General features: G+C 51.0%; 5 long non-coding RNA genes across 6 annotated transcripts in view; 2 read left to right on the forward strand and 3 right to left on the reverse strand.

The window, feature by feature from the left end:
• LOC135424339 (uncharacterized) overlaps positions 1-958 on the forward strand; it is a 1093-nt gene extending 135 nt beyond the window's left edge. Inside the window, exons 1-2 of the long non-coding RNA XR_010435157.1 lie at positions 1-27; positions 749-958. The exon at positions 1-27 is cut by the window's left edge and continues 135 nt beyond it. This is a non-coding gene — a long non-coding RNA (uncharacterized LOC135424339). The remainder of the gene's footprint in view (positions 28-748) is intronic.
• Positions 959-11953: 10995 nt separating this feature from the next.
• On the reverse strand, positions 11954-13442 carry LOC135424341 (uncharacterized). Its single transcript, XR_010435159.1, has 2 exons — positions 13374-13442; positions 11954-12175 (listed from the first exon to the last, which is right to left on the reverse strand). It is a non-coding gene; the product is annotated as an uncharacterized LOC135424341 (long non-coding RNA).
• A 77-nt stretch (positions 13443-13519) lies between these two features.
• On the forward strand, positions 13520-22717 carry LOC135424342 (uncharacterized). 2 transcript variants are annotated; one of them, XR_010435161.1, is made up of 3 exons: positions 13520-13621; positions 21827-21959; positions 22230-22717. It is a non-coding gene; the product is annotated as an uncharacterized LOC135424342 (long non-coding RNA). The 2 variants fall into 2 exon arrangements; XR_010435160.1 differs by lacking the exon at positions 13520-13621 and adding an exon at positions 20465-20722.
• Positions 22718-25151: 2434 nt separating this feature from the next.
• Positions 25152-29185, reverse strand: LOC135423888 (uncharacterized). Its single transcript, XR_010435006.1, has 3 exons — positions 28787-29185; positions 27875-28034; positions 25152-25352 (listed from the first exon to the last, which is right to left on the reverse strand). It is a non-coding gene; the product is annotated as an uncharacterized LOC135423888 (long non-coding RNA).
• Positions 29186-30440: 1255 nt separating this feature from the next.
• On the reverse strand, positions 30441-39472 carry LOC135423889 (uncharacterized). Its single transcript, XR_010435007.1, has 3 exons — positions 39192-39472; positions 34711-38570; positions 30441-31457 (listed from the first exon to the last, which is right to left on the reverse strand). It is a non-coding gene; the product is annotated as an uncharacterized LOC135423889 (long non-coding RNA).
• Positions 39473-70210: the final 30738 nt, after the last annotated feature.

A 70210-nucleotide genomic window follows, 5' to 3' on the forward strand; every position in this document is an offset into this window, starting at 1 on the left:
AGTTAATGCCCAGGGAGCTCAAGGCAGGTGGGACTCACCCAGAGCAGGCTCTGCTCCCAGTCTGGGGATGCATCAGCCCAACCCACAGCCCAATTCCCAGTGCACCCCTAAGAGGAGCAGCCACCTGTGTTGCAGCCTCTGGTTAATGACAGCCTGGATTAATTAGGAATCATGAAAAGCTGATGGCTCTGCAAGGGCTCTGAACTTCTGCTTAATGTTTTGCTCCTATAATTTAAGCACAGGAGCCCTGAGCAAATCACCATCTTTAATGACCACATCATCATCATCATCATCATCATCGTCATCATGAATTCATTAGGAGGGGATGGGACCAGAGGGATCTCAGACATGAATAACAAAGGCATGAACAAGATGTGCTGGTGATTAGCCCAGGCTGGTGGTGCCCACCACCCCCTTGGCACCCCCAGGGTGTTCAGCACAGCACTGGAGGGTCCTTGTCTGCACATGGACATGTCCTATCCCAGCCTGTCCTTGGGGACGTTTGCCTTGCAGGGTGACAGGTGAGAAAGCAGAAATCCAGGCAGAAACACAGGCCAAGACACAGCCCTAAAACTGAATGGTGCCCTTGGAATTAATAGATGTAATGGTCCCATCAAAGTGCCATTATTTAATAGTCTGGGATTGATTGCTCCTGTTTCCTATTATCCATCCCCTACCCTGCCAGGAAAAGAAGCAGTCAATGACTTTTAAACCCACAGCAAATGCCACTTTTTGTCCTCTTTGCCAGGAGTGCTACAGGGACAGCAAGAGTGGCTCTGGACTGCAGTGGTGTGACAAGTGCCCTTAATCTCTCCCGTCAGAGTCTCGAAGGTGGGGATGAGCTCCAAAGATAACCACATACATGACAGCCTGTCTGGAAGCACAAGCTGCTCCAGTCCAGCCCATGACAGAGTACAAGTGAGAGGGCCAATAAATAATTGACCATGGTGGTGATTAACAGGAGTGTCACAGAGCCCAGAAACCTCGGGCAGGGCTGGTCTGAGGTCTCTGCAGGGATGAAAAAGCTCCACATCTCTGATAAGCTCAGAAACTCCTGAAGCCAGGGGAGAATCAGCAGGGCTGGGGAGTCCTCATATGCCCCACAGATCTCATACTTGCCCTGCCATCACCTGCAGGTGGAAGTGATGCCTTAGTTTAACTTTATTTTTAGGCTCAACTCAAGCCTGTGGAGAATCCTTTTGGTTTATTGTAAAATTAACTGCAGGCTGTGCCTGAAAATCATGGAATCACAGAATATCCTGAGCTGGAAGGGACCCACAAGGATCATCCAGTCCAACTCCTGGCCCTGCACAGACACCCCAACAATCTCATCCTATCCCTCAGAGCATTGTCCAAACCCTCCTGGAGCTCTGGCAGCCTTGGGGCTGTGCCCACTGCCCTGGGGAGCCTGGGCAGTGCCCAACCAGCCTCTGGGGCAAGAACCTTTGCCTGTGATCCAACCTGAGCCTGCCCTGACACAGCTCCAGCCATTCCCTGGCTGCTGACCCTGGTCCCCCAGAGCAGAGGTTGGAGCTGCCCCTCCAATCCCAATCCCTGGGAGGCATTCCCCCTGGGACTGGCATCACTCCAGCTGTGCTGTTAAACTCTGCTCACAGCAGCACATCCCTCACTGCAGGTCAGGCTTTATATGGACCAAGTGAAGGCCCCTGATCACGTTCATCCTCGGGGTGGGCACAAAACCAAGCCTAAATGGGCTGATCCTGCCCAAGGCAGTGCTGGAGGAATGTGCTGTGCCAGCAGCAGGGAGCTTGGGACCACGTGGAAAGGGGGGTTGATCTTTATATCCCGTGGGAGATGGGCACAGCCACATTCCCACTTTGGAGCTGAGAGATGGATAAAGCAGTGATGGAGATCTCCAGAAAGAAGTGAGCATGGATGAGGCCACAGCTTCCACCTGAACCATGTCTCCTTCTCCTCGGGTGCACCTGGGATTTTACAAGGCACAAGCAGTGAGGGAGACGAAGACTAACGAGGAAAATTTCTATAGTGAAATAAACCCTGAGAAAAAGACAAAAGATACTTTTTCCTGGCCCACTGCTGCTCCAAGGAAGTGAAGAAGTCTGGAGTGATGATGCCCCAGGCAAAGGAATTTCTCCTGTTGTTGTTTCAGCCTTCACTGGGAGCTGATGACAACATGACAACGACACAGTTAACAAACAGCTCCGGTGACAAAGGGGCCAGAATTTATTCTGCAACAGAGGGAGGATGGGGGGGAGAGCACTTAGGTCCATTAGAGGATCTCAAATTGCCTGGGCCTGCCAGCAGTCTCTGTGTGGTGCTTAGAGGAGCTCCATCAATCTCCGAGCAGTTGGCCTTTATCTTTGGATGTGTGTGGAGAATGGGTAAAATTTTGGAGGTCTGGAAAAAAGAAAGGCAAAGCCCATCTTTTAAAAAAAAAGAAGGATGAAATGGGGATCTATTGCCCAGCCAGCTGCCTGAAATACCTGGGAAAAGAATGGGGACATATTATCAGGCAAACTGCTCGTGAGCACCTGGGAGATAACGAGCTGGGGAATTACAGCCAGGTTTGATTTGTCAGGAACAAATCACATCAAATCAATTTAATATCCTTTTGTGGCAGCAAAACAGGCCTTATGCTCAGGTGAGCAGTGATGGATGTCATGTATCATGATTTCAGTAAGAGGAAAAATCAGCTGCCCCAGGGCCAGGGCAGGGAATGCCCAGCACTGCAGGAAGGCATCCCAGGGGCAGGGGGGTTGGGAGCACAGCAGAGGGGCCACAGTGGGCTGGGGAAGGACAGACACTGTTCTGGAGGTTGGACTGGTGCCTGCTCCACTCAACACATCCAAGATTTGCCTGGACACCTGAGTCTGGATTCGTCTGTCTCAGTGCAAGCAGGAGGTGGGGGAGTTTGGAGGTGCAGAGTGGGAGAGATCATCGGTCTAGAAAACATGATCTTTGAAGGAAATGAGAAGTGTCATCACTGAAAGCAGGGAGGTGATGAAGGGAGACGTGATGCCACTTGTAATGGGACTAAAGGCAGCTGCAGAGGGGGGAAAGTACCTTGTCATTTAAGTTCAGTAAAAGAGAGAAAGGGGTGGAATTGTGGCAATAGAGAATTATGAATAGATAATTAGGGAAAATTTCACTGATGAAAGAGAGGTGAGGTGTTTTTGAGATCCCCTGCACTGGATGTTTTGATGCAAAGGTCTGAGGTGACCACAATGGGATTGTCTTGGTTTGTGATAGGGGATGAGGGAAATACCATCAGGCAGTTTATTCCAGCCCTGTGTGCTGTGACTCTGTGACACTGTTGCAGAAGGATCTACCACAGATCCCAACTGAGCACAGGAAAACCTGATGGGCTCGTGTTTCTGACACACCACAGACTTGTCCCTGGGCTCTGGGAATCATTAGAAACCCGTGAATGCCCTTTTCTCCTGCGCCCCCCAACCCCTTCGAGGCTTTTTCCCTTTCCATCTCTTGCTCAGAAACATTCCTTTGGCACTTGGTGTGTTGGCAGGTGCAGGGGTCTGGTACCAGCTCTGTGACCTGCCCCAGGCCCGTGCCCAAGTACCAGGGTTTCAGTTGGCATAACCTTGGTTTTTATCAATTTGCTCAGAGAATGAGAGATCAAATCCCCTCTGTTTGAAAGCTCCAATACCTGCAAATTTGCATAAAGAACTAAATCATCTTTGTTTATTTGCTGGATTCAGTAGAACTTCACCAGAGGATGAAGGTGATCCCTTGGGCTGTACAAACAGGGAATTGTTCATGGGAATTGCAGTGCCAGGTACAGCCCCAGGTGTGTGAGTCCTGCAGGTGACACTGGGCTGGCTCTGCTCTGTCCAGGAACTCCTGGGCATCTTCTCTCTTCAGAGAATCCCACAATGGTTTGGGTTGGAAGGGACCTCAAAGCCCATCCAATCCCACCCCCTGCCATGGGCAGGGACACCTTCCACCAGCCCAGGTTGCTCCAAGCCCCGTCCAACCTGGCCTTGGACACTTCCAGGGATCCAGGGGCAGCCACAGCTTCTCTGGACATCCACAACTTCTTTCTTCTTGCTGTCCATCCTTGTTGACACTTTTCTCATGGCCCAGAGAAAAGTTGACACTTTTCTCATGGTCCAGAGTCCATGGGAGCAACCAAATGAAGTCAGTGGAGTTTTTTCTGCAGCACAGCCGTGAAAGAAGGACTTTTCTCTTGAAGCACCAACAGCAAACAAGATTAATAAGGACAAATGGTTCATTTGACAGGAGTGGGCTGTGAGAGCACGGAAATGGGTGAATCACCAGGCGTGACTTGCTGCCCTGTGACATCACTGTGATGCTGTTGGAGCTCTGAGGATGTCAGCAGAGTGATGTAGAATAATGCAGCACTGAACTCAGGTGTCCTTTGGAGGGGAAGGAAGGAGTGGGATGAATGTGCAATAAACAGCTCTTGGGCCAGTGCCACCCTGTGAAATTGTGAACAGCAAAGTGATCACTGGGGACACAAATCAAATCCTGCAGCTCAGGTATCACCACAGACACTTCCTGGGAATGAATTGGTGTGGAATTGGCTTTGGCTTTCCATGAGTCACAGAAGTGACTCGGGGGCATGTGAGGTCCCAGGGCTCCCACCAGAGCTGCCAGTGCTGGGTCTGAGGGCACTCCCTGCTCTGGGCCTTGGTGAGAGACAAGGGGGAGTGAGGGTGACATGAAATGGGGGTTTTGTTGTGCATGTTCATCAGGCTGTGGATACATTCCCTTAAAACACTGCATGTCTGGACTTGAAAAGATCTGGCACCCTGCAGGCTCAAACATGAGCCAGATCACTTCCTAAAAAGCTGCAGAAATGGAAGAGGAGATGATGTCTGTCCTACCCTGAGAGGGCAGGGCAGTGATGTGTCCAAGGCAGTCCCTCACCTCCCTCATTCCCTCATCTCCCTCATTCCCCCCCCAGTGCCCTGTGCACTGGGCTCTATGACTCTGCCTTCTCTCCCTGCTCTTCTTTTCTTTATTTTTTTCTTCTTTGCTCTTCTGTTTTCTTCTTCTTTCTTCTCTTATTCCCTGTTTCTACTCCAGTGAAATGATCCAGTGCAGTCAGGCTGAGCATCAGCAGGAGGGTAGAATCCAGAGCTCATTTTTTGAGGGAAGGTTCTGATTTGTTCTTTGCCCCTGTTGTAATTTACTCTGGTAGCTCAAAGGTTAATTGTGTACAACACAGAGCTTTGAGCTCCCTGATTGAAGGTGCTGTTGAAAGCTAAGTGTTGCTGTAGCCCTGATTTAGTCCTGCTTACCAGGGTGATAAATTATGGGGAGATATGAGACACGACTGTTGAAGTTTGCAGGCTGGTGAACTCGCTCTCCAGCAGAGCAAACGGGGTGTTCCCTGGTGCTGCACCTCCCACGCCGGGTCAGGGTCTCTCTGGGCTCTGCTCGTCAGCCTCTGAATTTGGGGCTGTGACTGAACATCTCATTTCTTTTGATTTGATCCCCAAATTTTAGTGGTGTCAGTGATAATAACTCTGTAATTCTTCAGAAATGAGGAGGTGATGAAATGCCTCCAGCATGGAGCTGTCTGCCTGGGTGGACACGGGCAGGGAATCATAGAAGGGGTTGGGTCGGAAGGGGAACTTGGAGACCATCTAGTTCCAACCTCCCTTCCATGAGCAGGGAATCTGCCAGCTTCCACCAGGACCACCTGGCTGAGGTTGGCAGATACCTCTGGAGGTCCCCTTGTCCTCAGGCAGGGCCACCTACACCAGTTGCCAAAGGTCACCACAGAGAGGAGAGAGATTCTTCACCGACACGGCCCCTCTGGGCTCAGGGACTCCCAAAGCAAGGCCCAGGACAGGACCAACAGAAGGGATTCAGCCAGGAAAGGTCCCTCTCCTGGTGGCACTTCATCCTGGGCAGGTGGTGACCAGGGACAGCCCCCAGGGAATGGCTGGAGCTGTGTCAGGGCAGGCTCAGGTTGGATCTCAGGCAAAGCTTCTTCCCCCAGAGGCTGTTTGGGCACTGCCCAGGCTCCCCAGGGCAGTGGGCACAGCCCCAAGGCTGCCAGAGCTCCAGGAGGGTTTGGCTGATCCTCTGGGGTACAGGGGGTGACTCTTGGGGATGGGCTTGTGCAGGGCTAGAGGTTCCTGATTCTTGTGGGTCCCTTCCAACTCAGCATATTCTGGGATTCTGTGACCACCTGAGTTGACAAAGTTGGGATCCTGCCCAAGGAAGCAGAGCAAAGAGCAACAGGCTCCTTGTATCCATTCTCCCTGACACTGGAGCACATCCAGAAGATGGACTTACTTCAACTTGATGGTTGCCTACAGATTCATTTCCCACCACGGAAGGAGAGCACTGCTCTCACTGCTGTCCAGGTGTTTTACTGACCACACAGCAAAGGTCAGACTGTGGCTGCTGCTGAGGAGCACAAACCACCCTGGGCACACTGTGGCAATGGGATCTGCTCCCAAACCAAGAACTCTCCTTTCCTGGAGCCTTCAGCCTCCTGTCCCCACCCTTCTCACTCCTCCCTTACACTTGTCATTGATATTCATGGCTGTTGGGCAGGGGGTGGTGCCGGGGGCTCACTGAGACTGTGAGACTCCCAGTCAAGTCTGTGGTGTGAGAGAGAGCTGCAAACACCTTCAGACCATCCCAGTGAGGGCTGAGCCAGCCCAACCACCTGGGGGACAGATCAGGGCATGGGAAGGACTCCAATGGGTAACCTGCCTGAGGAACACGGGATCGGGGGAAGGGGCAGCAGGACTGAGAGGGACTGACTCAGGCAGCAGTTGGTGTGAGGAGGTGTGGAAAGGCAGCAGAAGGTGGCACTTTCAAGGGTCTGCAGCACTGGACCTCCACTGCCTGTTTGCAGCCCTGGTGACCGTGGACAGGGGTGTCCCAGTGGGGCCAGGAAGGTGATGGGCTCCTGGGCATCCTGTGGGCTCCTGGGCATCCTGTGGGCTCCTGTGTGTGGCCTTAACTCCTGGGCATGGCTTTGGGCTCCTGGGCAATGGGGTGGCTTTGCTGGCACGTGGTTCCCTGCTCCAGGGGATGCCTGGCAGAAGGGAGCTGGGCAGGGCTGGGGCCCTGCCGTGGTCACAGCAGCTCCTCTGGTCCCTCTGCCGGCTCTGACAAATGTGCATTTCGAGGCAGCAGTTTGATCAAAAGGACAGTTTTGTGTTGTTGTGCTGTGGATGTTCCACATCACGTGTGCTGGAAACAAGGTTGTGGAGCTGTGATTGCAGCCAGAGCCTCTGGGTGCAGCCTGGACCAGCCAATATTGGTTTTCCATCTTCATTTAGTGCTGGTCCTCTCCAGCTCAGTGCTGTGGGGAGGACAACACCATCCTCTCCCAAATGTGATTATGGCCCTGCTGGGAGTGAGGGGTGATGTGGCTGCAGCAGTGGCTGGTGTGAACCCAGTGACCACGGGGCTGCTGACCAGCCCTGCACAATGTCCTGTCCCATGTCCCTCAGTGCCTGCCAGCAGCTGATGCTTCACTGGGCCCACTTTGCCCCCTCTCCTCACATGAGGCTGAAGGGGACCCTTGAAGTCCTCCCCTGTGCATGGAGCAGGGAGTGGAGGTGCAGAGCCAGGCCAGGAGCAGGAGACTCTCAGCAGATCTGCCTGGTGTGATTTTCAAACCCATCTGCTGTTCCAACAGTTCAGAGATGTTCCAGGAACTCAGGAGGGGTGAGGGATCCTGCTCTGCTTCAGACAGAGCCAAAATGATGTGGAAAAAGCAGAGGGCTGATTCCACTTCTGTGAGTCCTTTGATTTAAACGAAGAGGAGCAGAGATGAGGCTGATGGGAGAAAGGGAGCAGTGCCCTGAGGTGAGTGCAAACTCACATTTCGGGGCCAACCTTCAGCTCTGTGCCCTGGTGATGCTGAGAGCATCATGTCTGAGGGAGGCAGTGGGTGCTCAAAGCCCAGTGAGACTCCCCAGGAACACCAGGAGCCAGGGTCAGCAGCTCTGTGGGGAAGTGGGAGTTCCCAAGAGAGAGACAGGGGAGAGCTCAGTGCAGTTCCAACTGCCTGGGCAGGGGCAGAGGAGGGGCAGGGACTGAGCTCTGCTCTGGGGGGACCAGGGACAGCAGCCAGGGAATGGCTGGAGCTGTGTCAGGGCAGGGTCAGGTTGGATCTCAGGCAAAGCTTCTTCCCCCAGAGGCTGGTTGGGCACTGCCCAGGCTCCCCAGGGCAGTGGGCACAGCCCCAAGGCTGCCAGAGCTGCAGGAGGGTTGGGATGATGCTCTGGGGCACAGGGGGTGACTCTTGGGGCTGGGCCTGTGAAGAGCCAGGGTTGGATTGATGATCCTTGTGGGTCCCTTCCAACCCAGTATATTCTGGGATTCTTCCCTGCAAATGCAACTTCCTTCATAGCCACTGCCCCTTCTCTAAATCCACCACAGCCAAATCAGTCAAAGATTTGCTCCTCTTCCTGCACTTCACTTGCCAGTCCCCTCCCAGTTTTCCAGCCTGAGCTGTTCCCCACCCAGCAGAGCTGGCAGAGGAGGGGAGTCACAGGGGCTCCAAGCCCTGCTGCACCCTCTGCTCCTCAGGGCAGACTGTAAATCTGTCTCCCCTTGCTCTGCACACAATGGCAGCGATTTTATGATTTTAGACTCTGCAAAGCCACCTGCAGCCTCTTCCTTAGACAGGCATGATAAAGAGTAGCAACAGCAAAATTCCTGCAGTATTCCTGACAGGCTCCTGGCACCACTGGGAAAGGCTTGAAACTCTTTCTCGGGCTGAGTCTGGGGAGAAGGAGCAGGGCCAGGCAGCTGAGTGACCCAGGGGCAGCAAGATCCTTGCCAAGGGTAAGGTGGAGCTCATTTACTCTCTGATTTCCTCAGAACCCGTGTTTGGGAGCACCCACACTCCCCTCTTTGCATCTGAAAAGACTCTGGCATCTTCTTAAGCCCCGCTTAGCACCTCGAGGAACCACAGGGATACACAAAAGACACTTGATAAAAGCCTTCCTCTTTAGCACAGAGCAGAACTGTGTAGGAAAAATGTGCTCTGAATTGGTTAGAGACGCAGAGAGGAGTCCTTTAACAGCCAACACTTTCTGTGGAAAGCCCGGGAGAAAAATCCCCACTTCGTGCCTTCCCGAGAAAGGTATTTTTTATTTAAGATACAAAGCATGATTGTGTTTGTGTGCTGCCCTTCATCTGCATTACTCCACTTAAAATGCCATTTCAGAAATATGAAATAACTCTGTTTTCTTTAGAGATATATAAGCTCCATTCCCAGAGGGATAAAAGAGCACCATAAAAAAAGGGACAGTTTTAGTAAAACAGCACTGCCAGGGGACATAATAAATACATAAATTACTCACAACCAGCAAGGCATGCTCCCAAACTGCACAACAAGATCCTGGATTCCAGAGGAATACATTCCCATGCTAAAGGAACCCTGCAGAGCAGGGCAGTGCCTAGTGCCTGGAGCTGCAGCCCCTCTGCTGGTCCCTGGCAATGTTCTCCAGAAGGAGGAGTCCCAGCAGTGCCTGTGCTGCCAGGCTGGTGCTGATCTGGGGGTCTCTAATCCCAAACATTCAAACCTGCGGCCTGAAAGAAGCTGTTGCTGTTCTGGGACAACCTTTGGAGCCCAGCGAGCTCCCATCCCAACAGGATGGCTCCCAGTGCTCCCCACCCCTGGCATGTGAGCAGAGACAGTGAGACCTCAGCAGCCCAGGTCCATGCAGAGACTCCCTGAATTCCCAAGGGTCGTTATGGTCCATCATGGGTCGTTATCATCCAGAAAGGGTCCTCACGCCCTTTTTAGTTGGTTCACTTTCCCCACACCCCGAACACACCAACATTGCAGTTAATTTTACTAGATATATTTGGGTGTTTTCTGTCCTGCTTATCTCTCCCCAGGCAATACCTCAGGTGCCTTTTGTACCTCTTGGTTGCCCTTTGAGGGATTACCATCATCACTCCTGCTGATTGTTACCTGTGTGCTAATCACCTGAACTCCCGAGTTCCCCTTAATTCCACTGCAGTTAAAATCATCAGGATCTTTTTTTTCAGGCGTATACAACCCTTCCTCAGCCTGTTAGATTTGTGTATTTGCAAAAAAAAGACAGGAGATAGGCTCTACCTCTGTATTGCACAAATGATAAGAAATAAAACACAGACACAGGCAATCAGGAATCCTCTGGGTCAGCTGGGGCAGGGGGACAACGAGCTGTCCCTGACCAGCAGTGGGCCCTGGGGGCCAGGAGGGCAATGGGATCCAGGAAGAGCATTGGAGCAGGGCAGGGAGGGGATCCTGCCCCTCTGCCCAGCCCTGGGCAGGCACATCTGCAGGGCTGGCCCAGCTCGGGCTCCTCAGCACAGCAGGGCCAGGGAGCTCCTGCAGCGGGGCCAGCGCAGGCTGCGGAGATGCCCAAGGGCTGGAGCAGCTCTGGGAGCAGCAAAGGCTGAGGGAGCTGGGGCTGTTCAGCCTCCAGAGCAGAGCCTGGGAGGGGCCCTCCCCAGGCTGTGTCAGGGGCTGCAGGGAGGGGGCAGAGGATGGCCCAGGCTCTGCTGGGGGGGCCCAGCAATGGCACAGGAGGAACGGGCAGGAACTGATGCCCAGGAAATTCCCCCTGGACAGGAGGAAGAACTTCTTTGCTGAGCAGTGACCCAGTCCTGAACAGGCTGCCCAGGGAGGGGCTGGAGTCTCCTCCCTGGGGATAGTCCAGACCCCTCTGGACACAATCCTGTGCCATGTGCTCTGGGATGGCCCTGCTGGGCAGGGAGGTGGGACCAGATGAGCAACTGTGGGGCCTTCCAACCTGAGCCATCCTGGCATTCTGTGATATGGAGGTGACAGAGCAGCTGCAGGACACTGATGTCTCCCAAATGCCTGCTGAGAGTCAAGAGGAGGGGTAAAGATGCACTTGGGAAGAAGATCCCCCCTGTTTGCCTTGGCTCCAGCAGTCACCCAGTGCAGCCCTGCCCATGTCAGGCAGGTGTGTCTGTCTCAGGTAGAATCCCAGAACATGCTGAGTTGGAAGGGACCCACAAGGATCATCCAGTCCAACCCCTGGCCCTGCACAGGCCCAGCCCCAAGAGTCAACCCCTGTGCCCCAGAGCATCATCCCAACCCTCCTGGAGCTCTGGCAGCCTTGGGGCTGTGCCCACTGCCCTGGGGAGCCTGGGCAGTGCCCAACCAGCCTCTGGGGGAAGAACCTTTTTCTAAGCAGGTCCCACAGCTCACTCCATGCCTTGTCTGACAGGGAATGCTGTTCTGGCAATGGCAAAGCAGGTGGCCAAGCTGGAAAGCTGACTCCCCACCCTATGAGGCTTTGGGAGTCTCTCTCTCGTTGGTTCCTTGTCACCTTATACCTGTCCTTTCTCTTGTGTCCCTATTTAATGTTAAGCACCAGGTCTCCTCGTGTGTGGGGGTGGAACAGCCTTTGCACTGGGACCCCTGCAGCCCTTGCAGCACTTCCAGCATCACAGCACCCCTGGGGGGGGAGGGAGCTGGGCTTTCCCCTGCCTTTGTGAAACTCCACACCAGGACAAAGGGAACAGCAAGGAGAGACCTCCTGTCACCTTCAACAGCCATGACTTGGCAGGACAGCACGAGGCTGAGGGAGTCACAGGGATGGAAAAGTCTTTGGAAACAAGAGAGTTTGGGGGGTTTATCCCTTTTCTTCTTTCCTTTTCCTCTTCCTTTCTTCTTTCTTTCTTTCTCTTTCTTTCTTTCTTCCTTTCTTTCTTTCTTTTTCTTTCTTTTCTGTCTTCTCTTTCTCTCTTTCCTTCATTCTTTCCTTTCTTCCTTATTTTCTTCCTTCTTCTCTTCCTTTGTTCTTTTGTGCAAGAGCACAAACCTCCCACTGTTCCTCAGCTGCTTCTTGCTCTCCCTCTGCTCCCCTGAGCAATTCAGGATTCCTCTCATCATGTTTGTTGGTGCTTGTTCTGACATTTCCAAAGCAGCATTTTGGTTGGATGAGGATGTTATATCCTTGATGGCAAATTGCAGAGTCAGCAATTTCAAATGTTACCTTTCAGAGACTGCTCTTTATTGTTATAAATTCCTAATGGCCTCCATTTGTTTTTCTTTGCTGGCATCTCAGTTGTTCCCTTCTCTTTCCATACCTGTATTTAGTTGGGGTTTTTCTCAGCAGATCCACCTTTCAGGACTTTTGCACTGCAGGGCAGCTCTGGCTCTGCACCCACAACTGCTCTGTGGGTGCCCAGGACAGACAAGATCCTGCAGACAACAGCAGCAGAGAGAAAGTTCTTCATAAAAGCCCCACAAAAAGGAAACAATTGGAGATTCTGAGGCCTGATGGACCAGTCTCAGACTGTTTGTTGAACTTGGTCAACTCTCTCAGAACTCAGAAGCACAGAATCATTAAGGTTGGAAAAGACCTCAGAGATCATCAAGTCCAACTTGTCCTTGGTGATAGGCTCCAAGAACTGCTTTATACACTGTGCAAAGTCTTCCTTTGAAGGCATTTGGGGGTTATTTATTTAAGTGGAAGACTCCAGACAAAGTCTTTAAAACCTGGAGTGCAAGTGACTGTCAGATACCTGAGCTGAGTAAAATCCATGTTCATGTACAGTCCCTGCATGCCCCACTTTGATCATCCTCTGCAGGGTCATCTTGTCCAGAAAGCTCCAGGGTGTGTTTTATGACATGTCACACACATGAATGTCTTGGCTGTTGTCTGGGGGAGCAACTCTGACCTTGAGCCTCAGAGGGTAACCCCAAACCTGGCAGGACTGAAATCCAAAGGATCTGTCTACAGAAAGGGGCAAAATTCTCCTGGATTAATGGAATTATTCTGAGGTCTCCTCAGGTGTTTAGATCCAGAAGACAAAGTGAGAGATGTGGGAGCAAAACCAGTTTCTCAAGGGACCAGTTGTCACATGCACAAAGTCTTCTGGCTCAAACAGCACCTCAACCAAGCCACTCCAGAAACATCCCCAGGGAGGAGCCCCTTCAGCTCCCAGAGGCAAAGGCTGAGGAAATGTTTCCCTCTCAGCAGAAGGATCTCCATCTAGGAGGGAGATATTTGGAACATTTGGGCAGGCTGGGTCATATCTGCTGGCACAAGGTGTCTGTACTGACCCCAGGGGCTGCTGAGTGTGGGACAGGACACCAGGGCACCTTCCTGTGAGACCAGGGGGCAAGCGAATCCACACATGGAATGGGAACGAAAGGGACGAGACAAATGAGTCAGAGCTTTGTTTAGTGCTTCCAAGGGCAGTTCAATGTCTCCTTTAGCAAGGCACAGCTCTTCTTGGCCCCACCATGTCACCAAAAGGCTTCCACACTTGCTGTGGCTCCAGCCCACGGAGATCCAGGCCTGGGAACCGGCAGAGGGGCTGCTGGAACTCAGCTGTGTCTGCCAAGGAAACTTCTGTTCTGATCCAGAGGTTTAGAAGACTTGGGAGAGTTTTACCATTAATAAGCAGTTCCTGGAAAGCAAATGAAACAGTCCAATTACTCTTGGCTTCTCCCGGGATGTCTCTGAGTTGGCAAAGGTAATTAATAAAAGCAGGGAGCAAACTCCTAACGCAGGGGGAGTGTTACCCTCCTTAACTGTGACATCAGAGCTGGGTTTGCACCTCCTGACTCGCCTGACATTGAGCCTGAGCAGCACAGACTGAAACAGGGAAATGCAAGACACAGAGGATAAGGAAACCTGAGGTGAGGAGGGGGCTGGGAGTGAGACAAGAGGGGTTTAGTCATCCAAAATACTGCACTCTGCTGTCCTGGGCTGGCACGTGCAGCTCATGGCATGGTGCAGATGGTGCATGAGGAAGGCAGACATGGGAATGCTCTTCCCTGTTCTCAGCCCTTTTCCACAACTCCACAGGCTGAAACTCATCCTGCTGCCTTCTGGGGGCTGTACCTGGGGAGTTCACCTTGTCCTCACACCTCCCCCTCCCACTGCTGCTGCACTCCCTGTTTCCTCGGGTGGGTCCAGCCTTTCCTCTTGCTCAGTCTCTGCCCAGCAGACACCTCACCCATCATCTCATAACCCACTGAGGGACCTGCCCAGGGAATTCTGTCACCAGGTGGCCACTGGAAGTCCCCAGTTCCACAAGCTCAGCCCTACCAGCTCTGTGAGCTCCTTGTCTGTAGTCACAGCAGCACCAGGGCATCTTTGAACATCTCCATCACTCCTTTTCTCATCCCATTCTTTAATTCCCTGCAGCTTGGCCTGTTCAGAGCTCTTCTTTACAACCACAGAATCATTAAGGCTGGAAAAGCCCTCTGAGACCATCAAGTCCAACCCTTCCCCAGCACTGCCAAGGCCACCACTGACCATGTCCCCAAGTGCCACATCCACAGGGCTTTGAAATCCCTCTAGGATTTAACTACTCCATGAATTAACCCTTCTGTCACTGGATATTATTAAACCCCATCACACCCTCTCAGAAGATATTATGAACCCTCTTCCAAAGCCACCAGTGCTGTGACAGTCACAAACCCACTGATCATGGCCATCCTGCTGCATTAGTGCTCATTTACATTCTCAATGCATCTGATTTAACAGCAAGTTTTTTGGAGCAGAAACTCTCCATTCATCAGAGAGATACATGGACTCCATAGTGGGAGTCAGGTGTTTATGAATCTCCACATAATATTGAATTAATACAATGGTCATTTATCAGCCTGGCAACTTTTAATCTACCAGGACTTGGAGGCAAAGGGGAGAAAATGGAAGCTGAGCTTTTTCCCAGGTTCAGGTATTCGTGTCTAGTGCTGGTGAATTATGAGATAAAGCACCATCAAGGTTTCATGGGCTCTCTCAGAGCCTGGCTGTGCCATTCTGTCAGATCCCTTGTGCAGGGGCTTGTAAGCCCTGAACCCCAAGTCAGTGTAATTTTCAGGCCCTGAACCTCTGGTTTTACTGCATCAAAGTTTAGAGAACAGAGAGTGTTTGTGCTGGAGGTCTGGCCCTGCATTTTGATACCTGCAGGAGGATGTGCTCTGCTAATCAACTGCAAAGGGCAAGGAGGATTTGAAGAGACCCTGGTGTTGTCTTAGAATAAATCAGCCCCTCAGCTGGATCTATTTATCAGAGGATGTGGCTTAAACTGAAACTCCAGCAGGAAGGTTAGAGGACAAAATGATAAAATGGCAGGAACCCTCCCCAGAATGAGAGCATCCACACCCCAGCCCTGGGGGAACTCAAGGACAAAGCAGCTGCTACAGGAAACCCCTGGTTTAAAACCATCACAGGACCAGAGGGTGTTTTTCAGATTTCTGGTTTCCCCAACAACAAGTCTAAAATACTTCAGGCATTTGTGGGGAAGTGGCAAAAGGGAATGTACTGGGAAAGAGTCAGAGCAGCTTTCCCAGGGAAGCCAATCCTGCTGAGCAGCACCAAAGGAGCTACAGCCACATCCCAGAGGAGAACTGGGGGTTCCATCTGCTCCACACAGGAAGGTCCCTCACCAGGGGGTTTTAGAGAAATTGTGCTGCCTTAGGAAGAAAGGTGAAGGTTCTCACCTGGGTGAAAGGAAGGAAAGGGGTTAGGGGGGAACAGAGGGAGGGCCAGGGCTGTGCTGCTCAGCTCTCCCAAAAAAGCTCAGAGCAGCAGTGGCTGCCCCATCTCTGGAAGTGTCCAAGGCCAAGTTGGACCAGACTTGGAACAACCTGGGCTAGTGGAAGGTGTCCCTGCCCATGAGAGGGTGTGATACTGGATGGATTTGAAGGTCCCTTCCAACCCAAACCATCCTGTGATCCTGAACTGAACAGCCTGGAGAAGAGCACGAGGGCTCAGGGATCACTTTGCTGCTCGGGGGATCAAGCAGAAAGAATTATAGAAGCACAATGTGATGAAATGGAAGGTGAAGTTTAATGTAAATAAATGTAAAATCAAGTGCAAGGGGGAAAATACTAATTGGGCATCTCCAGCAAGGGATTCTGAGTTGATCACTGTCATTCAGGAGGGAGGGAGGGAGATTATAACAGTTCCATGAATACATCAGCTCAGCACACACACAAAAAAGCAAATCAAATTATAGAACATTTAGGACAAAAGAGGACAAACACATAAAAATATGTACGTGATAGGGGTAAATCCATGGTAAACCTCCACCTGGATAGTATGGGTGGTTCTGGTCCCTCCCTTCTGCAACAGAAATAAGGTGAGATGAGAAAGGTAGAGAGAAGCACAACAGGGTGAAGAAGGTCATGGAAGGATTCCTGTATAAGAAGCAATTCAGGAGATTTCAGAGAGTAGAGGTGACTTTAAGAAATAGGAAAACCAGAAGGGTGTGAAGGTGCCAGGCTCAGAGGCACAAAAGGGGAGCACCAGAGACAGACAGTAGGGTCAGGAATGTCTCTTGGAAAGCACCAAGACACAATAATAATTTGCTGGGGTTTTTTCCAACCAGCCCATGGGAGAGTGCAGAGGTCAGGGTAGGGATCTCCTCCCAGCCTTGGGTGGTTGCTGTTGGGAGGTGGAATGTCAGGGCAGATGGAGAGTGTCCAAAGAAGGGAATGAAGGTGGGGAAGGGCCTTGATTGGAAGGCGTGGGAGGACACTGAGGGCACTTGGTGTGTTCAGCTGGAGCAGAGGAGACTGAGGGGAGAGCTCAGTGCAGTTCCAACTGCCTGGGCAGGGGCAGAGGAGGGGCAGGGACTGAGCTCTGCTCTGGGGGGACCAGGGACAGCAGCCAGGGAATGGCTGGAGCTGTGTCAGGGCAGGCTCAGGTTGGATCTCAGGCAAAGCTTCTTCCCCCAGAGGCTGGTTGGGCACTGCCCAGGCTCCCCAGGGCAGTGGGCACAGCCCCAAGGCTGCCAGAGCTCCAGGAGGGTTGGGATGATGCTCTGGGGCACAGGGGGTGACTCTTGGGGCTGGGCCTGTGCAGGGCCAGGGGTTGGACTCAATGATCCTTGTGGGTCCCTTCCAGCTCAGCATGCTCTGGGATTCTGTGTGACTTCAGGAAGGCCTCCTCTCTCTTGCTCTTCTCCCTTTTCCTACTAATGCAGCAAAGAGGCTCTTGGTGATCCCTGGGGAAGTGAGAGAAGTGAGAGTGTGAGTGTCCAGCAAACACAGCTCTGCCAACACCCCCAGCACCTCATCAGAGAGCTCAATCAGCAATAAGTGTGTGCCCTCATTCAGCAGGGAAATGAAGCTTTTACCTGTGATAAACAGGGCTGGAGCTCTGCCCCCGGGCTCTCCTGGGCACAGCCTGGCAGTGAGGCCTCTCTCTGACAGCAGATGGTTGTGTGCTGAGGGGCAGCTGGACTCCACACACATGGAGGGGGTGGCATTCCTGGACAAACCACCTTTAGAGCAAAGAAATGCACTGAGCCCTGGGGTTGTTTTTTGGTGCTCTCTACACCTCCCTGACAGGGGAGCAGAGCCAGGTGGGAATTGGCCTCTTCTCCCAGGTAATAATGATGGGACAAGAGCAAACAGCCTCAAGTTGCACCAGGGGAGGCTTAGATTGGATATCAGGGAAGATTTCTTCACTGAAACACTGATTAAGCCCTGGCACAGGCTGCCCTGGGCAGTGGTGGAGTCACCATCCCTGGAGGGGTTCAAAAACGACCAGATGATATGATTTAGTGGGAATGGTGGGATTCAGTCAAAATTTGGCCTGGATGACCTTGGAGGTCTTTTCCAACCTTAATGATTCTGTGATTCCATGCAAAGTATTGTGGAACTGTGCAGGATGGTCTCTCAGCTGGAATTCAGTCCACTGAGCTGGGTCAGCTGGGCAATGGGACAGCAGAAAACTGGGTCTCCATGGAATCTTGGAGCCTGTGAGGCACAGGGTGACCCTGAGCTGGTGTTGGGCCGTTGGGAGTTCCTGCCACAACTGCAGTGTGGACTCAATCAAAACAAGATGTGTTCTCTCTTCTGACACTGATGGTTTTCAGCAATGACAGACATAATTCCCTGGATTCTGACTCTTGGCGAAAGAGGCCTGAGAGACATTAATAAAGATGGGCATTGTCTGTTATTTAGTCTTTAGTTCCAAGCCTGCTGGAAGATGACAGGCTCTAAACACGGGATCACAGGTTTAGACCACACACAGTCCAGGCAGGCTGGCAGCCTTCCAAGGACAAACAAGGATTAAATAGCAAACCAAGGGAGTTTTGCACATTTGTTTCCTCTTGCAGGGGTGGTCAGGAGGCAGTGCTGGCAGAGGGATCTCTCAGGAAAAGGGCAAAGAGCAGCTGAGCTGCCCAACCCAACAGAGAGTGAAATCATGATCTTTGAGCAGTCTGATATTCCTGGCTGCTCACAGCCAGTGACCTTTTCATCATGTTCCTCTCTGCCCTGCTGGTGATGGAGTGGGTGCCTGTCACCACACACTTGGCTCTCAGGGTTGACAACCTCTGCATCCCTGGGGGATGCATCCCCTGCCCTCGTGGCTGCAGGGTCCTCTTTGCCCCACTGCTCTGATCCTCCAGCTGGGGAGAGCTCACAGCCCTTCCCAGATCCCACCTCAGAGCAGGAGGCAGGGGCTGAGCTCAGGAGAGACTTCTGAGAGTCTCAAACTGAGTTGCTCAGGGCTTTGTGCTGTTGTTGTCTGGATCCCTCCAGGGATGGGTGAGCTGCTTCAGGGCTTACTGTGGGGGTGGCTGAATGGTTGGATGACCTTGAAAGTCTTTCCCAACCTTGATGATTCTATGGAGATCCACAGAGTCATTGAACCATTAAGGCTGGAAAAGCCCTTTAAGATCATTAAGTCCAACCATTAACCAGCTCTCCCAGGTCCACCACCACCCCATGTCCCCAGCACCACATCTACACATTTCTGAACACTTCCAGGGGCAGTGATTCCATCCTTCCCTGGGCAGCCTGTGCCAGTGCTTGACAACCCTTTCAGTGAGGACATTTCTTCTAAGGTGCAATCCTACAGGCTCTCTGGGTGCCTGTCCCACTGTCTGAGGACCCTCAGCACCATTTATATCCAGTATAGCCCTGCCCCAGCTGCTCCTGCTGTGCACCCTGGGGAGTCCCACAGCCCCTCCCTGGGCACCAGCCCATCCCTGAAGGCAAGAGGAGCTCTTGTTATCAAATCCCTGGAGGGGGATTGGAGTGAGGAGCACTGAATGACTGATGCTTGTAAATATATCTGTGTAGGGCTTGGTTTAGAACCATTTGGTTGCAATGGAAAGCAGGGATGGAGCCATTTTGGGTGTTATTATCTATAGATTTATGGCCATAGAAAAGTATAACAATATCACTGAAGAAAATGTGTAAGGGAAAAAGAAAGGAAGGAAAAGAAAGAAAGGCTAAGAGTAGGAAGATCCATGATCACCACCCAGGATCTACGACCAGACTTGATCGTTGCAGCTTTGGTCAGATCAAAGTTCTTGGTCCATCAGGGGTGGGGGAAAACCCCCCAAACACAAAGTCTGATGGGTTAATACCCAGCAGGAACACCCTGGTACCTCCCCTGTGTGTGGGGGGGGTGATTTTACACTGTCTCCTGCAAGAGACTCAGGATCTCATGCAACACTTTTGGATCACGGGCAGTCCTCTGGGGAGAGGCCTCAGGAATGGGGAGGGGGACACTTCAGGGGTCTTTGGTGGTTTATGACCCCTCCTAAGACATGACACTGCCTCTCATACCAGTAGGCCTGCGTGGGAATGTGACCTTCTCCAGGGGAGGGGGGATGTGTGTTTTTAAGGCAGGACAATTTGTCGGGATAAAAAGCACCCCCCCATCTCCACAGGTTCTGCCTCTTAGCTGGCTCAAAGCCCAGCTTTTAGGCTGCCCCTCTGTCTTATGCAGATCAGTCTCACTATTCCACACCCAAAACCTCACCCCTGCCCCCTGGGGGGATGCAAACTTGGCCCCAGCACAGCACCTTGTTGCTCCTCAATTATTATAAGTCATTAACCATTAACGTCCAGTCTCACCCAGTGCCTTGGGCTCTCAGCCCCCCAGATGTGATCTGAGCTGGGTATTTGTGTCCCCAGCTCTGCAGAGCTGCCCTCTTGGTGCTCATAGTCTGGACATTCTGGGAGCAAACCCTGCTCCTGTTTCTCCTGGCAGCAGCAGAGATGGGATCTCGGCTCTTTCATTTGGAATGAAACACAAACCTCGTGTCTTGCTTTCTGTACAAATGAGCTTTCCTGCCCTAAAAGAAAGGGCTGGTCAGATTCCACTGAAGGTAATTACACTGAGCTTACCTAAGAGCCTCCAGAGCCTCAACTGAAGACATTATTAAGCAATAATTGTTTCTTAATTTGCTTTCTACAACACAGCTTTGTACAGTGCAAACAGTCAGGCTCCAGGGGTGGCTGAATTTCAGCCGTGGCCACAATGCAGCTGATGGCTCTGTAATATTTCCTGGCTGCTGCCATGGTGTAGCTCTTACACAACAGATTTGGAGCTAAAATTTAATCCATTATGGCTGTAAACAAGCCACTCCAATGTGAAGCAGGTGTAACCTGCGCTGTCTGCTGAAAATATGAAGTAATAACTCTGAGAAAATGGGGGAAATCTAACGGGCTGCCCAGCTATTTGTCAGGGTGTAACGTCCCCTGTATCCCAGGATTACTGGGGTGGGATTCATCTGGCTCCATGTGTCCCTCTGCAGTCTCTGCAGCTCTCATCAGGATAAGCAACAGAGCCCAAGCCACCATTAATCTTGTCCTAAAGCCTAAAATAGGTCAGTGAACAGCACCTGAAAGTCCCACTTTCCCTCCAGATACCGGAAAGGGAGCCCACAGAGATGAGATCAGACACAGGCATTAAAAATTAGGAGGAATAAATCCCCCAGTGAATTCCTTACCATGTATCTGGGCATCAGCATTGATCCCTGGGTAAGTTCACTCCAAAAAAGTCATGGCAGAAGACACAGACACTGCCAAGTCTGTCCCTACAGGTGTTCATCCCTTGTCTGTCATGTTCTGGAGTGTTCATGCATGACTTGCATGTTCATCCAAGTGAACTGCGAACTGGCACCGTGACACCAGCACTGGCAGGGCCAGGGGAAGTTGCCCATCCACCTTTTTGCAGTGTGAACACTGGTCTGTGCCAGTCCTGTGCCCTGGGACACAGCTCAGTCTGTGTTTCTGTCTCAGGGCAACTGGGGACCCTCTTGGGGGTGGTATCACAAATCTGGCTAACAGCATGAGACCCAATTTTAGTGACAGTTTTTGGGGGGTTTCAGTCCATTTCTAAGGCATTATTGTATTCCTTGAGATGCATTCATTAATCTACTCATGAATGCATTAATTGAGATATGGGGAGTGCTGGTGGGTGGTAAAATGTGGGCCAGGGAACCCTGAGTGGGCAAAGTTTGCAGTGTCTGAATTCAGAGCACAGGAGCAAGTCCTTTTTACCTGAGGGAAACCTGGTGAGCAAAGAAGTGCCATCCCACAGATATTCCCAGGTCTGGAGCCCCCTGTTCCATAGGTAGTGGGGCAGCCATGTGCCACCCTGAGTGACTCCAGTGCCCGTTTGGGATCCATCTGGCACCACGTGGGATCAGAAAAGGCTTCAGAGCTCGTTTTTCTGCCTTTACCTCCTTCTGCAGGAACATGTGGAAGGAGTCACGCTCTGCAGGACCCTTTATGTCCTGGAACATATTGCATTCAGCTTCAAAGCAATTTTACACGGGGCAAAAATGGCAGGGCATATTTCTTCTCACAGCCTGCTCTCCATGAGAACAGAGCTGAGCAGCAGCTCAGGTGGCCAGAGAGGACAGGGAGGAGCTCAATTTATTGCCTGGAACATAACCCAGCACAGAGTGATGGAAATGTGGAATGTCTTTCCAGCAAGGCAGGAGAAAGGCTGTTAGGAAAATGAGTTAGATCTTTCTGAGAAGCTGCTCCAGTTATTTCATGTAGAGCATAATTCACTGCCCCTCTGTGAACCTGAACACATTTGCTTTCCCTTCCTTTCCTTCTTTCTGTGCTGCCCAGGGTTTCTGGGCCATCTGTGAACCATCATCACTGTCCCCAAACTGGCCAGCACAGGCATCCAGAGGCCACTTGATTCCAGACAAGACATCAGGAGGAAAGTCCAGAGACAGCAACCAAATTCGTCAGGAAGCTGGTGAGCAGGGCAGGAGTGGGGCTGCTCAGACATGGACCAGAGAGCAGAGCAACAAATGCTCTGGAGCTGAGATGGGAAATCAGAGTCATCCTCTCTCACAGCCCAGAGGGGTCAGAGCAAGGAGTGACTGAAACAACTGTTTGGTTCAGTCACAACACACCATGAGCAGGAGCTGGGGCAAAACAGCTCTTGGAATCTTATTTTTCAGTGGGAATCAGGCAAAAACCACCTGGAAACACCTCAAATGAGATCATTGTAATCATGTTTCAGCTTCTGTCCTGTCAGTAGAAAGGGGTCTCTCCTTGGCTGCTGTTCCCTCGCTGCGTGTGACAGAGGGGTCTCTCAGGTTGGAGTCCTGAGCTGGATGCTGGACTGGGGGGGAGATTCCCAATGGATCTTGGTGTTTAAGGATATGGCTTCAACATGGGTGAGCTCCCTGCACCAGCTTTGACTCAGGATCATCTTGCTGGGGCATCCATAGAATCACAGGATCATGAAGGTTGGAAAAAGCCTCCAAGATCATCGAGCCCCACCTTTGGCCAAACACCACCATGCCCAGCAAACCCAGACATTCATCATGACCAGGTGGCTGCCCAGACAAGGGCCCTCCATACCCAGAAACCCACCTGCAGGGTATTTATCTGTGTTCCTCCCACTCCAGTGAGGTGAGTGCCAGCTCTGACCAAGCTGAGCTGCTGCAGCATCTCTCTCACTGCTTTGCTTTGCTTGAACAAACCTGTCAAAGCTGCTGCTTTCAACTTTTCTGGGGCTGGAGGTGAGTCCAGGTGACACCAGATGTTTTGCTGCTCCTGAGGGCAGGAGCCAGAGGGATTTGGGGTGGCAGGAAGGCTGCAGAGATGTGGCTCTGCTGGCCTGTCCCCGGGGAAAGCCCTTTTGGCCCCACATTGCAGGTGGTCAGGTCACCAAGGACCACCCCAGCGATGCCCACGTGATGGCTGGGAAGAAGTGAGACCTGAAACTGTGTCTCTGCCAGACACTGCAGTGTGAGAAAGGGGAGCCAGGGGGGAGAGAAGGTAGCAGAAAACATGTCCACACAGGCCAGTCCTCCCAGGAAGCACCATGCCCTGCTCTAGTGACAGCCAGAGTTATGCTGGCTTCTTGTCCCTTATTTTAAAGGCAGATCCCTGATAGGTTTGATTTGTTCCTCGAGGTGATTTTTTATTGCTTCTTACAGGAGATGACCCTTATTTCATTTGCTACATGAGTTATAGGAAGGCCGTATCAATCAGTCAAAGCCTGGAGAGCAGGCAGTCCCACCACTGATTAAACCTGGCTCTTGGTGTGGAATTCAGCCTGGAGGAACCTTCTCTTTTAACAGAAACTAATCATAAAGTTAGGGGGGAAAGGAGTTTCTGCTTTTGTGTGGCCAAAGATGGTGTTCCTCATGCACTAATAAATTAAACAACTGCCTCATGCCTCACTTGTTCTGTGTATTCTAATTCTTCCATTATCAGTATCATTATGTTCTTCCTTTTCTGTCCCATTAAACTGTCTTAGTCTCAGCCCATGAGTTTTCTCACTGCCCCATCCCAGTGCAGGGCAGGGAGTGAGTAGGTTTGCTGTGCTCAGCTGCCAAGTGAGGTTAAACCACAACACCCACCTGCACACTGACGTTTTATTGCAAGGATTTAGCGAGTCTAAAGGTTAGGACAGGCCTTTGAGACATCACAGAAGGTAATCTCTCACTGGTAGGACCTGAATGTTAGAGCCTGGCACTCCAAATATCTCCATCTCTGTCTGGGAGGGTGTTGTGGTTTGACCCTGGGGCTGAAGGTGGCCCCAGGTTGGGCACCATTTTTAGAGGGCCGAGGGGTGGTAAAAGTGTGTTTATACTGTGTATTCTATTATTCTTTAGTTTCTATTCTGTTAGCAATAAATTTAATATTATTCCCCCACATCTAGTCTGTTTTGCCTGTGTAAAACCTCTCTCAACTTGTAGCAATTGTGTGGGGGGATTGAAAAAAATTGGACCCAAGTAAAACCACGACAGGGGGAGACTGTGGTTGTCTTCCTTGAAAGCAGTCTTGTTTCCCAAAACTTTGGGATCAAGCTTCATACAGCCATACAGAGATGGTGAAGGGTCTGCAAAGCCATATGAGGAGGGGCTGAGGGTATTTGGTCTGTTCAGCTGGAGGAGACTGAGGGCAGAGCTCAGCGGGGCTGCAGCTCCTCCTGAGGGGCAGCTCCATCTCTGCTCTGGGAGAGCAGGGACAGCAGCCAGGGAATGGCTGGAGCTGTGTCAGGGCAGGCTCAGGTTGGATCTCAGGCAAAGCTTCTTCCCCCAGAGGCTGGTTGGGCACTGCCCAGGCTCCCCAGGGCAGTGGGCACAGCCCCAAGGCTGCCAGAGCTGCAGGAGGGTTTGGACAACACTCTGAGGGACAGGGTGGGAATGCTGGGGTGTCTGTGCAGGGCCAGGGGTTGGATTGATGGTCCTTGTGGGTCCCTTTCCACTCAGGAGATTCCATGATTCTGTGATTCCATGACCTCAGATGCAGCATCTGGAGAGCCAAGGGGCTGCCACGTTACTCAGAGGGCAGTTTCCAGAAATAATTCCCATTTCCACTGACCTGCTGGCAATGTGTGTTTAGATATTCTACAGCTGAGATAACACTACGTGGTCAATTTTTTTTCTCATTAGAAGTGTTTTTTTAACTCCATAACTATCTGACTGTTGAGCACAGCCACCCAAGGCAGGTCTCTGAGCCCCCTGGCCCTGGGCTGGAAGGTGGGCAGGTGCCAAGAGCAATCTCTGTGTCCCTCGTGGATCGTGACCATGCCTGGGACTGCAGCAAAGCAAAATATGCCCCTAAAAAGCCAGAAACTTTCTGTTTTCCCAACTGAGAATCACTCCCATAGATCACTAAATATAACAGTAATTTCCATACATTTTGCTGGAGTTTATATGGAAGTAGGTCCTCAGTTGCTCGGGGTGGTTAATCAGATATAAGTCAGTATGCAAATGGGACAAGTGCAAATGCTAAAATTGTGGCATTAGAATTTTAGAGAATATAATTACAAAATATTTTGTATATCATTATTTTGATATAATTATTTTGATATAATTATTAGGCAACTTGTAAGAGAAGAACTCTTGAAAGGTTTGCGTGAGGGAAATGAAAATATAGAAAATGAGAAAGTATCTGCTGCAGAAAAATCAAGTGTGTCACAGCATATCAGTAATCATTAATATAGATTTTGGTGAGTGCAATAGCAAATGAAACACTTTTTCAGGCTTCACTCAGTGGTAAAATGGCAAATCTTTGTAGGACAAAAGCAGTGTGGATATTACCAACAGCATATTAGTTCTCCTTCATCTGAGGAAAATTATTAATAAAGGCTGGACATGGTTTTCTTTGCTGTCCATGCTTCGTGCTGTGAAAATAACAAAACCTGCTGATTTGAAATACAACATTGTTATCATCTGCTTGATTATTTCCAAGATAAGAAGGGTGACAGAGTGATTAGTTCAGAATAAAAAGAAATCAAACATTTTGAGCTTTTTGCCTGTTTATCATCATTTGGAGTTTCTATGCTCTTATTAATTTTGGCAGATACCATTCACTTCAAATGAACAGGAGAGAGGGAATCTGTGTCCCACATGAACCACCAGCTGATCCCCAGCACAAAGCAGGGCTGAGGGGAACTGTGCCTGTGGCACTCAGTGCTCTGGGCAGGGGGACGAGCTGGGGATGGGGCACAGGGGGATCCATGGGCTGGGAGGGCTTTTCCAACCTAATGATCCTGGGATTCTATAAATAAGCGATTTTAATCATTCTTCTTAACCAATGGAAGTTGTCCCAGCAGGACAGAGATGTTTATTTTGGCAGCCTTAACCACAGAGAGATCTTGAGGTGTATCCCCAGAAGCCTCTTCTTTCTCTGTACTGTGCAGTTAAAAGGATCATTAAATGATTTCCAGTTATTATAGGTCACTTCTGCACACTGAGAGAGGATTTTCCACGTGGAATTTTTTATGTTAATGACCAGAAATCAAGCTAGTGGTGCAGAGATCCTCTTTTTTTATATAGTAATGTGTACATATTTATTTCTTTATTTCCCAGGACATAAAAAATGAGGGAGTTTTATGCCACAGCTAATTAAAACAGACTCAGCTCATGTTCTGTTTATGAGGTATTGCAGACATTAAAGTGTGAGCTACAAAAAGAAAGAAACAGGTGACATTATTTGGCCACAAATACGGCTCCTATTTAAAAGACAGACATGAGCAAAGCAGGAAAGAAGCCAAGAAGTTTCATTCCATGGCATCTTGGGATCACAAAGAGGTGTTTGGGAGGTTTTAAGCTGATTTTGCTGCTTGTCTGAGGGCTGTTGGAGAAAGAGTCAGACCAGTTTGTGTGTCAATGGTCCAGGAGCCCTGAAACTCCACCTTCAAATATTTCCTTCCAATTCTTACACCAGGAATACGTGTTGTCCACATATCACTGAGAAAAAGAAGTTTCCTTGAATAACTAAATATGAATAAGCTGCAGAAATCTATGAAATATTGATTCTGTTCAGGCTGGAAAGTTAATCCTGTTCGTACATGTAAAGAGTGTTTTACAAATTCATTAAAAATAATGTGGGAGCTCTGGAATGCACTAAAGGTGATTAATTTGTACCATTTTAAATAATATACTCCAGTTCACAAAATGTGAATTACTTATGAGAGCGGCAGTAACATCAAGTGCAAAGAAAAATAAACCTATGACAAAGGTAAACAGTGGTTTTCCAAATGTCACAGCTTAGGACATAATTTCCCCATTTCCAGCTGGCTGTTCCTCATTTTCAGAGAACCACAGAACTGCTGAGGTTGGAGGCACCTCTGGAGATCATCGAGTCCAAGTCCTCTGCTCAGGGAGGGTCACCTGGGACAGGTTGTCCAGGACCATGTCCAGCAGAGTTTTGAATATCTCCAAGTATGGAGACTTCACAGAAATTCTGGAAAACCTCTTTCAGTGCTTGACCATCCTTAAAACAAAAATCTTTCTTCTTAGGTGTAAGTGGAATCTCCTGTTTTCAGTGTTTGGCCGTTGCTTCTCTTCCTGCCACCGGGCACCACCAAGAAGGGCCTGGATCCAACTTCTCCACATCATATCAGGTATTAATAGACATGGACAAGGCCCCCTCTGAGCCATCTCTTCTCCAGGCTCAAGAGTCCCAGCTCTCACACCTCTCTCTGTACAGAAGGTGCTGCCATCCCATACCCATCCTCCTGCCCCTCCTGCTCCCACGGCCGTGGGCTCATGGGCAGGAGGAGCTGCAGCCACAGCAGAGGAGGCAAAGACTGTGGCACTGAACACCTCCAGAGCCAGGGCAGATTTACTACCCCTGGTAAGTGTTTTTGATCTGTCTGGGGGCTTGAGACATCAACTAAAAGCTCCACAAGATGCAATAGGAAGGGAGAGCTCCCCTCTGGTGTCCCCAGCCTGTCCCCATCCCAGATAAAGTCATCCGACCACACTCAGCCCCCTGAGCCACAAGGGAATCCTTTGCCCTGCCAGTGCTGGATTTATCATTTGTGCAGCCCCCTTAGGCAGCTGTGAGGAGAAAATGGAAAAAGGAGCCCTCAGTCATTCCCTGGAGAACCAGGGAGACAGGAACTCCAGGCGTCCGTCGCGAAGATGGACAGGTTTAATACCACACGAGAGCCACAGACACTCGCCCTGCCCGTGGGGTGTTCCACAGCCCCTGCTTTGCTGGCACAGCCCTGCTCTCACCTCTTGATGTGTTTATTATTTTGCTGTCAGCTTTTTTTCCAGCTGCTTTATGAGCCAGACTTTTCATTTTGGTTAAAGCCCAGGAAGCGTCAAGCAGGGACAGGGTTAGAGGAGGTCAAAGGAGGAGGCAGGAATTGCAGGCTGCAGTTAGGATGCTTTATGTTCTCCTTAGACCTACCTGTCAGCTCCTGCTGCCACTGCCATGTGATGGATTGGCTCTCAGCTCCTCAGCAGACACCTCCCACAGCGGAAGCAGAGGGACAGAGATGACATCCCAACCTGGAGCAGCTGCAGCACAAACTGGCCCCTCTCACAGCTCAACAGCAGCGATGGAGCAGCTGGAGGCAGAGGAGGAGAGAAGGTGGGAGCACTCCTGAGGCTGTGCCACTGGCTGGGGTTGGGCAGCTCTGGCAGGTTCTTTGCTTTGGAGGGTGAAGGCGGTGAGACAGCAGAAGGAGAGAGCCCTCCAGCAGCCAGCCCAGCCTGGACTGACTCCCCTTCCTACTGGGAGAGGGACAGCAGGAGGGAAGTCATGCCCAGATCAGCAGGACCTGCTGGCCTGTGTTGGTGCAGGTTGGCCTCGTGGTCAGAGAGGAATGACACCAACCCTTCCCTCAGGTGCAGGGACTCTGCAGGATCCATCCCAGAGTCACAGAATCACAGAATTTGCTGAGCTGGAAGGGACCCACAAGGACCATCCAGTCCAACCCCTGGCCCTGCACAGGCCCAGCCCCAAGAGTCACCCCCTGTGCCCCAGAGCATCAGCCAAACCCTCCTGGAGCTCTGGCAGCCTTGGGGCTGTGCCCACTGCCCTGGGGAGCCTGGGCAGTGCCCAACCAGCCTCTGGGGGAAGAACCTTTGCCTGAGATCCAACCTGAGCCTGCCCTGACACAGCTCCAGCCATTCCCTGGCTGCTGTCCCTGGTCCCCCCAGAGCAGAGCTCAGTCCCTGCCCCTCCTCTGCCCCTGCCCAGGCAGTTGGAACTGCACTGAGGTCTCCCCTCAGTCTCCTCTGCTCCAAGCATTAAGCATCAGAGACAGATTTTAGCCAAGATTGAGAGATCTGGTCTGGCCTGGTCTTTGTCTCTCACCTCTTCCAGTTCTTCCCCCTCCAGATCAGCATGTGATGAGAAGGATGAGACAGAGTTTCTCTCTTTCACCTGCCATGCAACCAACAGGGAAGAATATTGTGTGGAGGAGGTTCCAGTCCTCTACCACAAGCACGGAAGGGGACCAGGAGCTCCCATGGAATTTGGTGCTCAGGGTCACCTGTTTGTCATAAAGACTCAGAGAATCATAGATTCTGTGTTTCAGCTGAGGTCACTTGGTTTCTTCAGCTGGAGAAAAGACTGAGGTCAGTCCCCATTGGGGTCCTCAACATCGTCATGAGCGGCAGCTCCGACCTCTGCTCGGTGTGAGCAGGGACAGGATCCAGGGAATGGCTGGAGCTGTGTCAGGGCAGGCTCAGGTTGGATCTCAGGCAAAGCTTCTTCCCCCAGAGGCTGGTTGGGCACTGACCAGGCTCCCCAGGGCAGTGGGCACAGCCCCAAGGCTGCCAGAGCTGCAGGAGGGTTTGGATGATGCTCTGGGGCACAGGGGGTGACTCTTGGGGCTGGGCCTGTGCAGGGCCAGGAGCTGGACTGGATGATCCTTGTGGGTCCCTTCTAGCTCAGGATATTCTCTGGTTGCTGTTCTCCAGCAATACTCCCAGTCACAGCACTGACATGATGTAGTCAGAGTTTTAAGAGCACATCTTCCCCTCCTGGGCAGCCAAACATTTAGCACCTTGACAGCTGTGAAACAAATGCCTCGATACTTCCACCACTGATGGTACATGAGAAAGAGCAGAATTTGGAATACCTGAAACAGGCAGAGAGGAGAGTTCTTTCCAGCAGAGCTGTTTATTAGGAAATGTGCCCTTGATGTTGTTTTTCTGTTTGGTTTCTTATTATGACACAGCATTGCAGTCATTAGAACTTCCCATTTAGTGACAATCTCCTTCCTTTGGAGACTGCTGTGATATGAGATGATGAGGCAGGAATGAGCTGAGTGCTTCTCATGGGGACCTCGTTATCTCACAGAATCCCAGAACATGCTGAGCTGGAAGGGACCCACAAGGATCATCCAGTCCAACCCCTGGTCCTGCACAGACACCCCAGCAATCCCACCCTGTTTCTCAGAGGATCATCCAAACCCTCCTGGAGCTCTGGCAGCCTTGGGGCTGTGCCCACTGCCCTGGGGAGCCTGGGCAGTGCCCAACCAGCCTCTGGGGGAAGAAGCTTTGCCTGAGATCCAACCTGAGCCTGCCCTGACACAGCTCCAGCCATTCCCTGGCTGCTGTCCCTGCTCCCCCCAGAGCAGAGCTCAGTCCCTGCCCCTCCTCTGCCCCTGCCCAGGCAGTTGGAACTGCACTGAGCTCTCCCCTCAGTCTCCTCTGCTCCAGCTGAACACACCAAGTGCCCTCAGCTGCTCCTCATCTTGTCCAAAGAAACTTCTGTTAATGTTAAAACAGGCTGGAAAATCAACAACTGCAGCCATTGGGATCAAACCAAGGCCCTGTGTTGTATTTCCAGCCAAACTGGCTCAGTTGGCACAGCCTTGATACGACATCAAGGAAATGAAACTCTTCTGGGTCTCTCCCTGAAACCCTGGATGGGTTTTGTAGGCGAGACAGAAGAGTCAGGGAAGGAAACAGGGCAGCCTGTTACCCCTGAATTCATTTGCTCAAATTGCTGAGCACCTGCTATTGAATAAAAACAAGAGTTTCTGCTCCTAGACATGTGCTGGGAGTAAGGCTGGGTGAATAATTGATTTTTCAGTTCAACCACCAAGTTAAAAAGTGAAAAAAAAATCCATTTGATCCAAACTAAAGCAGATGTTTTCAAGTTTCCTTGCCAAAAAGAAAAATGAAACAATTCCACTTCAGTGATTAAAAACAAAGAAGTTTTATTCTGGCTTGGGCCTTTCTGAGGTAAACGCACCTGCAGCTTGGAAACCAAAGTTACAGTATCTTTTTCCACTCAACATTCAGCACTAGCATAGCCTGGAGCTGTGTCTCCACCTCCACACAGGGGACGATGTCCCCACATTTTGTGGAGAATCTGTTCCACCTGTGCTTTTCTCACTGCAACAAAAAAGGAAAGCAGGTGTGTCCTCCACTCCCACACCTCTCTGAGATGCAGGATCATCTTAGTCCCCAAATCAAGTATTTTATCTTAGGTGGAATAATGAGGATATCAAACCAAAATCCAGCTGCAGGTAGAGGAATTCAGTAGAGAGTTGGATCACGCAGCAACTCAGAGGTTCACTTTGAATTAAGCAAGAAATGGATTTCAATTGGAGTGAACAATTTAAGCTGCTAATTGAAGGAAATAAAGTGGTTTATCTTCTTGAAACTATTTGTTCAGTCTTAACAGGCTGGACATTTTACAGAATAGTTACTTTGAAATGCAGATCAGAGCAAAATGTTTTAAATCAGTTCATTCCAATGCTGAAGTTCCCTTACCTGAGTTGCCAGTGAACCTCAAGAAGACAGTCTGTCAGGTCTCTTTGCCTTTTCCACTTGGAAACTGGCCCAGAGCCCAGAATTGTTATTGTTAAGTTTTAATTCACCTCCAGCAGTAGCAGATGCCACTAATGGTGCTGTCAAGAAAGGCAGAGCAGCTTCACTGATCCACCTTGTTCCAGAAGACAGGACTCAAGTATCTCCCTCGTTTCAGGCAGGGGAATTGCATTATCCAAAAGAAAGTCCTTCTTGACCACCTTTGAAAGAAAGGGACATGGGGAAAAAGCAGGGAGAGTGTAAACAGAAACATTACACCACCCAACCTTTTATCTTAAACCAAAACCACTCACCCAGGCTGCAAGAACTGAAGTATTTATTTCCTCTTCTGTCCCAAGGCACATCTCCTCCTTCCCAGAGAAGGCTCTCTCTGCTTCTCAAGCAGATGCTTGGAACAATATAGCTGGAAGGGAAGGAATAGGGACTTCCCTCCTATTTTGTGGCAGCTGGCCCCCTAAAATAGCTCAGAATTTAGGCTGTGGGATGAGACTGAGTTTGCCTCAGTAGAGGTGAATGTTTGGGGAGGCACTTTTGCACTAGCAATGGGCACTTCATATCACAGGACATGGGGCCAGGACACTCCCATCCCACTGGAACTGACCTAACCTGAGTTATATTCCAGCTCTGGAGTCACCAAATCTTGATAGTTCTACAAAAGAACCAGTCTGACAATTGGGAAGATGCCCCACACTGAGGAACTGCCCCCAGTTAGTGGTTGGGTCACCCTTCAAGGGAAGTGAAAGAAAACAGTGTTCAAGGAGAACCTCAGGGTAGAAAACCAAGAGGTTGGATGGGATTTGGAGCAACCTGGGCTAGTGGAAGGTGTCCCTGCCCACAGCAGGGGGTGGAAGGAGATGAGATTTAATGTCCCTTCCAAACCAAAGCATTCAGTGATTCTCTGATTTCAAGGCAGCTGAAAAGGATCAGAACATTGTGAAGAGTTTTGCCACAAGTAGGGTGGCAGATCTGGGGTTTGCACCTGTGCTTCATGTCTCTACTAAAGTCTTCAGGCAAAAGATTCCCAAAATGTCAGAGGCAGCAAATACAGAAGTTTCAAAGTGGGTCCTCTGGAGCGCTTTTCTATCATGGAGGAGAAATCAAGCCCCATGGTAGAGGGAAAAAACATTTGGTTGGATAAAACATCAGGACCATGTTCCTGATGTTGAGGTTTCCCCCAGCCCAGCCTGGGGAAGGGCAGGATAAGGCAGAAGAATCAGGGAGAGCTGATCCTTGGAGGAACAGCTGAGGTGCAGCACTGAGGCCACCTCTCAGCAGCCTGATGTTCCCTGTCCCTGGATGCTGGGGAACAACACGGAGCTGCAGCTCCTGCTCCCTCCCTCCGCAGCTGCTGCTCGGGGAGAAGATGCTGCTCTCTGTGGCTGCCAGTCTGTCACCTTCCATCAGCACAGGGAATGTCTCGATAAAGAGATGAAATAGGCAGGCTGGGGATAATTGCAGGTTGTAGATGTGGATAATAGCTGTAATTTGGGTTGTGGAAGCAATAAACCCAGGCTCAATCACTGCCTGCTTTGTTTGGGAACGAGCCGAAGCTGCAAACAGAGAAAATGAAATTTATGAAAAATATATATCTCAAGAAAAGTAATTAGCATGTGTCTGTTGTGGTGATTGCAGGGGGCTGAGTGCTCCCAGCTTGCTGCAGGCTGAGCCAAGATGTTTGATTTGAGATAGACAGGATGGGTGGGACACCCTGCACAGAGTGGGACACCCTGCACACCCTCAGCACAGGGAGCCAGTGCAGGGGAAGCTGTCAGGGCAGGCTCAGGTTGGATCTCAGGCAAAGGTTCTTCCCCCAGAGGCTGGTTGGGCACTGCCCAGGCTCCCCAGGGCAGTGGGCACAGCCCCAAGGCTGCCAGAGCTCCAGGAGGGTTGGGATGATGCTCTGGGGCACAGGGGGTGACTCTTGGGGCTGGGCCTGTGCAGGGCCAGGGTTGGACTGGATGATCCTTGTGGGTCCCTTCCAACTCAGCATGTTCTGTGTGACCTGTCAGAGGTGTGGATCTTTCATTATCAATGACTGGTTGTATAGATTGGACATGGAATTTTTAGGCAGCTAAAAGAAGGTGGGATAAGTTTTGCTGTCATTTGATTGACATTCGGTCATCAAAGAGGCTCCTCATTCCCAGCAATGTCACCATGGCTGGGACAGTGGCCTGGAAAACATTCCTTGTTCCTGCTGCTGGCACCTGACTCGTCTCATGCTGCTCCAGGTTACAGCCTGTGCTCAGAGGTGAGAGGAAGAAAACCCCATCTCAGTTTTTTGATTCTGTTTTCCTTTTTCTCTTTTTTTTTTTGGCAGTCTGGAGCTTTCTCTTTGCTTCATAGAATCATGGAATGGTTTGGGTGCGAAGGGACCTTAAAGCTCAACTTGTTCCACCTCCTGCCATGGGCAGGGACACCTTCCACCAGCCCAGGTTGCTCCAAGCCCCGTCCAACCTGGCCTTGGACACTTCCAGGGATCCAGGGGCAGCCACAGCTTCTCTGGGCAACCTGGGCCAGGGTCTCCCCACCCTCATAGGGAAGAATTCCTTCCCAATCTCCCATCTATCCCTGCCCTCTGGCAGTGGGAAGCCATTCCCCCTTGTCCCAAATCCCTCTCCACTCTCCTGGAGCCCCTTTAGGCTCTAAGGTCACCATTGTCCCACTCTGCTGCACCTCAGCTTGATTTAAGCACCTCAAGTAGAACAAGACTTGAAAAAAGGGATGCAATTAATAAGCAAACTATTCCAAAACTTAGATTTAGAAGGAATGGGACTACATTTTCTGTTGACTAAATTCAGTGTGGTGGGCATAAAGAAATGGAGAAACTTGAGAATGTACAATTGTCCCATTTAGACACTTTCAGAACAAAAGTTCTGTGCTATGGAAATGCAAGAAGAGGTTTCTTGTTTGGGGTTTTTCTAACTAAATTGCATCTTTTCAGTGTCAAAGTAACAGCATCGAAAGAGCAAGACTTACATAAATCAGGCAAGAAGCCCCAAAATAAAGCCCAGTGTTTATCTGCCTCTCAATGGAAAAATCCCAGACAGACCCAAAATGAATTGAGGGTGTTTCTTTTTTCTTCAAATTCTGTGCTTTCAACAAAAATGCTGAAAATTCCTTCCAAAACAAACTTCACTGGATCTTTAGGCTTGGACACCGACATGAGAACTCTATTATTCTCCCAGATCATATCTGAACAACTGAAGTTTCAATCATCTCTCTCCCAGGACTTCTTCCCCTGTAAAATTGATCTCCAGGGAGAGTTTTCCTGACAGTCAAGTTAACCATCTTCCCTCTCATTTTCATCCCATTACTCCTGGCAAATTATTTTGTTAGGGTTATTGTGATGAGTGATGGGTATTCATGAGACCCTTCTCGCTCTGATCTGTGTATTATGGGATGGGAATGTGCTTGGGAAACTTCTTGCTGCTGCTGGAGCAGTAATTGTCTTACCTTTAAATGTCTCTTCAGCAAAATATCTCAGATCTGGCTGTTTTTGTGGATATGGGACTTCACCCTCCTGAAATGGGAACTGCACAATTAATGGCTCATATAACTCACTGTGGAGGTGAAAGGCTGTCATGGAACAAAAAAAAGCCTGTGGAGGAGTTGTAACTGCCACGAGTTCCTCCAGAATCCCAGCAAAACACCCCCAAAAGAATTGGGTTTCATCTTATTTGCTGATTGCAGCAGGGGATTTTTTCATGGGTATTAAGCAGAACCTTCCAGCACCAAGGCTGCCAGAGCTCCAGGAGTGTTTGGATGGTCCTCTGTGACTCTGATTTCCTGTGGCTTCCAGTCCAGACACGGTTTACTTGAACATAAACTTGTTCTGATCTGAATATGTCCTTTCCTGAAGGAAGAGCTCACACACACAGTCATCTTCAGACTCACCTTAAACATGTCAGAGCAGATCCTGCTGCAGTTCCACCCTCTGGACACAAACAAACCACGTTGGAAAACTCGCTGCCAGCACCCAACACGATGTGCTGTGAGCACACAGGTCACAGAACCAGGGAATCCCCTGAGCTGGAAGGGACCCACAAGGATCATCAAGTCCAACTGCTGGCCCTGCACAGACACCCCAGGAATCACAACCCCAAACTGATGAGCCCTTGCAGGCACCTTCTGCTCTCCCAGGGGATGGCTGGTCCTGTGTGCAGAGCAGCAGGCGAGTGCTGAGAGGAGATGTGCAGATCGTGGGCTGGCAGGGAACCTCCTGAGACCTGACACAGGTTTTCTCCCTGCTGTGGCATTTGGGGAGCTCCTCCCTCACGAGTGCTCTGGGCAGGGTCACCAGATGAGGTTTCTGCTTTCAGGTATTTGTCCACTTGTTCGTGGCAGCAGGGAATGGTCCATTCCTGTCCCTTCCTGACACGGCCACACAGAGGGGGCCAACCCTGTCCTGGGGCACCAGGGAGGGGACTGTCCTGCTCTGCTCTGCTCTGGAGTGGCCTCACCTCAACATTGGGGCAGTTTGGGGGGACACAATGGAAGGAAGGGATTGAGCCATTGGAGAGTGTCCAAAGGAGGGACACAAGGATGGGGAAGGGCCTTGATTTGAAGGCGTGTGAGGACACTGAGGGCACTTGGTGTGTTCAGCTGGAGCAGAGGAGACTGAGGGGAGACCTCAGTGCAGTTCCAACTGCCTGGGCAGGGGCAGAGGAGGGGCAGGGACTGAGCTCTGCTCTGGGGGGAGCAGGGACAGCAGCCAGGGAATGGCTGGAGCTGTGTCAGGGCAGGCTCAGGTTGGATCTCAGGCAAAGCTTCTTCCCCCAGAGGCTGGTTGGGCACTGCCCAGGCTCCCCAGGGCAGTGGGCACAGCCCCAAGGCTGCCAGAGCTCCAGGAGGGTTTGGCTGATGCTCTGGGGCACAGGGGGTGACTCTTGGGGCTGGGCCTGTGCAGGGCCAGGGGTTGGACTGGATGATCCTTGTGGGTCCCTCCCAACTCAGCACATCCTGGGATTCTGGGATCCTCTCCACCACACTTGCCCATTTGCTTGGCTGTCTGATCTCAAGCACAGGCACCAACACGACTTCATTATCTTTTTCTAAATTACCTTTTCTCATTTCTTAGCTAAACAAATCAGTGCTCCCTTTTCACAGCTGTTTAAGTGTTCCCATCACCAGCCTCTCTCTTCTGTCTCGACCAGCACTGGAATTATATCATTCTGGGCTGATCCCCCAGTGTGGGCAGCAGGGCAGGGGGATTCTGCCCCTCTGCTCCCTCAGCTGAGACCCCCCTGCAGAGCTGCCTCCAACCCTGGGGAACAGCACAGGGAGGACGTGGAGCTGCTGGAGAGAGTCCAGAGGAGGCACCAGGATGATCAGAGGGATGGAGCAGCTCTGCTGGGAGAAAAGGCTGGGAGAATTGGGATTGTTCAGCCTGGAGAAGAGAAGGCTTTGAGGTGACCTCATTGCACCTGAAGGGATCCTGCAACATGGAGAGAGACTTTTTACAAGGGCCTGGAGTGACAGGACAAGGGGGAATGGCTTTAAACTGACGAAGGGCAAGATTAGGTTGGATACTGGATGGATTTCTCCATCCCTGTGAGGGTGGGGAGGCCCTGGCCCAGGTTGCCCAGAGAAGCTGTGGCTGCCCCTGGATCCCTGGAAGTGTCCAAGGCCAGGCTGGACAGGGCTTGGAGCAACCTGGGCTGGTGGGAGGTGTCCCTGCCCATGGCAGGGGGTGGCACTGGATGGGCTTTACGGTTCCTTCCAACACAAACTATTCTGTGCTTCTCTAATTTTTCCATGTTCCCTGGAAGACAGGGAATGGGAAGAGCCTCAAGGAGCCTGGCTGAGGGTCTGGCCCTGGCCCTGCAGGAATGCTGGGCACGGGGTGATATAATGATGCCAAAGCCTGCCAGGTGAAGACACTCAGCACCAGGAGACAATTGATCCAAGGAGGGTAACCAGGTGACATCCTGAGCAGGAAATCCCAGGGATCAGCAAGAAAGGAGTAAAGAGAAGGCTGAGGGCTCTGAGACAGTTGTGATGCACCTGATAAATACCAGCATGGTTTGTAATCCTTGATTTTTCCATAAAGTCTGCTCAAAGTCACACCTGCCTGCAAATCTTTATCACTTGGAAGTGATATACTGAGCCAATAAATCCTTGTCTTTGCATGTCCCTTGGACACGATGTCCTTGGCTGCCGTGGCCTCTGGGCACTGCAGTTCCCAGGCTGGAAGTGCTGGGACATGTTGCTCTCCTCTGAAACACTTGGACCATTTCTCAGCATTTTGGTCAAGAGGCTTCTGACAGCCCCTGGCAGCAGGTCCCATGTGCTCCTGCCTGGGGTGGGACAGGGACATGGATGACCTGGTGTGGCCCCCTGATGTTTGCCACTGCTCCTTCCTCGGGCCTCAGAGCAGGTTTAGTCAGAGGGCCCTGCAGGGAGCAGCACAAACACAATTTGGGGCTGACTCAACACCAGCCATGAGTGGTTTGGCCGCTCTCATGAAGTTGCCGCTGTCAAAATATCACAGGCTATTTTTGTCCCTTTCACCTTCAAAATTCCACAAAACTATCCATGCCTGGAGCTCCTCATTTGACCCTGAGCCACCCCGTTCTCAGGACAGGCTGAGCACCCTTCACACAGAGCACAGAATCACACACAGCCAGGAGTGCTTGGGGTTGGAAGGCACCTCTGAAGGTCATTTAGTCCAACGTCCCTGATCAAGATGGGTCCCAAGCCCAGATGACTTTGAAATATCTCCAAGGAACGAGGATGTGCTCTGTGATCCAACAGGATGTGTGACCTGTGACTCTGTGAAAACCAAACCCCAACTTTTGTGAGAAAATGAGGGAGGAGAGTTTGCATCTGAAATGTTTTTCAATTTTCCATAGTTTTTTTTACAAAATAGACAACATTTCCCACCAGAAAAACATAATAAAGGAATTTATGGGTTATCAGCCTTATTTTTGACAAGTGTCAGCATCCACATTGGGAAGGTCTTCTGTTACTATACACAGTTTAAGAGCAGATCCATCACTGGCAGGGGACAGAGGAAGCTTTGCTGGTAACTCTGGAGGAAAAGCTGAGCTGAGTTCACCTACAGCCTGGAATTTAAAATCCTGCAGCCACAAGAACCACCTCAGCCCCTCCCAGCAGCAAAGCCAGGCTTTTCCTGCCCACTCTCAGGGTTGAGCTCTCAGGCAAAGGATTCTTCTCACAGTTGTTGACAAAGCAATTCTCCCCTGCAGAGGGACCTGGGTGGGATCTGCTGTGTCAGCAGATCATCCCCTTCAGCTCCATCTGAGCTCCCAGGAGGTGACAGGGAGCCACTGCTCCCTCCATCCTGCAAAGCCCTGCAAGGAATAAATATCCTGTGGCCAACAGGTCGAGGGAGGTGATTCTGCCCCTCTGCCCCCTCAGGTGAGACCCCCCTGCAGAGCTGCCTCCAGCCCTGGGAACAGCACAGGGAGGACATGGAGCTGCTGGAGAGAGTCCAGAGGAGGCCCCGGAGATGCTGCCAGGGCTGGAGCCCCTCTGCTCTGGAGCCAGGCTGGGAGAGCTGGGGGGGTTCACCTGGAGAAGAGAAGGCTCCAGGGAGAGCTGAGAGCCCCTTGCAGGGCCTAAAGGGGCTCCAGGAGAGCTGGAGAGGGACTGGGGACAAGGCATGGAGGGACAGGACACAGGGAATGGCTTCCCACTGCCAGAGGGCAGGGAGAGATGGGAGATTGGGAAGGAATTGCTGGCTGTGAGTGTGGGGAGGCCCTGGCCCAGGTTGCCCAGAGAAGCTGTGGCTGCCCCTGGATCCCTGGAAGTGTCCAAGGCCAGGTTGTACGGGGCTTGGAGCAACCTGGGCTAGTGGAAGGTGTCCCTGCCCATGGCAGGGGGGTTGGAGTAGATGTCCCTAAAGACCCCTCCCATCCCAAACCACCCTGTGGTTCTATGATCTTCCCTCTCAAGACTGGGCTTTATCTCACCTGATGTATTTCCAAGGTCCACAGTCCCAGTCCCACAGCAGAGCAGGAGGGAGCACGTGGGGCACAAATCCCAGGGAGGTTCCATCCCATGTTTTAACAGCCGGACCCGGTGCTGGTGCAGGGGGTTGTTGTCACTCCTGCCCTGGGCTGGCTGTGCCCAGGCACACCCAGAACATCACACAAACACAAAGCAAGCATGAGGAATAGCACAGAAAGCAGCAAAATAAGTATCTGCCTTCCTTAAAAACTCCATTTATCCTTTGCCTTGCCCTGGAAGAATCGAAGCCGATGATGAAAGAAAGAGAGCAGGAGTTAATGAACAAAGAGGGTCTGGCAAGAAACCAAGTCACCTTTGGAGCTTCTTGTGTTGAACGAGAAACCATCAATGACAAGGGAGAGCAGTAAATGATTTTCACAATGGACTGGCCCAAACCCTGAAATTATTCTGCAGGGAACAGCTCTTCACAGGCTAATTGGGCTTGTTCAGTCTCAAACACCGAGGATACACCAGGGGCTACTTTAATTTATGGGGTTTAGAAGACGTATTTACAAATCTAAAACCGTAAAGCTGAGGCTTTGTAGCCTTAGCTAAAGAGCACAAATGGAGCTAAGACTGATGTCAGCCAGGACTTTGCCTTCATCCTTGAGCTTAACTGCTTGATTGAGTTACATGGAGATCATTAAAAAACATATATTAAAAGAAACCACCCCCGACCTTCGAGGAGACCAGCTCTGAATGTATTAATGCTCCAAAACCAACCAGGATTCAGCAATAAAATCAAAAAGACACCTGCAGCACCAAGCAGGAGAAAATAGTTCCAGCTAGAAGCCAAAAATCCCAGTTGTCTCTCTTGTTTCCATGCTGGGCCCTTTTTCAGGTGCCCTTTGCTTGTGTGACCTCAGTGTCACCACACCTGGAGGACCAAGGTGGTGACAGGTTCAACCATGAGCGAGGTGGGCATTGAAGAAGGTTGCTGTCCAGCTCAGCAGGTGTTATAGGTCACAGCCAAGCCCCTGTTTGCAGGGCTGCCCCCAGAGCAGGGACCAGCTAGACCAGGGCAAAGACACATTAATTACCAAACTCTCTGGGATGTGTGACCTCAGAGGGAGAGAGGGACGTCACCAAAGTCACTGGGATTTGGCACATGGTTTCACCTGAAAAACAAATTAGGAAACTTTCTGGAATATTAAAAAAAATCATCAAATAATTCAGCTTGGAAGGAGCCTCAGGAGGTTTAGAGTCCAACCTCTTCCTCACAGTACGGTCAACTGAGATGAGATGAGATGAGATGAGATGAGATGAGATGAGATATGAGAGATTACCTAGAGCTTTCTCAAGGTCTATCTTAAGAACCTGCAGGTGTGGAGACCCCACATCCTCCATGGGTAACCTTTTCCCGTCCTCGACTGCCTAATGGTGGAAAAAAAAGTGGATTTGGGCTTTTCATTTTACACTGGTCATGTTCAAAAGAGCAGGAGAAAGGGAAAAGAAATATCACGTGGATGGGCAAAGAAAATTGACCCTTATGCTGAGTAGGGGGTCAAGCAGAAGGAGCAGAGCTCATTTCACCTGTTATTTTACACCTCCATTCTGAGCTGGCCTGTCCAAGTTCCTCATTGACACCTGAGAACTGGCACACTTGGGATATCATTCAGTCCCTCCTAAAGGAAATGTCTGATCTGGCTCAGACCAAGGTCTCTTGGGACTCTTCTCTCTCTGGTGACTGTGAGGAGACAGTCCCCACTCCTGCCACAAAAACACATCCACTGGGATATAAAGCTGGGGCTGGTGGTTCTGCCCTGGCTGCCTCCTCCACACCATCTCCCAGACACACAATTCTCTTCTTTCCACTCCCCCATCACCAAAAGCTGCAAACTTGCTGTCTGAGAGAGGGGGGACCTTCAGTGCCAGCTCAGCCTCCAACCAAAACATCTTCCTTACGGATGCCAAAGCCAAGGCACTAAAGTGAGGAAGATGTGCTTGTGGAACATCTTGTAGGAATGGATTTTCCCTCCATTAAGGAGCAAATAAGGGACTCTGTCCCCTCAGAAAGGGACTAATCCATGCTCTGTGTTCTTGTTTTCCTCACCCTCCAGTTTCCCCCTCCACAGAGAGACCCCAGCCCAGCCAGTTGTCTCCTGGGGGTCCCTGGGGGTCCCTGAGAGCCCCAAGTGAGCTTGGAAAGCCACACATTTGCTTGCACACACAGGATACCCTTGGAATCCAAACCACAGCTGCTGAATGGGGTCTGGCTTGCTCAGGGTGTCACATGCAGTGTCCTTGTCCATCAGCCCAAGCATGCACATGGAGCTGATCCAGGCTATGGACGATAAACTACGATTTGTCATCTAATTACAGGGGGCTGTAATGGCTTGTATTCTTTAAAGGGCTCATTAATTTAAACCAGGCTCTTATTTAGCTGTTACTTTTGTGCAGCCTCACTCATCACTCAGTCAGGCCTCAGCCCCCCCAGCAGCTCTGTGCTGTCAGCTGGAGCTGCACACCCAGGTGCCAAGCAGGGCCCTTTTCCAGCTCCCACAGCCAAGGCACCAACTGGAGATTAGGACTGAACATTAGGAACGAGCCAGTTGCAAATGTCACTCTGCTGTTCTGGCTCCTGCAAGGAGGGATCAATCCACAGGATCACAGGATAGCCCAAGTTGGGAGGGACCCACAAGGACCATCCAGTCCAACCCCTGGCCCTGCACAGGCCCAGCCCCAAGAGTCACCCCCTGTGCCCCAGAGGATCATCCAAACCCTCCTGGAGCTCTGGTAGCCTTGGGGCTGTGCCCACTGCCCTGGGGAGCCTGGGCAGTGCCCAACCAGCCTCTGGGGGAAGAAGCTTTGCCTGAGATCCAACCTGAGCCTGCCCTGACACAGCTCCAGCCATTCCCTGGCTGCTGTCCCTGCTCCTGAGGAGAAGAGATCCATGTGCCAGGGAGAGATCAGTGTCCAAGCAGCTGTGGGAGTGGCAAACCTGGTTTGCAAATGCAGCTCCTGTGATGAGACCCTTCCTGCACCGTGCACGGAAATGATGAAAATGGGGAGAAACCTGAAACACAGGGATGGTTTGAAATAATGCTCTTTATTTTCCAACTCATCTGTAGGAGGGATTGTTTGGGCACCAAGCAGTGGAGAAATTAGCATTGTTAATTTGCTGCAAGCCAGGGCACCTATATGAGCTCAAGAAATGCAACACAATTAATTAGCCTCTAAAAAAAGCATTTGAAGTGTTTATTGCAGGATCAAGCTCCTGGTTTTATAAGCAGATGGGGAAATGAAGTGCTAGGAATGACATGGAGAAAACAGCTGCACTGGGACCAGAAGCCTAATTCATAATTCAACAGACTAATCAGGGAACATCTTCTGCAGTTCCTCAGCTGTAATGGAGGAACGTGAGGAGGCAAACGATTAGGCTGCTTTAGTTCTTAAAGAGGCTGCTACCAATTAGCTCCCTTGCTTTGTTGCCCATGTACTCATCTAATGAGGTAGCCCATGTTATTAAAGAGACAGACAAAAGTAGGTCACCCTAAAATAATTGTCTTAATGATAAACACTCTGAGGCACAATTTCAATACGGTTGGTGAGAATTAATTAAAAGAGTGAAGACCTGTTCACACTCACTTTTCTGATCCTTCCCATTCTCCTGCACGAAGAGAGAGGGTGGGGGTTCTGCTGCTGCTGTTTGCTCTGGAGCTGCCTGGCAGTGGTGGATGCAGGTGGGGGGGTCCATCCCCATGCAGATCCCACCGGCACAGCACAGGTTCTGCCCAGGGTGCAGCTTTCTCCAGCCCCAGCTTGGCAGTCTGGATACCCAGGGCTCATGGTGGGCACCAGGAAAATTCACCTCTTTGCTGAAGGGGACATCTCTGAGTCTCCCACCTCTGCAGGGACAGGGGGGGACCCAGCTGTGGCTGGTCCAGGCTGTGACAGCAGTTGGCAAGATGAAGAGAGGCTTTCAAGAAAAAGTGAGTCCTGGCAATCCCAGAATCCCAGGATATGCTGAGCTGGAAGGGACCCACAAGGATCATCCAGTCCAACCCCTGGCCCTGCACAGGTCCAGCCCCAAGAGTCACCCCCTGTGCCCCAGAGCATCATCCAAACCCTCCTGCAGCTCTGGCAGCCTTGGGGCTGTGCCCACTGCCCTGGGGAGCCTGGGCAGTGCCCAACCAGCCTCTGGGGGAAGAACCTTTCCCTGAGATCCAACCTGAGCCTGCCCTGACACAGCTCCAGCCATTCCCTGGCTGCTGTCCCTGCTCCCCCCAGAGCAGAGCTCAGCCCCTGCCCCTCCTCTGCCCCTGCCCAGGCAGTTGAACTGCACTGAGCTCTCCCCTCAGTCTCCTCTGCTCCAGCTGAACACACCAAGTGCCCTCAGTGTCCTCACACACCTTCAAATCAAGGCCCTTCCCCATCCTTGTGTCCCTCCTTTGGACACTCTCCAATGGCTTCAGATCTTTCTTATGTTGTGGTGCCCAGAACTGCCACAATATTTAAGGTGGTCCAGCTTGGATGTGCCCCAGAATCCAACAGGAAGACTCGTTCTGGGGAAGGCCCTGCAAGGGGATCACTGTTCTCCACTATTTGACCGCCTGGGAACAAGAACTTTGCCTTGGCATTGTCTTCACTCTCCATCAAGCACTTGGCTTGGAGGACACCTGCCATGGTCAGAAACATTATGCTTTTTATGTCAATGAAAACCCATTTGTCTGAGCTAGAATCCAGTGGGATGATCCTGACATCTGCATTTCCACTTCTTTCCTGGAATCTTTCTGGTCTAACCTGGAGATCATTTCACTGGAAGCCTCATCACCTGCTGGCTCAGTTTGCCTGCATTGGCATGAGGGCCCTGAGTAGTGACCAGTGTTGTGTGTCACAGACAGTGGTGGCCTGGCCCTGGTTCCCTGCAAGCATCCCTGTCAGGTCTGTGCAGCTGGGAGGGTCCAAGGTCCAACATAAATTTCACTGGATTGGGGCCCCTGTGTTGGCAGGAAACTCAGGTTTTTTCATTTTCATGGATTCTCCATCTGAACTCCTCAAGTGCCATTGGTAGAGTCAACACCCTGCACAGCTCTGCTGCTCTTCCCGAGGCTGGGAGAGTCCAGGCCCATTAAAATACAGTCAGGGGGCATCAGCCCAGCACTCCTGGGAGAAATGTGCTTTCCTTGGGGCAGCATCAAACCCTCTGAGCAGAGAGGAACCCGCATTTCTCTGTTTGTTGAAACCTTTTGCAGAACCAGACCCAAGTGAATGATTTCCTTAGCTGAGGCTCTAATCCACTCTGAAAAGTGGAACATTTCCCCATGATATGTTTTACTTATTCCTTTCAAAACAATGCCTTGTCAGCCTCTGCATTTCCAAGTACCAAATGCACAAAATGCACAAAATTCAGGCATCACGTCAGTTCTTCCTTTTCACACCAAACCTCAAAGCATTTTCAAGTTCTTTTAGACTGATTTTTTAAAATTTAATTGATGTAAAAGTCCAGCTATTTTTCCCAAATCTGGCTATGACAAAAATTGATTTCAGAGCCCACTGATGTTACCAGGCTGCACCTGGCTGTGCTGACATTTGTCTAAAGACGAGCCAAAGCCAGAGCCACAGATCAGAGTCTCTGCCTGAAGAACAAATGGATGAGTCCTCCCTGATGGGCACTTTGAAAGCACCAACCCTCCTGCTCAGATCTCTCTGCTCTGCTTCTGCCTCAGAGCATCCCCTGCCAGCCTGTCCCTCAAGTCCTGCTCCTGTGCCCCATCTGAGCTCCCCTGTCTCTCATCTCCTGCACCTCCAGAGCAGTTTGGGGCTCCAAATGTGCTGCCTAAATGGGGCTGCTGAGCTGCCTCAGTCCAGACTTGCACACAAAACAAGCCCATCTCAAGGCATCGCTCTCTAAAAAGCCCTCACAAGGCTCTGATTAAAAGGAAGAAAAGCAATTTTCCATGTTTCATTCAAGAAGTGTATGACTGAGCCTTCCATAATTACTGAGCTTATCTGACATTCATGATCCTTGATTTCAGTCGTTCATTCAGTGCCATAGAGAAGCTGATTAATAAGATGTTAGTGGAACACAGTTTCTCTTCTTCCCCCAGGACATTATAATTTTAGAAAAAAAAATTAAATATTACAAAAGAGAACAGGTAATTGGCAGGAAAACTCCTCATCCTGCTCTGTAATACACGGGCTTCCTGAGCACCAGGAGAGGTCTTTCCCAGAAGATCACTTGATGGGGTAGTTGGGAGGGAACAGCTGGGAAGGAGGTGGAATTCCTCCCTGGATTTCCAGATGCAATCAGCCTGTGGAGGGTCCTACTTTTATCCACCTGTTCCTCCTGGAGTGTGCTGAGCCCATGGATGCTGCAGTGGGATGGGGCATCTCCCCTCCCTTCTGCCCATGCCAGTCCAAACCTCTTCCCTTTGCAAGATGGTCTGGACAACCTGAAATACTGAACAAACCACAGAATCATGGAATGGGTTGGGTTGGGAGAGACTTTAGAGGTCCCTTAAAGGTTCCACCACCCTGCCATGGGCAGGGACACCTCCCACCAGCCCAGGTTGCTCCAAGCCCCGTCCAACCCGGCCTTGGACACTTCCAGGGATCCAGGGGCAGCCACAGCTTCTCTGGGCAACCTGGGCCAGGGCCTCCCCACCCTCCCAGGGAAGATTGTCTTCCTAATATCCAATCTAAACCTGCTCTCTGTCACTTTGAAGCCATCCTCTCTTGTCCTGGCATTCCAAGCCCCCATAAACAGTCTCTCTCCATCTTTCCTGTCCCTTCTGTCAAATAAAACAACAGCAACATTAATTACTTTTTTTTTTTTAATTGCACCCAGCACTAGTGAAGAGCAAATGAATCAAGATGGGTGAAAACACAAGGCTTACAAACTTCCCTGCTTGCTGTGACTGTGCTGGGGGCTCCTGTCCCTGGGAGGTCCAGCCCCATGTCCCAGCACTGACAGCCTGGCAGTGCCTTCCTCCAAAGCCTCCTCCAGCCCCTGCTGCCTTTTACAAAGTGAATATTAATGTTCCTCCTGCCCTGGCAGATCCAGGGCATGCAGTTCATTATGATTCTCCCAACAGATCCAAAATTAATTTGATACCTGCATATCTCTGCTTCTGCTCATGGATGTTACTGGGTTAATTAATGTCTGGTTGCCTTTCCCACAGCCCAAACAATATGTTTGAATATGAACATTACAGGGAAAGAGCCACCATATAAAAAATGCATGTTAAGTGTACCAGGTATTACTCTACTTCTAAAAGCAGTGTAGGTGACTTGTGTGGAGCTCTTTGCCCTGTCTGACTTCTGTCTCCACACACAGCCCTAATTTTGCACCTCATTTCTAAAGTGAGTCTGTCAGAAATGGGCTGTTCCCTCACTGTTCCTGTGCACAGATAGTCTGGACTGGGTTGGCTGATGCTCTTTGGGACTCCAGTTTGAATGTTTTGGCCAGAGGGAAAGGTTGGAGCTGTGTCAGGGAGGTTTAGGTGGGATATTAGGAAAAGGTCCTTCCCCCAGAGGCTGGTTGGGCACTGCCCAGGCTCCCCAGGGCAGTGGGCACAGCCCCAAGGCTGCCAGAGCTCCAGGAGGGTTTGGATGATGCTCTCAGGGACAGGGTGGGATTGTTGGGGTGTCTGTGCAGGGCCAGGGGTTGGACTGGATGATCCTCTTGGGTCTCTTCCAGCTCAGGATATTCTGTGGTTCTGTGACACCTGCAAAGCAAGGGGGGTTGTTTAGGTTGGGGTAGAGAGAATTTTCTCCCTGGGGGCTGGTGTGGGGCTGGGTTTGGGTTGGTGCTGAACTCAGGGATGAGAACACAGAGCTGGTTTTGGTAGTGCTGAGCTCAGCAGAGCCAAGGCCTCTCCTGCCCCTCGCTCACCACTCTGGGGAGGGGCTGGGGGGGGGGGAGGTTGGGAGGGGACACAGCCAGGACAGGTGACCCCAACTGCCCCCAGGGATATTCCAGACCACACAGAATCATGCTCAGTGTGTAGAGTGGGGGGAAGAAGGAGGAAGGGGGGGATGTTTGGAGTGATGGGGTTTGTCTTCCCAAGTCCTGCTCTCCTGGAGGGGCTGAACACCTGCCCACGGGAAGCAGGGAATGAATCCATGGCTTTGCTTTCCTTGCCTGTGTGGCTTTTGCTTTCCCTGTTAAACTGCCTTTATCTCAACGCATGAGTTATCTGGCTTTTACCCTTCCAGTTGCCTCCCAGTCCCACTGATGGAGCAGTGAGGGAGCAGCTCTGGGGGCTGCTTGGGGTCAACCCCCCCACGAGGGTGTGAGGGACAGCCCTGCAGGAGCCTCTCTGAACTTCCCATCACTCTTCTGCCACACTGATAAGCTTTTCTACTCTCCCATAACTTGTCCTGGACAGGCTTTGGGAGCTTCTCTGATGTCCCCAAGATCAGTCACAGCAGTGTCAGGCTCAGCAGGGTCGGGGGCTGTGCAGGGGCTGCTCCCGCTCCAAGGAAATGGGGATTCACTCCCAAGATCCCATAAAAAGGTGGATGTGGCAGCAAAGCCAGCCCAGGGCTGACCAGGATCACAGAATATTCTGAGCTGGAAGGGACCCACAAGGACCATCAGGTCCAACTGTTCAGTGAATGGCCCGTGCAGGGATCAAACCCACACCCTTGGCATTGTCAGTGCCATGCTCTGAGAAACTGAGCTCCTCTCAGGATCCCAATCCCTTCACACTTCAGTTCTCCTGGGGGAGCCTGGCAAATATGCAGAGATCAGGTACACCCTGGGTTAGGAACAAAAGCCTATTTTAAAGGTAATTCACCCAAAATGGCAACGGAAAGGTCTGCTGAGGATCCCATGGGATGACAGCATCACTCTGGATTCATGGAATCACAGACTCACAGGATGGCTGGGGCTGGAGGGACCTCTGGAGATCATCTGGTCCAACCCCCTGCTCCAGCAGGGTCACCTAGAGGAGGTTACACAGGATGACACCCAGGCAGGTTTTGAATATGCCCAGAGAAGGGAACTCCTCAGACTCTCTGGGCAGCCCATTCCAGTGCTCAGTCACCCTCAGAGAAAAGGCTTTCCTCAGATTCAAATGGAATTCCTTGAGTTCCAGTTTGTGCCCATTGCCCCTTGTCATGTCACAGCACTAAAAAGTTTTATGTGTGGATGCCTGTTTTGCTTCTCACATAACTCTGAGAAATGACTTCCCCATCAGGAAAAGGGACATCATTAAATAATTAACCAATCTAACTACTAACAATTATTTTTATTTTAATTATTTTTATTTTATTATTTATTATTTTATTATTGCTGTATTTTATCCATTTTTATATTCTTTATTCTTTATAATTATTATTTTTATTATTTTATTATTATCATTATATTTTAACAACAGTTAAACAATCAACAATGGGGCAATGGAGATGGCCTTGTCAGGTCTAAAAATGTTCTCACAAACACACTCCCTGTTTTCCACACTTCAGAAACAGTTTTCATTGACAACTTTGCCAAAATTTGTTAAAAGAAAATACAACACAATAGTGTAATCCAATGTAAGAGCCTGTTTTCTTTCACCTCCTGTGCTTTCAGCCCCTTGGTCTGAAAGGTTTTTGAAACCTGCCAACGATCTCTTCCCAAGAAACAAAACAGAAATCCAGGTTGGTGATGGTTTCCTGCTCCATCCCACACATCCTTGGTGGGAACTAAAGCACATGATCCAGGTGTTTGCTCCATCCCAAAGCCCAAGACAACTTCAGGAGTGGGTTGGTGTTGATCTCCACCATCCACCCCCCCTCCTCTCAGTGATCTCCTGCCTTCCTGAGCTCCTCCTGACCTGCTTTCCTTCCCTGACACACCTCACCCCGTGGGACTGAAATGATTCCCTCTCCTACCCAAAGGAGGGGAGGCTAGAGTTAAAGAAATTAAATCAAACCTGCAGAGATCTGGGGGGTTTAGAAACTGAGAACTTTCTCAAACAAAATCCTTTGCTTACTCAAAAAACAACCAAACACAAAGAAGCGAAGCAAAAGCAAGTGAAATGAAGTTCATGAAAGTCTAAACCCTTTAACTGAGAAGAGGATTGGCAGTGACTGCTGGGCTTTATTGCTTTGCCTCTGTAATGTCAGCCCTTTTTTTCCTAAACTCTCCCCCACAGCTCTTGTTCCCTTCCCCACCCACTCCTGAAGTTCTCTGCAGCCTTGCTGTGCTGTTTGGAGCCGTTCCTGTGCCTTCACTGGTTTAATCCTCAGCTCAGAAAGCCTCTTAAATATTTTTGGATGTCACCAATGTCACCAATGTCCTCTTAATCATCCTCCTTAAAAATGATTTCCAGGACAGAGAGGCCATCCCAGACTTCTTGGGCACCCACTGACCTGCTCTGGTTCTTTGGGCTCTGTAATTCCTTAGTTTTGCCCCCACAGTGCAGAAGTGAGTCTGTGCTTCCCACAGGAGCATCCTCAGGGACACGTGGTAGGACTGAGGTGGGAGATGTGGAATTGGGGAAGTGGAAGAAGGATATTTGTCACATCTTTCCTTTCCCAGTGGAATGGAATTAGATATTTAGGGGAAAACAATCCTCCCAGACCCCATCACAGCTCCAGAGGAGGCTGAACTGCCTGGTTTCCCTCTGGCTGAGCAGACGGACTCAGCACTCCCATAAATTCCTTGGAGCTTCCAAAGTTTGGAGGTTACCAGTTCTCACAATTTCAGCACGACAAGAAATACTTTCTTTAAAAAAAACAAAACAAACAACAGAGCCATTTCAACATTTGAAGTGGATTTTTTTCAGCCAACTCTTATCCTTCTGATCACCAGGAGGATTAGGAAACATGATCTTCCAAGCCATAAATACACAGAGATCATGGTTAAGTCCCCACATCATCACTGGTGAAGCCACTGGCCCAAAAAAAGAACAAATCAGAGCAAGTTTTGGCAGGTTTTGAGGCCTCTTTGATTATTAAAATTCATGAGAGCACTCCCACAATGTCCATCTGGGTTTCTGGAAGGTGATGAACTCTTTGGGGTTGGGTTTAACTGGTGCCAGTCCTGCAGCATCTCACGGTGCCAATCCCGTCCACACGTGTCAACTGTTCATGTAAACTGCTCTGGTAACACCTAAAATGGGTCTTTGGATGCTCAAAGTGAGGATTTGGACATTAAAAAAATCAGGCTTTGAACACTAAGTGAAGGGTTTGTACCCTAAAATGAGGGTTTGGGCCATAAAAGGGAGGATTTCAAGCCAAGAAGCAAAATTTTGGACTCTAAAATTGAGAATTTGGGCCCATAAACAGGGATTTTGAATGTTTAAATGAGGGTTTGGACACTCAAAGTGTTGCTTGGATCCCAAAAATTCCCTGCAGTATCCTAAAAATGCCCCTCTGGAGGCTGAAAATGAGGCTTTGGACTGCAAAAATGCTGATTTGGATTCTAAAAAGGGGGCTTTGCAAACTGAAAATGGAGCTTTTGGACCCTCAAAATGGGGCTTTGGGCCCTAAAAATGTGGGGGTTGGCCCTAAAAATTAGGATTTGGATCCTACAATGAGGGTTTGAACTTTTTGATTGAAGCTTTGGGTCTTAAAATGAGCATTTGGACCATAAAATGAGGGCTGAATCTTAAAAATGTGGCTTTGGGCCCTTGAAAAGAGAAATTTGGTTCTGTAATCAGTTTTGGACCTTAAAACTGAGATTTTTATTGCTAGAAATGAGGGGTGAGAGCCTAGAATTACAATTGTGAACCCTTCTCTGAGGCTTTGGGCCTTAAATTTGGATCCTAACAATTATTCTCCGACGTGAAAAATGAAAATTTGTGCGCTAAAAATCTGGATCATGAAAACAGGGGGTTAGATAATGCTTATTCAGACCCTCAAAATGGAATTGGAAACAAAAATTGAAGGTTTCTGGCCACTGCAGTATGGCATTTAGGGCCAATATAGGATTTTTCTGTGTGTTCTGATCTTTTTCTGGTCTGTACCAATGAACAGCAGAGAGCAGGAGTGGTGGTGCTTGGGAAATCCAGCAGTTATTGGGAAATGGAGCATTTCCCATGGGCTGATCTCCTGCCTTTCAGCTCTTTTAGATAAGAATCATGAAATCCTGGAATGGTTTGGGTTGGGAGAGACCTTAAAGTTCCATCCAGTGCCACCCCCTGCCATGGGCAGGGACACCTTCCACTAGCCCAGGTTGGTCCAAGCCCTGTCCAACCTGGCCTTGGACACTTCCAGGGATCCAGGGGCAGCCACAGCTTCTCTGGGCAACCTGAGGTGTGAGAATCCTGATCTGCGATTCCTTCTACCACAAATGGAAAGTCTTTCCTCCAGAGAGCACACCCTGCCTTGAAAAACCCGGCTGTGATTCCCAGTCTGACTTTCTGGAATGTCTGGAGCAGGAGATGGACATGGACTCTGATCACAGAATCATCACAGTTGGAAGAGACCTTCAAAATCATCAGGTCCAAGTGTCAACCCAGCACCACCAAAATCACCCCAAACCACATCCCCAAGTGCCACATCCAGGCTCCTCCTGAGCACTTCCAGAAACAGGGAATCCACCCCCTCCCTGGGCCTGACCACTCTTTCAGTGAAACATTTTGATTCTCAGATCTGATCTGAACCTCTCCTGGTTCAGGGACAGCAGCCAGGGAATGGCTGGAGCTGTGTCAGGGCAGGCTCAGGTTGGATCTCAGGCAAAGGTTCTTCCCCCAGAGGCTGGTTGGGCACTGCCCAGGCTCCCCAGGGCAGTGGGCACAGCCCCAAGGCTGCCAGAGCTGCAGGAGGGTTGGGATGATGCTCTGGGGCACAGGGGGGGACTCTTGGGGACTGCCAAGGACATAATCAGGGAGTGCTGAGCCATGACTGAGCTCAGGTGATGTTTTTCTGCTCGTGCTCCAAAGAGTTTCCATTTCCATTGTTTCTGCTGAGGCCCAGCTGATGTTGTGGCATTTGGGTTTGTTTGGTGGCCAGGACCTCTCTGCCACGTGCAGGGACATTTCCCTGCCCCACTGAACAGATTTGCCTTGGTGCCAGTGCCCTGCCCAGCTCAGCAGGAGGTTTTCCCTGGAATAGCAGGTGTTTTGCAGAATTTGCTGATGCTCAGAGTCTGGCAGGGGCTGTGAGGGGGGGGGTGGCTCCTCCACTGGGTAACAGTGCTACAAATACACAAAAATCTGGATGAAAATGGGAGAAAAGAGATTAAAATGCTGCCAAGGCAGCGGGTACAGCTGATGATACATTACAGTGATGAGCAGGGATCGCTGGCGTGGGATGGAATTAAAAATGCACCATGTTAATGTTACATAATGTAAACATGTTAATTAATGTAACAGGTACTGACAGCCTTGCCTGGCTGGAGGTGGTGCCTGTTTCACTCCTCACTAAGAAACATCCAATATAAGATGCTGTTCCTTAATAATTAATTAATTAGCAGCAGCAGCAGAGTGCCAGGATACGGGAAGAGCCCCATCCCCTGTCTGGTTCTGTGTCCTTTGGAACTAAACACAGTTCCAAGGAAATAAAAAGAAGGCTCAATTCACAGAATCATGGAATATTTGAGGATATTCCCAGAGATCCCCAACCCTCCTGCTCTAGCAGGGTCAGTGTCCAGCTGGGCTGTGAATATCTCCAGTATTTCCCCCTTTACATCCCATCACACTTTTCCCAGGTGCTCAAAGTCAGCTGCTTGAGCTGGAAGCAGCAGAGCAGATCCAAAAATGATCAAAAGTGATTAGGGATTCCCAGGAATGTTCTCCCAGGGAGCCACATCAAACTTTAAGTAATTATGTTGTTACAGTTTATTGTATTATTAAACCCCACAGAAGATACTTGAAATAATTATTCTCATTTGGAGAGACATGCTTGAAATAACGACTCTGACTTGCAGAATCCCATTAACTTCCACACAAACACTGAGCTCGGGAGCAAAAGCATAAATATTCCTGTTATTTGAGCAGGATTGTGGAATCTGAACCCCAAAACCAACATAATTTTCCCCAGCAAAGGGCAAAGTCAGCAGGGTGAGGGACCAGCCTGAGTCCAGCCCTTGGACCTGCACACCCAGAGGGATTCCCGGGATGAGGGACTTTTCCCTGCACTCCCAGCAATGCCTCCCTTGGGATTTTTCCTGCATATGCACAACAATTATTCAACACACACATGGAAAAGCAAACACCCTTCTGGCCTGAATTTCAATTCAGGGAAGAATCTTTTTTCCTGGAAACGCTGAGAACAGAGCCTGGTGACACCTTTCCTTCTGCTGCTTATTTATCTTTATTTCCCACATGGAAACAAACCCCCAGACTCAGGGCTGGGTGCAGGAAGGATGGCACAGAGGTCACACTGCCTGCACCAAATTGCTTTCTGGATGTTACTAAATCAGGTTACAGGCACCAGACAGGAGATTTGAAATAAATTGAATATCAAAAATTTAAATGTGTTTTATGACTCTTCCAGCTCTTTCCCAAGAGCACAGCAATCCAAATAATGAAGGGATGCAAAAGAGGCATCCTGGGCTGTCTCTGCTGGCTGTGACCTCTGACAACTGCTGGCTGTGACCTCTCCTGCTATTCCAGCTGCTCTTGGTGGTGCTGAAGATCCATGTTCAGCCAAGTGCCCCATTCCTTCATGTCCAGGAAACTGCCTGATGAGACCCATCAAATGTTGTGTTCCTTAAAGCTTTCCTACAGAGAGGAAACCCCCAAAACAATGATTAAGCCCAAGTGAGTCCCTAGAGTTACCTGCCAGGTTTTCCTTTTCCAAGCTCTGAGGTTGCTTTGGAGGCTTTGCCCTTCATCTCTTTATGCTTCATAAAACTGGGGGGGGGGGTATTTTCATAAATGTATTAAAAAACACACCTGGGAATCAACATAGGGGAGGACTTTTATATGCTTATTGTAATTTAAATAATAAAAAGCTTGGAGCATGGTGCTAATAATGCCAAGGTTGTGGGTTTGATCCCTGTTCACTTTAGAGTTGGACTTGGTCCTTGTGGGTCTCTTCCAGGTCTGAATATTCTGTGATTCTGTGGAATAATTATTTGTGTTGCTTGAAGAAATCTCTCAACACCTGCATGGCAAGATCACAGAGCCACAGAATCATGGAATGGTTTGGGTGGGAAGGGAACTTAAAGCCCATCTCATTCCACCCCCTGCCATGGGCAGGGACACCTCCCACCAGCCCAGGTTGCTCCAAGCCCCGTCCAACCTGGCCTTGGACACTTCCAGGGATCCAGGGGCAGCCACAGCTTCTCTGGGCAACCTGTGCCAGGGCCTCCCCACCCTCCCAGGGAACAATTCCTTCTCAGTATCCCATGTAACCCTGCCCTCTGGCAGTGGGAAGCCATTCCCACCACTCTGATCCAGGGGAAGATGCTCCCTGGCTGGAAGAGGACTTGGGCTGGGTTTAGGAAGAGATGCTCTAAGCCAGGCCTGGCAGAGCAGGATCTGTCCCACAGCCCAAGTCCCTCTGAGGCTTTGGGAGCCCCCTCTGTGCCCCATTGGGTTTGGGGGGATGGTGCTGGTCCTGTTCCCTCAGCAGGGGGGTGAAGGGAGGAGCAGCTGGACCTGCTCAGGTCCAGGAATGATGAGCAGGAATGTGTCTGGCTCTGTAATTAGCCATTAAGCCCAACAATTAATGTTCACACAAGCCTATGAAAGGCTGGTTTTAATGCTGTTGACATTATTCCATGCACAGTTCAGCCTGTGTGTGTTCTATTAAGTTTATTTATATGCCCCTTAAAGGAAGGGCTCGTGGTCTCTATTTGCCATTCCCAGACAGTTGCATTAACTCCGTGTAATGGGACATTTCAGCCATTAAACATGGAACAATTCCAGTTTAAGGATGGTTCACAAAGTTAGACATTAATTACAGCAACAAGCTTAAGAGAATTACAGACAACTAATTAATGGGCTGCTTCATTGTTTGTCAGAAGTGATTTCTTCTGATAGGAAATGCAGCTTAACAGCAGCTTTACAAATGTGAAGTAATCAGGGAGCTGGAAATACATCTCCTTCCAGAAAATTTGGCAATAATTTCTGCTGGGAATGAAAGTTAATCAGAAAGGCACCTCCAAGCCATGCTGAGCTCTGATCCCAAGATCTAATTTTAATTCTGACTTTTCATTAAACTCGTCCACTTTAGAAAGCAGGTTTTCTTAGTTGATTATAACCACATTCACAACATTCCTAATGCAGACAGAATTTTTATTTTCAATGAGCTTTCTCTCCTTGTCTTTCATCTTTTCACTTCCAGTCATTTTTTCTTGGTTCCTGTTCTTGAGAGTTTAATCTCGTGCATCTTTTCAGTCAGCCACTTGTACCCTTACCTAAGACTTCACAAAAGTGATGTCACATTTTTCATCCCAGAACATTTATCGTTTTGAAATTCTGGTTATTTTTAATTTGGGAATCTGGGGGCTTCCGGTAGAAAATATGTTCAGAAGAGAGGAAGGAAAAAAGGAAAAGGCATAGAATTTTTTTCTTTTTCAGGTTGAAATTATCTATGTGAGGCTTTTACCGTGGTAGTTCTGGCCTCAAAGCAAGAAAGGTGGTCCAACATTCAAGAAAAAGAGCAACAGTGAGCAGACTCTTCTCCTTTGATCCAACAGAGCCTTTTTTTCCTTGCCATAAATATCCCTTCCACCCCTCCATCACCCTGCAATTTATCCATGTCAGTCCCATGTGACAGTGACTGTGATATAAAGCCCTGTTCCAAAGTCCTATTTCAGAAGCACACAAGAATTGAGGAATGACCTGCACAAGTTATTAGAGGATCAGAAAATACACCTTTCAGCAAAAGATCAGAATGTGATCTGTGGTTTTTAGGCAGAGGAAAGGCACTGGGATCAGGTTGGAATGTTCTCTCTGAGCAGCCAAGTGAGACAGACCCGGTCAAGGAGCTTCAGCTGCTGGAGGAGCTTTGGCGCCTTCACAGAAAACAAAGAGGGCTCTGCCAATCCAGACTGGCCTTTCTGTGAGAACAGGGAATGATGTGGCTGCAGCTCCTGGGGAACCACCAGCAAAGAGCCCAGAGCCCAGAGCCAGACGTGTCACTGCAGCCACCCACGAGCTGGAAGCTGCAGGAGATACACCTGGGTGGGATGGACACTGCAGGACTAACGGGGTGAACCCCTGGAGTCCATCCCTGGAATGAACTCAATCCCAGCACTAGTTGTGCAAGGAGCACTCCAGCCTGGGAGCGACGGGCTCCGTGCAGGAGGCACCAGCTGGGACGGTCTGCCCTGACCATCAGGAAAAGGTCCCTCTAGCCAGTCATGGGCATCTCATGGAACCATGGAATGATTTCTCTTGGAAGGGACCTTAAAACCCATCTCATTTCCTGCCATGGGCAGGGACACCCCCCACTAGCCCAGGTTGCTCCAACCAGGCCTTGGACCCTTCCAGGGATCCAGGGGCAGCCACAGCTTCTCTGGGCAACCTGTGCCAGGGCCTCCCCACCCTCACAGTCAACAATTCCTTCCCAATCTCCCATCTAAATCTCACCTCTGTTGGTTTAAAACCATCCTTACTTGTCCCATCTGCCTTCAAATCCAGGACATTCCTTTGTCCCTCCAGGTTTGTGGGTGGGAGTGGGAAGTGCTGAGCAAACCCTCAGGATCCTCCACTGGCAGGAGGGAATGACCTGAGCCCTCTGCCACGTGGGCAGGAGCCTGCACTGCGTGGATCCAAATCCATGGGCACTCCATGGATGGAGAGCTGAGCAGGATCAGGACTGAAGGGCCCTGGGGACATCCCTGCCAAGCACAGGGGCTTTGTTGATCCAGCTCCTGTCCTGGACAGGGACGTGGCGCCCGGAGAAGGGGCTGGATTGGGGTGGAGGAGGTTCCCAGAGGGGCTGTGGCTGTGCCTGGCTCTGCATTTGGGATCTGAGCAGCCACAGAGCCCTGGGTTACACAGAGATTATTCTAATCTTTTCATTAGCCTAAATCCTGCTTTTCTCCAGCACAGTCAATGCTGTTACAAGGAGAAAGGAGTCACTGGTGCAGGAGCACATTCATCCTTTCTGCTGAGAAGAAGGAGCTGGGAATAATTCTCCTTTGTTGAATTGGGATGAATGGGGTGTGATTGACACCACTGGTGCCACTGTTCATCATTCCAGAGTGGATGGAGATGCTCTGTGCACACACAACAACTCGGGAAAGGAAAGCAAAAGCCCCAGAAGATGATTCTTAATTAGGAAAATTTCATTGCTGTAGATTAACATATTTATTGTAGTCATTAATCATCCCTTCCTGTGTCCTCTCAGAGCACGGCTCAGCAGGAGCAGGGTGGGATGGGAACACCCCAACAAGGAGACAAAGTCTTCCAGGAGAGCCTCCCAGACCAGAGATCCTTCTGCCCCAGAGTCAGTGACTCAGGAATGTCCTTGACAAGGTGGTACCTGTTGTCACCACTGCCCCAGGGATGAGCTGGAGAGGGACTTGGGGCAAGAGCCTGGAAGGATAGGACACAGGGAATGGCTTCCCACTGCCAGAGGGCAGGGAGAGACAGGAGATTGGGAAGGAATTGTTGGCTGTGAGGATGGGGAGGCCCTGGCACAGGTTGCCCAGAGAAGCTGTGGCTGCCCCTGGATCCCTGGAAGTGTCCAAGGCCAGGTTGGACGGGGCTTGGAGCAACTTGGGCTAGTGGGAGGTGTCCCTGGCCATGGCAGGGGTGGAACTGGATGATCCTTCAGGTCCCTTCCCACCCAAACCATTCCCTGACTCTGTGATACTGTGGACTCAGCAAAGCCCAACACACCTGACCCTGGTATCCCATTCCATGGGGTGCAGGGGATGAGGATTGCTCCAGGCCTGATTTCTGGGTTACTTCCACTCCTAGAAGCACCACATCCCTAACCAACAGGATAAGACAGGTTTTTCCAGCATCTCCTTCAGGATCTGTCCCTGCTGGGCTACAGGTGGTGCTGCCAACCTGGACCCTTCAGCCTGGACAGGGCCAGGAGTTTGCTCTCAGCTGCCTCCTGCTCTCAGTGCACTTGTTTATAACTTAAAATGTATTTTACCCCAAATCCAAAATCCAAGTGAACTTCAAAGGATCACTTCACACCCCTGAGGTTTCTCCTGTACCAGATGGGGGAACTTCTCTGCAGTGACCCTTTCTCAGGGGCTCAGGAAAGGAGGAACCTGCCTGGTGCTGTTGATGTCCTGGGTGGAAGGGGCTGTGCTGGAGGTGACCTGGAGCCTCGAGGGCCACATTTACCATCACAGAAACACAGGATATGCTGAGTTGGAAAGGACCCCCAAGGACCATCCAGTCCAACCCCTGGCCCTGCACAGGTCCAGCCCCAAGAGTCACCCCCTGTGCCCCAGAGCATCAGCCAAACCCTCCTGCAGCTCTGGCAGCCTTGGGGCTGTGTCCACTGCCCTGGGGAGCCTGGGCAGTGCCCAACCAGCCTCTGGGGGAAGAACCTTTGCCTGAGATCTAACCTGAGCCTGCCCTGACACAGCTCCAGCCATTCCCTGGCTGCTGCCCCTGGTCCCCCCAGAGCAGAGCTCAGTCCCTGCCCCTCCTCTGCCCCTGCCCAGGCAGTTGGAACTGCACTGAGGTCTCCCCTCAGTCTCCTCTGCTCCAGCTGAACACACCAAGTGCCCTCAGTGTCCTCACACGCCTTCAAATCAAGGCCCTTCCCCGTCCTCATGGCCTCCTTTGGACACTCTCTAATGGCTTCATGTCTTTCTTATGTTGTGGTGCCCCAAACTGCCTCACTGTGCAGTGAAGTCTCTGCTCTCCTTCACTCCATGACTTTCATCTTTTCCCTTTGCCAGCACTGAGTTGCCTCCCTGAGGAGAGCACCAAACTTTGAAGTCCATGGTGACCACAAAGCAGTGAAATACAAGCCACCTAATTATTGTCCTACTGTATTTTTCCTTCTAAACTCCACCTGCCCTGCTCCTGGAAGAGAAAGAGAAGGATGGCGTTTGCTTTTCCTCCATCCCCCAGTGCTGTGCACGGCCATCAAGATGAAAGGAAACACGATGATCTCTCACTTTCTGAGTCTGACCTACTTTCTGAATCTGGGAAAGGGAGAGGAGCTGCTCTGTGTTCCAGTTCACAGCCTCCGAGGACAATGTGTCCCATGGAAAGGGGAGCACCAGGGTAGGAGGTGGAGGGTGCACCCCAATAGCAGCAAGGGAGGCAGTTTTGTGGAGGACTTGGAGCAGAGAGGCTTGGCAGAAGTTACAGTCACTCAGGAATAAGGATTTTTTAGAATGATGTTTCCTCTGGGCACCGAAGGAGCAGATTATGGCTGGATTTGCAGTGATGTGCAGCACAGAGCCTGCCATCCATCACTCTGACATCTCCAAGAGGGTTCCCCTAATTAGACATCCCATTTCAGAGCTTCCTGCCCAACCATTTGCTGACAGGATCCGAGCATGGCCCTCCCTCTCCTTAACTCCAATCCAACACATGATTTTTCTTCATCTGCTCTCCCATCTCCCATCTCCATGTGCTCGTTGGGAGCTGTTGGCCGGCGGCCAAACCCCGCAGCACAAGTGGCTGCATGTCAGTGGTCCAGGAGAGAAGAGGTCTGCAAGGGATCCAAGGCCCCTTCAGGATGGCACTGGCTCCCCCCAGTGTATCCCAGAGCCTCCCAGTTCAGCAGAACTAAGTCTAGGGAATTCCTGGGGATGAGTCCAACGCCCAGCCCGAGCACAGGAGAGCTGCAGGGGGATGTCACACATCCACCCCTCACCTCTGCCATGGCTGTGGGCCAAAGACAGCAATGCTCCAGCAGCTCTCCCCTGTCCCAGCCCAGCTCCTCTGAGCAGAAGTTCTTGGTTCCTTTGCCTTTGCCCCCAGAGCTGTGACCTGATATCCATCTGCATCACACAAACATTCCATCTATTAGGGGCTAATGACATGATGGAATAGCTTTGTGTCTTTTCCACCATGACCTGGCAGGAGTCAGGAGAGCAGCCACGGACCCTGAACAAACCACCTGGGAAGGCAAAGCTGGTCAAAAGGCCAGGCTGGCACCTGACTCACTGTCAGACATTTGCTATGGCTTTGGACACATCAGTGTGTGCACAGTGAGGACATCACTCTGTGCTACAGAGGAGGATGCAGAAGGGGCCTCAGCTGAGGGCCTGGTACCAGAGTGGTGCAGTTCCAAAGCCTGTGCCAGTCCTTGCAGATGCATTTCTGATCCCTCTTTCCACTGAGGACCATCTGTAGCTCAGAAAGAAGGCCATGATTTTCCCTGAGTCCCAGGTGGCTCATGATTCCCTTTTTCCCCACAGAAGAGTCATGGCCCCACTTCCAGTCACAGAATTACAGAATCACAGGATATGCTGAGTTGGAAGGGACCCACAAGGATCATCCAGTCCAACCCCTGGCCCTGCACAGGCCCAGCCCCAAGAGTCACCCCCTGTGCCCCAGAGCATCAGCCAAACCCTCCTGCAGCTCTGGCAGCCTTGGGGCTGTGCCCACTGCCCTGGGGAGCCTGGGCAGTGCCCAACCAGCCTCTGGGGGAAGAAGCTTTGCCTGAGATCCAACCTGAGCCTGCCCTGACACAGCTCCAGCCATTCCCTGGCTGCTGTCCCCCCAGAGCAGAGCTCAGTCCCTGCCCCTCCTCTGCCCCTGCCCAGGCAGTTGGAACTGCACTGAGGTCTCCCCTCAGTCTCCTCTGCTCCAGCTGAACACACCAAGTGCCCTCAGTGTCCTCCCACACCTTCAAATCAAGGCCCTTCCCCATCCTTGTGTCCCTCCTTTGGACACTCTCCAATGGCTCAATCCCTTCCTTCCATTGTGTCCCCCCAAACTGCCCCAATGTTGAGGTGAGGCCGCCCCAGGGCAGAGCAGAGCGGGACAATCCCCTCCCTGATGCCCCAGGACAGGGATGTCCCTCCTGGCTGCCAGGGCACTGCTGACTCAGGGACAACTGGCACCACCAGGAGCCTTTCCTGGCACTGCTTTGTGCTCTGCCTTTGGTGAGAGAGGCAGGGATCTCTGAGGAAAGAGCAGCTTGTTCACGTGCTCAGAACTGAGTCCTGCTGGGCCTTGGGCAGCCCCTCAGCAGAGAAGTTTCTCCCAGAGCTCCCTTGAGGAAGAGCTGATCTGGTGGGGTCACACTCACACTGGATGTGTGGGACGGGGCTCTGCCCCTGAGGCCCCAAGAGCACTGACAGCAGCTCTGGGGCAGCAAACTGGGGCTCCTGAAACCTGGCAGAGAGAGAGAAGCCACTTCAAAATCAGAGCAAGAACTGACCACAGCCAAGAGCTCCCCAAGGGCAAGTGCAGTGAAGTTCCCTCATGATGCAAGGGAATAACTGCAGAGGAATTTATTTTGGGAATTCATTTTCTACGTCTGACTTTTCTTATAACTTTCCCTAAAGATTTTCCTGGAGTTACTGCTGGAGACACCAGTTCCCATGGACCTTTCAGGGCTGTTTGTTAGTTGGGTGTGTGGAGCTGAGAAACAAAATATCTGGGGTTTTTTTAGACCTCAAAGACAATCCATTAAATGTTAACCCCATTTGCCTCCTAAATAGGGAAGGGAGGACACCAGATCCATGGAGGGAATCTCTTCCTGTCTCCACCATAACTCAGGTAATGATGATTTTGGGAGACCAACTGTTCACTGAGCTGAGTCCCAGCACAGAGCACGGGGTTGGCACAGGGACCGGATGGAGATAATCAAATTGTGCTCGAGCAGATGCAACAGCAGTGGAAGATAAATGGGTGGGAGTTAGAAGGGAAGCAGCAACAATGAATAGGGACTGTGAGACCTGATAGATTAAACAAGATAAAAAGCAATAAATGCGTGCATTTCTAGTAAATAAGGATTGATGGGAAATAGGGGATGCTGCAAGGAGGGGTCTGCTGGAGCCAGAAGGAGGAGCAGAGGGTAACAGAACTAATTATGAGGGAACAGAAACAGTGGCTGGAAAACCTTGGCACTGTCACAGTGAAGAGGAAAAACAAGGACTGGGCTGGTGGGAAGAGAACAGGAAGCCAAGGGGACTGTGGGGGACAACAAGGATGACCAAATTATCCTCCCCACGGTTTGGTCTCACATCTGCAGGCACAGACACAGATTGGGATGGAGAGTCATTCCTGCAGGATCTCAAGTTCACAGGATCACAGAATCCCAGGATATGATGAGTTGGAAGGGACCCACAAGGATCATCCAGTCCAACCCCTGGCCCTGCACAGGCCCAGCCCCAAGAGTCACCCCCTGTGCCCCAGAGCATCATCCAAACCCTCCTGCAGCTCTGGCAGCCTTGGGGCTGTGCCCACTGCCCTGGGGAGCCTGGGCAGTGCCCAACCAGCCTCTGGGGGAAGAACCTTTCCCTGAGATCCAACCTGAGCCTGCCCTGACACAGCTCCAGCCATTCCCTGGCTACTGTCCCTGGTCCCCCCAGAGCAGAGCTCAGTCCCTGCCCCTCCTCTGCCCCTGCCCAGGCAGTTGGAACTGCACTGAGGTCTCCCCTCAGCCTCCTCTGCTCCAGGAGTTCCCCCACACCACTCTCTGCATGAAGGGGACTTTTGTCTGATGGTTACTTGGGAGCCAAGATTTCCCCTCTCCTGGGAAGGTGGTGCCTTCACTCACCAGGAGGATGAAGGATGAAGCCTCCTGTGAGCAGCACCAGCTGTTCAGTTTTATTGCCCACAAAGAAGCAGAACTTGAACCCACCTCTCCTTCCTTTTACAGCCAGGAAGGGAAGGGAACCTTCCAAGGGTGCTCCTGGAGGAGCTTTCAGCCTTCATGCCACTGCACAGCTGCTCTGCCAAACACCTTTCCCCACAGGCTTGGTCACTACCTGCCTTCTGATGCCAAGGCAGAGGCCAGAGCAAGGAGGGCAGGGGAAGGAGGATCCCTTGACAGCCTGAGCTTGCCCAGCTTGGAGGGGTTTCCAGGGAAGAAGAGCTGGGGAGGGTGGCAGGAAGTTCTGACCAAGGACAGGAGTGTGAGAGCCTCACCTGCTGAACTGTCCACCAGGTGCTGAGGGAAGGGAGCCATCCATTAAATGTAATTTCACTTTTCCCATCAGGCTGAACAGTGATAAAATTAATTAACAACTGCAATTAAACCAAACCCTCCCCTGTTTTGCCAGGATGAGCTGTCAGGAGCTGGGTTTTATAATGACTCCTCCATTCAGGGGAAAGCAAAGGGATGAAGGCTCAAAAGTTGTGACGCCCTGAGCTCTAAAACACTTTGTTCTCCTTGGGGGAAAATGTATTAGGAGGCTTGGATCTAAGAAGGCAGGGAGCCAAACTGCCTCAGTATCCAGGAAGATGATGGCCAGGAGAGGTAAAAGGTGGGAGGGACCTTTAAAGGACATGTAATCCCACCCCTGCCATGGGCAGGGACACCTTCCACTAGCCCAGATTGCTCCAAGCCCTGTCCAACCTGGCCTTGGACACTTCCAGGGATCCAGGGGCAGCCACAGCTGTTCTGGGCAACCTGGGCCAGGGCCTCCCCACCCTCACAGGAAAGGATTTCTTCCCCAATCTCCCATCTCTCCCTGCCCTCTGGCAGTGGGAAGCCATTCCCTGTGTCCTGTCCCTCCATCCCTTGTCCCCAGTCCCTCTCCAGCTCTCCTGGAGCCCCTTTAGGCCCTGCAAGGGGCTCTCAGCTCTCCCTGGAGCCTTCTCTTGTGCAGGTGAACCCCCCCAGCTCTCCCAGCCTGGCTCCAGAGCAGAGGGGCTCCAGCCCTGGCAGCATCTCCGGGGCCTCCTCTGGACTCTCTCCAGCAGCTCCACGTCCTCCCTGTGCTGTTCCCAGGGCTGGAGGCAGCTCTGCAGGGGGGTCTCACCTGAGGGGGCAGAGGGGCAGAATCACCTCCCTCGACCTGTTGGCCACAGGATATTTATTCCTTGCAGGGCTTTGCAGGATGGAGGGAGCAGTGGCTCCCTGTCACCTCCTGGGAGCTCAGATGGAGCTGAAGGGGATGATCTGCTGACACAGCAGATCCCACCCAGGTCCCTCTGCAGGGGAGGATTGCTTTGTCAACAACTGTGAGAAGAATCCTTTGCCTGAGAGCTCAACCCTGAGAGTGGGCAGGAAAAGCCTGGCTTTGCTGCTGGGAGGGGCTGAGGTGGCTCTTGTGGCTGCAGGACTTTAAATTCCAGGCTGTAGGTGAACTCAGCTCAGCTTTTCCTCCAGAGTTACCAGCAAAGCTTCCTCTGTCCCCTATCAGCTCTGCAGGTGGGGTCTCACCTGGGCAGGGCAGAGGGAGAGAATCCCCCCCTGCCCTGCATAGGATAAGCCCAGGGTTTGGGGGGTCTCTGGGTGCCCACAGATCATGGCAGCCCCTGGGTGATGGTCAAGGGGATGTTCCGGGATGGTGCCACTCAGTCACCTCTCTCCTGACCCAGAGATGCTGCCCACAAACCTCAGTGAGACCTTCAGCTCCTGCTGTGCCACTGAGGCATCAGGAGGATCTGCAGGGATGGTGATGGGGGATTTCTCTCCCCGGATCTCGGGGCAATAAGCAGTGCAAAGGTGTTTTGGGCTGAGCACCACCAACGTTTCTGTGCCCTCAACAGGAAAACCACTTGGATGGGTTTTCCTGCACTAGGCCCTGGGCAGGGACCAGGGTGTTTCCATTCTGGAATTCCAGTTTCTGTCCCCTGACAGTGAAAGGGGATGCAGAGGAAAAAGCTCAAAAAGAAGTGCTGACACTGCTATGAGTCCAAACTCTTCCTTCTGAGAGCAGTAATCCCATCTAGTCTGTGCTCTTAATTAAATCAATTATAAGAAGTAATTGAATTAAGAGCCATTTATACAGAGCCTGATTATTTCAGGTCTTTGTGGAGCCTTTAAGAGAGCAAAGCTTTCAAGCAGGACCTGCCTCCTCCCAGGGCTCTGTTTAAACGTGGCCAGTGAAGGCAGAGAGGAAACCCCAGTGCCAGCTCTGCATTAAGACATCAACCCTCGTGTGTGCCTGTGCAAGGCAGGGCTCTGTGAGGCTGGGTAGCCTCCAGCCTTGGAGCTTTCAAGGTCAGATTGAATAAAAGCCCTGAGAAACCTCAGGCTCCTCCTGCTCTGAGCAGGAGGTCAGTCTGGAGAGCTCCTGAGGACCCTCCAACCTGGATTCTGCTGCCACCACCTCAGTCCTTAATGGGACCTTGGCTCTGCAGAATTATGAAGTATCTGTTGGATGGTTCTTGCTGGGCTGACAGCAAATCTCTCCAGGCTTTATCTCCCTCTTTTAGAGGAGTCTTGAATTCAGGGACCTGTGCTGAAGGTGCTGCAGGAAGCATGAGGGGGCAGCAAACCCTGCAGCCACGAGGAGCAGCATCTTAATCACAGGCTCTCTGAGGCTCCCAGGAAACATTTCTGAATGAATAAAATATTTGGTTCGTTGGTTTGCTTTTTTTACCAGAAGCACTTCAGGGTTTTAGATGCTTGGTTTTTAAATAAACATAGCAGTATTTGCTGTGAACAACAAGCACAGTGCCAGTACAGCAATAAAAAAAGATTAGCACTTGGAGGGGAAAATTGCAATTTGCCTACAGGTGTCATTTAAAACTTCTTTGCTGAGCCTTTCTCTTCCTCCTTCTCTGGAATGGGCTGCTTGCCTACCTAGCTGGGATAATGAAGTGGCATCAGTGCGGGAATAATAATAAAAAAATAGAATTAATCATATTTAATTCCATTTTAGAGGAAATAAGCAAAAGGGCTGTGTTCCTATAGACACAGAGTCTGGTGTGGAGCCTGCAGCTCTCTCCTTCTCCCTCAGCTGTGGCAGTGCCAGGCAAAGAGAGAAGCCCTCTAGTTAAAAACTTTGCATTTCACTCCCCAGAGCTGCCCCTGCTCCCCCACAGCCAGAGGAGGAAACCAAAGCTCATTGTGTAGTTTTCAGGGCTGAGCTTCACAACAGAGAGGTTGTGGTTTAATAACAGGGATTTAATAGAAATACTGAACGTTTGCCTCTCACAAAATGGGGATCAAACAGAGCCAGAATCCTTGAGCAAAGGAAAACCCTTTCAGAGTCTGTCTCCAGCAAGAGGCTGAGGGATTAATATTGGCTTGATCCTGTGGGATTATCCCTGTATTTTTATTTTCCTCTCTGTTATGGAGAGGTGCTTGGAACATCTAAATAAAGAAGTGATTCAATGGCATAAATTCTCAATCAGATTTAATTTTCACATATGAAAGAATTATCTTGTAATGCCATTTGTGCCCTTATTAAATAGATCTGCAGAAGGGTTTTTTTCCCAGTTTCAGAGTTAAGACACTTGTTAGTGACACAAAATGGCAAATGAAGCACTAATGGGAAGGAAGATCTTCTGGGAATCAAATCACCTTCTGGTACAAACGCTTGGGATGAACCTTTGGCTGTGTTCCCCTGCCACAGACATGGCTTTGTGCTCTCCCTCCCAGAGCCGAGGCAGAGCCTCTGCCAGCACAGACAGATTCTCATCCTGTGTCCTCCTTGCTTTTGTGCACCACCTAATGGCTTCTCACCGTCTCACAGATTAGGGAAAACAGAGAAAAAGCCTTCCCAATGTTGTCTGGCAGCATCAAAAGCAGGGAATTGCCTTAAATCTCCCCTGAGTCCTGAGGCAGAGCAATGTCTGTGTGGCTGATGCCTGTGAACAGCCCTGTCCCACTTCTACTCTTTATTTCACACAAATGTGTCCTTTCCCAGCTGTGATGGGAAGGAACACACCCCCAAGAAGGCCATAAACACAATCATAACTGTGTGTGGAATAATTAGTCATAGAAGAAATCTCCTTGTGGATTATCCAGTTTTATTAGTGCTTAAGGAGCTGATGGGAAAGAGGGTTGTGGTTGCAAAAAACGTGGCCAGGGACATGTTTGGATTTTTAACATTGGTTGGCAACACTTTACCTTAGGGAAGGGTAATGTTCCTGTGGGAATGAGAGCAGGGAGAGAGCAGAGGTGCCCTGTGGGGACCCTCTGACAAGACAAGTGGTCTCCTCCCCAGTTATCTTCATCCCAAACAAGCCCTCTCTGAGCTCGGGGTTTAACACGTCAGGATGCAGCACTGCACAGGTGATGGAAGCTCAAGAAAAGGGGAATCTGGCCCAGGGACACACTTCCCACAGGATGTCCTTTGGCAACAAGCCCTGGGATAGCAGCACAGATTTGTTTTGCTCCTGCCCTGTCTGCTGATGCCCCAGAGGAAGGAAGCTGAGGTGGGTCCGGGCAGGACATTTGTGTGGGGGTGAGAGCAGGAGAGTCTGAGCAGAGGGACAGGGCCCAGGCAGTGGGTCTGGGGAGCAGAGGGCTCTGGGGCATCTGTACCTCCTGGCAGGGTGGCAGTGGCCACCACCCACCACAGACCTTGTCCCTGAGCCAGTCCCTGAGCACTGCACTGTGCTGGAGGGGCTCAGGGATCCCGGGGATGAGGGGGGGTGTCCATCCCAGATCCCACAGCACCTCACAGGACAGAGGGCAGTGCACTTGAATCACAGATCATGTCGTGCTGAAAGATTTATTTTGATTTGTATTTTGGTTTTGTTGTCTCTACGAGCAGGGAAAGGGGCCATTGCCTCTTCTTCCTTTCATAAAGTCATGGAATCATGGAATGGTTTGGGTGGGAAGGGACCTCAAAGCTCATCTCATCCAGTCCCACCCCCTGCCATGGGCAGGGACACCTTCCACTAGCCCAGGCTGCTCCAAGCCCTGTCCAACCTGGCCTTGGACACTCCCAGGGATCCAGGGGCAGCCACAGCTTCTCTGGGCAACCTGGGCCAGGGCCTCCCCACCCTCACAGCCAATTCCTTCCCAATCTCCCATCTCTCCCTGCCCTCTGGCAGTGGGAAGACATTCCCTGTGTCCTGTCCCTCCATCCCTTGTCCCCAGTCCCTCTCCAGTTCTCCTGAGCCCCTTTAGGCCCTGCAAGGGGCTCTCAGCTCTCCCTGGAGCCTTCTCTTGTGCAGGTGAACCCCCCCAGCTCTCCCAGCCTGGCTCCAGAGCAGAGGGGCTCCAGCCCTGGCAGCATCTCCGGGGCCTCCTCTGGATTCACTCCAAAGCTCAGTGTCTTGTGTCCCTGAAAACACCCACTGAGCTCTCACCAGAGCAGGGCACGTGCCCACCACACCATGCCCAGAATCCTTCTGTGCCAGTGCCAGCTCCAGGCAGAGCATCCCAAGCCCTGCCAGAGCCTTGCTGTGATGGGAACAGGAGGAGGAGGATACAGGCGAGGATTTGTCTGTGACACAGAGAAATCATTTGGGGTTTGCTAATTGGATAACAAGGCAATTACAGCCTTGGCTGTGTAATTCCGTGCCTTGGAGTGTGCTCAGACCACCTGATGAGCTCGTCTCAGCGTGGGGGGAGGTTCCAATCAGCCCATGGTGAGGATCTGTTCACACATCAGAGCTGGTGCTCAGACCCAGTGGGGACTCAAGGCTCTGACCCCCCGGGCATGGTCAGCCCTGCCCAGCCTGTGCCCTGCACTGCCCGGGCTGAGGGGCTGCCCAGGCATCGCTCCTGGGAGCACCAGGAGGCTCTTGAGGAATTCACCCCCACCCCAAACATCAGCCCCACCTGCCACCCCACAGATGGAGCTCACATGGCCAGGGAGGACCCACTGCCCTCCTTCTCCTGCACAAGGGAGAAATGTCCTGCTTTTCTTAACTCCCCCATCACCCTGAAGGTCCATGCTCACCCTTTACAAAGCAGAGCACCCCAAACTTGACTTTTCACTCACTGACCTCCAACTGAACTTACCAACAAGCTGATTTGTTTGCTTTTCTTCCTTTTTGCAACAACCAGAGTGTTTCAGATCCCTCCTTCTGCCCCATCCCACAATTTCCTCCAGATGTGGCAGCACCAGGCAGCACATCTGCAGACAGAGCCTTGGGCAGCACCTGTACTCCCTGAACCTTGCTCACACCGACCCCATGGGACTCTGTGAGGTTCCACAACATCCCCACATCTCCTTGGGATTTGATTCCATTTTTTACTTCATTATTAAGAACTGCCCCCCTTCCTCTGCACTTGCAGGATCTCCATCTTCTCCATGGGGACCAGGGACAGCAGCCAGGGAATGGCTGGAGCTGTGTCAGGGCAGGCTCAGGTTGGATCTCAGGCAAAGCTTCTTCCCCCAGAGGCTGGTTGGGCACTGCCCAGGCTCCCCAGGGCAGTGGGCACAGCCCCAAGGCTGCCAGAGCTGCAGGAGGGTTGGGATGATGCTCTGGGGCACAGGGGGTGACTCTTGGGGCTGGGCCTGTGCAGGGCTGAGAGTTGGACTGGATGATCCTTGTGGGTCCCTTCCAGCTCAGCATGTTCTGGGATTCTGAGATTCCATGCTCAGACCATCGAACTTCCTGCTGACTCCACGCTGGGATGCTCTTCAACACATCCAGGCTGTGCTTGGAAAGAGTTTTTTGCAGTGTCTGTTTGCTCCTGGACTGCAAAGGGAGCCCATGGGTGCTTCAGCCTTCACCTCAATTCTAGAAAGGGACTTAGTAAAATTTTTGTAAATCACAGAATCATGGACTGGTGTGGGTGGGAAGGGACCTCAAAGCTCATCCAGTTCCACCCCTGCCATGGGCAGGGACACCTTCCACCAGCCCAGGCTGCTCCAAGGCCTCCCCAACCTGGTCTTGGACACTCCCAGGGATCCAGGGGCAGCCACAGCTTCTCTGGGCAACCTGTGCCAGGGCCTCCCCACCCTCACAGCCAACAATTCCTTCCCAATATCCAGTCTAAAGCTTTATAAGGTTCTGTATCTCTCTTTACAACTTCAACCCAGCACTTGCCCTCTTTTCCTTTGGTAATAGAGGATCAGGCCTGGTAACTCCTCTTTTGGGATCTTCTCTGGAGATCTCCCTTCTTGATCCTGTGGGCTTCCTAGGAATTCCTAAGTCACTTAGGAATATCTCGGTAAAGCAAGAATGTATGCCTTTAGCGACATGGTTATCATAGAATCATGGAATATCCTGAGTGGGAAGGGACCCACAGGTTCATCAGTCTGACTCCAGGCCCTGCTCAGGACACCCCAACAATCCCACCCTGTCCCTGAGAGCATTAGTCAGCCTTACACCCAGGGACACCTCTGGAGATGCATTAAATGTTTATTTACTCCATTATTTCCTCTTTCTCCTCTAAAATTTCG

The sequence above is a fragment of the Pseudopipra pipra genome, chromosome 18, assembly GCF_036250125.1.
Source record: "Pseudopipra pipra isolate bDixPip1 chromosome 18, bDixPip1.hap1, whole genome shotgun sequence".
In the NCBI taxonomy this organism is placed as follows: domain Eukaryota; kingdom Metazoa; phylum Chordata; class Aves; order Passeriformes; family Pipridae; genus Pseudopipra; species Pseudopipra pipra.